Source organism: Triturus cristatus, chromosome 7 (genome assembly GCF_964204655.1).
Source record: "Triturus cristatus chromosome 7, aTriCri1.1, whole genome shotgun sequence".
Lineage (NCBI taxonomy): Eukaryota > Metazoa > Chordata > Amphibia > Caudata > Salamandridae > Triturus > Triturus cristatus.
In genome coordinates this window covers 560,385,146-560,457,234 of record NC_140590.1, presented here as the reverse complement: position 1 = coordinate 560,457,234, position 72,089 = coordinate 560,385,146, and the positions used below count along the sequence as shown (strand labels likewise).

At 42.9% G+C, this 72,089-nt stretch overlaps 5 non-coding genes across 5 annotated transcripts; all 5 read right to left on the bottom strand.

Moving 5' to 3' along the window:
* Nucleotides 1-42,197: 42,197 nt before the first annotated feature.
* Nucleotides 42,198-42,270, bottom strand: TRNAR-CCU (transfer RNA arginine (anticodon CCU)). Its single transcript has one exon. It is a non-coding gene; the product is annotated as a tRNA-Arg (tRNA).
* An 18,384-nt stretch (nucleotides 42,271-60,654) lies between these two features.
* On the bottom strand, nucleotides 60,655-60,727 carry TRNAR-CCU (transfer RNA arginine (anticodon CCU)). Its single transcript has one exon. It is a non-coding gene; the product is annotated as a tRNA-Arg (tRNA).
* A 592-nt stretch (nucleotides 60,728-61,319) lies between these two features.
* On the bottom strand, nucleotides 61,320-61,392 carry TRNAR-CCU (transfer RNA arginine (anticodon CCU)). Its single transcript has one exon. It is a non-coding gene; the product is annotated as a tRNA-Arg (tRNA).
* Nucleotides 61,393-61,847: 455 nt separating this feature from the next.
* TRNAR-CCU (transfer RNA arginine (anticodon CCU)) lies at nucleotides 61,848-61,920 on the bottom strand. The gene has a single exon. It is a non-coding gene; the product is annotated as a tRNA-Arg (tRNA).
* A 370-nt stretch (nucleotides 61,921-62,290) lies between these two features.
* TRNAR-UCG (transfer RNA arginine (anticodon UCG)) lies at nucleotides 62,291-62,363 on the bottom strand. The gene has a single exon. It is a non-coding gene; the product is annotated as a tRNA-Arg (tRNA).
* Nucleotides 62,364-72,089: the final 9,726 nt, after the last annotated feature.

Here is a 72,089-nt window from a genome sequence, read left to right as displayed (position 1 = left end):
GACTGCACGACACAACTTGGACTTAGTATCACTGTAAATACTGAGGGGATGGAACTATTCCTGTTTAATTTATATTATAAGTTCATAAATTATTTAGAGTAGTTGGGAATGAGGCAAGACCACCTAGGGGACGATATGAGGTACCACAACACCTCCAGGAGCACTTGCTTGCAAATGCACATTACCTATATATTGGCCTGATGATTATCATCACTACTATGAATGTTAAAAACCTGAACTGCCCAATTAAGAGAGGGGCAATCTGGAAAAGCCTAAAAACAGGCAGCCGAGCAGCCTGTGCTTGCAGGACAATCTTCTTTAGAAGAAAGATCAATGCAAAATGAGACCTAGAATTTATCATACTGCATTTTACTCCTCTGCCACTACCAAGCAAAGACAGTGTAGTCATTTTTTAAACGCAATCTCCCACTGAGAGGTTCAGAGATTTGAGCAGAAAAGAAGGGCCGTTCCTTAATGTTTGTAGGCACCCTGCATTGACATCACATTGTGTTGTAATTGCATTTATATAGCGCTTACTACCCCATGCGAGGCGTTGAAGTGCTTTTTCGGCGAGTAGCATGCTACTCCTGAACCCATAAAGGATTAGTGTTGAATTAGTATAGTGAAATATTAAAAGTAATTTGATTGGTAGATAGGTTAGTCAGTTATTTGGATTCAGAAGGATAGCGGCAGGATAGAAGAGGGAAAAAGGTTTGCATTTATATAACACTTGTTACCCTTGATGGGGTGTTGAAGCACTTTTTTCGGCGAGTAGCACGCTACTGCGGAACCCATAAAGGATTAGTGATGAATTAGTATAATGAAATATGAAAGTAATATGATTGGTGGATATTAGTCAGTTATTTGGATTGAGAAGGATAGCGGAGGGATAGGATCACCTTAGCCAGGGTATACGCACCAAAGACGGCTTAGGATGAGTTCCTCTTGCAGTCTCTGGAAGTTCTAGCAAGGGTGGCTAGGGTGGTATTATCCTCAATGGGGACTTTAATGAGGTGTGGGACCCGGAGAGGGGCCGAGAGATGGAGAGACTAAGGCACACCGGAGCATTTTCCAAGAAACTAAAAAAAGACACTTGATGAATTGGGGGTGATAGATTCCTGGCATAAGCTGCATAAAATGGATATAAAATACACATATTACTCCCATGTGCATCACACGAACTCCAGCATAGACTGCGTCATGGTTAGTAATGCCCTTGTAGCTAAAGTTTGCACTCTCCGCATGCTCCAAAGAATCTTCAAATGGCTCCCCATCGGCACAAGAAAAACCGTCAATCAAGCCCTAATCACCAGCCGGCTGGATTACGGCATCGCACTGTACTTAGGAGCCAACACTGAACTCATGAGAAGATTCCAGAAAATACAGAAGTCAGCGGCCAGACTCATCCTCAACCTGCCCAAACGGACCCACACCTTAGGAACCTCCACTGGCTCCTAGTCCACAAAAGATGGCAATTCAAGATATTGACGCATGCTTACAAAGCTCTCCATGACCAAGGATGAGCATACATGAACCACCGCCTGAATTTCCACCAACCATCCATAGACTTTCGCTCTGCCTCCCTTGCACAGACATCACGCATCAGCTGAAGCATCAGTGGATGCCATTCCTTCTCCTACCTCGCCGCCAAGTGCTGGAACAGCCTTCCCCTCCACCTCCTGACATCACCCTCACTGGTGGACTTCAGGAAAAGACTCAAGACCTGGTTTTTCGACTGAGCCCAGCAGCCTAGCGCCTGGATACCCTCACGGTTCATTAGCAGTGCTCTACAAATACTTGCCAATTGATTGACAACCCTACTTATACTCACTCGTCAGACACTGCAACCGCTTTTAGAACTGGCAAAACACTTCTGATACTCAAAACTGGGCCATAGACTTCAGGGACATGGGTTGAACGTGGGCAAATTCTAGATCTTTTCTGGGGTGTTTCTAGCTCCCTACATTTCAGTGACAAACCACCCTTATTGCTACAAGTAGATCAGGCGCACCTTTCTATACCTGTAGGCTCTGAGGTAATCATCAAATAAATTGACCTACTGATCATATGGAGCTTTTGTTTTTGACGAAGTGTATGAAAGACGCAAGCATCAGCACCACAAATCAAATTACAGAGAAACCTGTTTGGATCCACAAAAATGACAGAGAGCATGATGTCCAAACCACGAATATTTATTAGCAGATTAGTCAAAGTTACAAGATTTAATCAATTGAAAAATCAATTTATCAAATAAGCATATGTATCAATTTGGTCATTCAATCTGAATTCATATATTATATAAAAGAAAATGCAAAACATAACCAAATAGGGGATGCGGAATAAAAAAGTATATAGGTTCTATAAAGGAATTTCCCTAAGCTAAATAAAAGAGAGAATGAGAAGGGGAAATTCTAAGCAGAAGTGTTAGTGTCAGATGAATCAAATTAAGGTTGAGGGAAAATAGGCGTACATGTTCAAGAGAGAAAGTAAGGACCAGAGGTAGGAGAGCCAGCAGAGTTGGGAAAAGGTATTGCTTCAGCAAAGTCAGGACAAGATCTGCTAAATTGTTCTAAGAGAGACACAATTAAATCAAAAAACATTCTCTAGAAACTTGTTCTCTCACACTACATCTGGATGTGGCCAATCAAGCGGCACCGTCTTCTGGGAACAGGTATACTCCCTGCTTCCTCTTCCCAGGACAAAGGCTCTCACAGCTGCACGACCTTGTAGATATCAGTAGCCCCGGTCCACTTGGTACAGGAGGCTCATTCTCATCTCTTCACATCGAGTAAAGCACAACAAGTATCCAATTAACTTCAAACTAACATTCTTGAACAAACAAAGAACTGTTTCTTCTAACTAAAGAGGATGAGAAGACACCTGCAAAGGAACAGAAAAATGTGAAAGTACATGGAAATCAAAAGCACATTTAATCATTTATTTCATTTCAGTACATTTCATACGTTTAGTTAAATGGATTCAACTAAGTCATAAGCAATTCGTTGATTACATTTCATTTATATAAATGTGGCTTGGCTAAATCGATATACTGCTGTGCGTTAACACACAGATTAATGTATTACCACATTTATTAACATACGATTAGTAATTTAAGCAGTAAAATTATGATGCTCCACACTTGTATCATATGTTATAGTGGATTTCCCTGCCCTCTATAAGAGCAGAAGATGAGTGTATATCTCTTCTCATATGCTCCCACTGTTTACTAGAGTCTTGCCTATCTACGGTTTGTTCCCATTTCATAGTATGTATCAAGGGTTAGGGAAGAGGATCTCAAAAGGAGTTTTCTCTATATCGGCTGCTTGGCGGATGCGAGGGCAGAGGTCCAATATCTTATCTTTGAGTATCCTAGGCAGTCCTTCTCCGCCTTGCATTGCTCAAAGGTTTTGGGAGAGGCAACGTAGTACATGTCAGATGTAATTCTGCATTCCCCACTGCTGAAACGGGTGCCCCTCTCCAGTTGGTGTGAATTCGCTATTGAAGTGGATGAGGGTGTGAGGTGAAGGATAGATTGTCAGACTATAGGCTTTTGCAAATGTATCCCAACCTTCAAGGTGGTGCTAACTGGAGTGGCCAAGTAGGCCTCAGGCATCCTATATTTATTCTCAATCCAAGTTAAGGCCTGTGTACTATTGTGTGATTCATATGGATGCCTTTTATTTCATCAGATGCTTCCTTGGACCATTCCACAGCCAAGCCCAGTGTCATTTCTGGCTTGACTAAGGAGCTTCTGGGGCAGCCTTAGGTTTTTACTTCTCCACATACACCATGACAGAAGTTTTTGAATATGATTTAAGTAGGGTCTATCAACCCACACTGGAAAGGCCAGAAACAAAGATAAAAGCCTAGGGAGGATGCTCATCTTAATGGTATTGATCCTTCGCATCGATGAAATTATCAATTTTGCCCCAGGCCACCATATCCCGTGGCAGCTATCTTTGAGATAGCCTTGAAGAGATCTTTTAGATGTTAATTGATTTCTTTTGTCCCCTAAGTACTTGATGTATTTCTTTGGCCCATCAAAATAGAAGGAGCTCTGCTAATTCTTTGGCCTTGCAATCTGGAAGGGTTATTATCAAAGCCGCAGATTTCTCATAATTAATCTTGTAACCTGAGGCTAGTCGGAGCCATTTTAGATCAATTACAGCTGGGAAACATTAGCATACAGATCCCAGAGTAAGAGGAACCCCATCCACATACAGATCCCAGAGTAAGAGGAACCCCATCAGCATACAGATCCCGGAGTAAGAGGAACCCCATCCGCATACAGATCCCAGAGTAAGAGGAACCCCATCCACATACAGATCCCAGAGTAAGAGGAACCCCATCCGCATACAGCTCCCAGAGTAAGAGGAACCCCATCAGCATACAGATCCCAGAGTAAGAGGAACCCCATCCGCATACAGATCCCAGAGTAAGAGGAACCCCATCAGCATACAGATCCCGGAGTAAGAGGAACCCCATCCGCATACAGATCCCAGAGTAAGAGGAACCCCATCAGCATACAGCTCTCAGAGTAAGAGGAACCCCATCCGTATACAGATCCCAGAGTAAGAGGAACCCCATCAGCATACAGCTCCCAGAGTAAGAGGAACTCCATCCGCATACAGATTCCAGAGTAAGAGGAACCCCATCCGCATACAGATCCCAGAGTAAGAGGAACCCCATCCGCATAGAGATCCCAGAGTAAGAGGAACCCCATCAGCATACAGATTCCAGAGTAAGAGGAACCCCATCAGCATACAGCTCCCAGAGTAAGAGGAACCCCATCCGCATACAGATCCCAGAGTAAGAGGAACCCCATCCGCATACAGATCCCAGAGTAAGAGGAACCCCATCCGCATACAGATCCCAGAGTAAGAGGAACCCCATCCGCATACAGATCCCAGAGTAAGAGGAACCCCATCCGCATACAGATCCCAGAGTAAGAGGAACCCCATCCGCATATGGTGCAGATCAGGGCATACAAATTCTCCCTACTTCCACGGATAGAGTAATTTCACAGATACACGCACATGCACTCATCATACGCTTGGGCCCATTTCACTAACATACACTCGGATTACTCTATCAGTGCCAACCATGGAGAGAGAAACCTCCTAAACACCCTGCATCTACAGTAAGGTCAATGCGACCAAATTGATTTTGTCCTGAGTCATGATATAAACAACAATAATTACATTAGAGTATTCAATAAACGACAAGAAATAACCACCAACACTGTATTTAAAATAATGGTACTTTATCTAAAATTAGTTCAAATGAAAGTCAACCAATAGCAAAATCATTATTCTCATAGTTACCTATTCTAGCTAAATGTCATAAATGGGTCAGGACAGGTCTCTCAGTAGAAGTCTCCCGAGTCGCCGTCCTCACAGCATCGATCCTCACCAATGCAGGTTAGGGAAGAAGTGGCCTTAAAAATCCCGAATGCAATGACACGGACCCTCTCTAGTCTAGTATATTTATAATAAAAACTTACAAAATGATAGCAACAAATAAGTTCTAAATTTCCGTTGAGCCGCTGAGCAGAGCGAGCAGGAAAGGATGTAGCATCGCTACATTTGGAAAATCTCCGCTCAGAAAAATCACAAAAATAAAAAGACGGAAGAAGGAAACTCGAGTTTGCAAATGTTACTTTTGTAAATAGTCTTCCTCGGAACCATAGCGAAACCACCGCTGTAATCACAAAGTTCATTGTGGCTCTCTTTCCCTTCAAGGTTATTTGGATGTTTGCCTGGAGTCGCTGTCATCACGGAAACTTTCAAAACTCCAGCAGAAGCCATGGTCAGGTGACTGTCAACCATGCTCAGCAAGGCCCTCTCATCAAAATTCGATCACTCGAGTGCAGGCTGTAAAAGGCAGCCATTTTTCTTAGGCCAAAACGAACCATCTTAATTGAAAGAAACACAAACAACGTTACTACATCATCGCAATGATTAAACAGTGTTAACCCCACTAATACCCTTATGTGTATGTAATTATCTAGCCTTTTGCAACACAGTAAAGCATTAATACACGTTATTTCAAAAGCGTTTTGTGCTTAAAACAAACAGCACTTAGCAACATTCATTTAATTAAACCTGCACATTATTATTAAGCAACATATATGCATTCCCACGTGTAATTTCTCTTGTTAATTGTGTTGGTTATTCAGAATTTTCACACAAAACAAATAATTAATGATTACAAATTAGTATTTTAATTCTCTACATATAGACAAAACTGGAGCTTAAAAACCCGATAAATTTTCAACAGAAAACTCTGCTCCAGCAATCCCCCCTTTGGTGATATTATCACCAAATAAACAACCCAAAAAAAATTTTGTCCCATTTTAGGAGAAATTGAAAATGTCTTTTTTCCTCTTTTCACAACACTACACACCAGACTCCCTTTCATCATCCCTCTTCGTCTCCAAGTAAACACTCTCCCTCAATTCTTCTAATTCTATTTCTTGTGGATCTCTTTTTGGCCTTTTATGTTTCTTTTCAATATTTCTTTTAATTAATTTCTTTTTCCCTCCCCTGTTTTTACAACATAAACACACCAATCTTAATATCAATAAAGCAACAATTACACAAGTCAAAGGAAACAATATCTTACCTATAATAGTACTACCTATTTTTGCAATAAAACTTTTAACAGCAACTATTTTATTAGCTATTTTGGTCCAAATACTTTCAGCTTCCAGTGGTACTAATTCTTCATGCAAATCAGTAATATTTTTGATATAGACCTTCAGGTCTTTGCTTTCATCAGGAATGTAAGTGCAACAATGTTGAACTTTCAGCATTCCACAGACTCCACCCTCCTTGGCCAATAGAATATCAAGGGCAAGTCGATTTTGCATAGACATGGCACGTACGGCAATCATCTCCGTATTCACCAAAAGAAACCCTCCAGCGATACTTGTCGATAAGCGATCCACCACTGTTGACAGTTTCCGAATTCCATATGCATTCAAAGAAATTCCCACTGCTGGAATTAAAGCCCCAAAAATATCACCTACAATTTCAGACCAAGTTTCTCTCTTAAAACGTGTTAGTAAATTAATATGTTCTATATCCTCTATTCTATCTATATGAAAGATCTTTGGAAAGACCAGGCCCACATAACATGTGCCATACCAATGGTCAGGCAACCTGTAATAAGCCTTGTTCCCACAAACATAATACACTCCTGGGAAAACTGGATCTTCTCCTCCCTTGAAACCCCATCCTGTTGCAATGAAGTATGTATCATGACACTCACTAGTCCCAACAAAATATGTATCATATTGGGAACTCTTTCTTGTAATGCATAGCTTACCCTTCTGTGGTGCATCTAGAGCTAAAGTTGGGCTAGCCCCATTTCTCAATTCTTTCCCCATCTCAATGTCCCAATTTGTCTCACTCATTTTATATTTCCCTGCCTTTTCATGCATGCTCATTCTCCTTTCCTCTACCATGTTTAGGAAAGCCTCCTCCTCTTCTTTCAAACTGCAAGTTAAATTGTTCTTAAAAATGTAATCTAATGTTAATTCTTCTTTTTCAATAAAAATCTCACCAAAAATATTAGCTTCTTTAGCTGGATTCAGCCTTTTGTTCATAGGCAATTGCCCAAAAATATTATCTTTGTTAGACATAACATAATCTATTTTCCCTAACAAATAAAAAACACTACTCAACACACTACATGAAATTCCATACGGGGCTGGTAAATGGTGATAAGTAACACCCTCTGAAACGGATGCAGGTAACTGCATACATACGTAGCAATCCCTTACTTCCATTGTCTTCACGTATTCATACAACAATTTTGAAAAAACATTACTAGAAAAATCATTAATTTACCTATCTTTATGTATGTAAGTATTACTAATTCTAGTTGGAACTACTTTTTGCGAACTCTTCTCCACATTAGTCACATTCTCTGCGTGCATTTCGAATGTACCTATTGTAACTCTAAAAGTAGCTAATAAAGCTAAAACTCCCCATAGTAGCATTAATAATCCAGTACAGCAGCAGCACATTCTACACCATCTTTTCAAAAAGGCACATCTACTTTGATTATTTTCTATGTTAGCCATTTACTACTTTGACCGTGTCTTTTGACTTAGCCTCTACTACTCCACTACTGTAATTTCTATAATTCCAGATTACTTCAGACAGCTAAATTTCAGACTTTCTTCTTTTCACTTTTCTCCAAGTGTTTGCTTCAATTCACTCAATTTGGATATTCATCACTCTTCACTTCAACTTCTTCGACATCAAATTGTATCAGATCTTCAACAACATCCTGTGCATCTGACTCTTCTCCAATGTCAGTCAGGATAACTTTTAAGATTCCAACAGACTTTTCCTCTCCCTCAACCACTTTTCTCAAGATTCCCTCCGGATTGTCTTGATTCACTGCTTCTTCTTCTTCTCCTTCAGACAGTGCTACATAAGACCATTCCGGTGATCTGTACTTTTGGTTGGGTTGTCTATTTCTTTTGATTCTTCCTTGTTCCTTCGATTCTTCTTGTTTTCCACCTTTTGTTTTATTTTGACTCGACACTTCGTTCACCTGTTCAGCTTTTGACGAATCCACTCGTGTCAATCTGTACCTCAGCCTCTTTATCTTGTTAGGCCAAATATCTCCTCGTACAACCTTTTTCGGTCTCACTTCTTTATTGTTTCTTTCTCCAATCCAAGTCCTTTTCCTCAGAACTCGGCCTTCATGTTTCTCATTCTCACTTTCATCCGATTCTGTTTCATCTGCCTTTTGTCCCTCAGCAATTCTTTTATTCTCCACAGACTTCTTTTTCACCACTCGAGATTTCCCTATTCCTGTCCCTCCTCGGGTCTCCAACACGCAATCTTCTTGCTGTCTACTTGTCCCTTCACCTAGCTCATCAAAAATATTCCCTACACCTCCTCGGGGGTCTTCCGCAATCTGTCCCTCTCTATCTTCTTCTGACTCTACTTCTTCAGGTGTAATCTCAAGTGGATTTTCAACCTCCTCATCTGATTCAGGAGTAGTCTCTGTGGAACTGCTCTTTTCTCTTCTTTCTTCTCCACTGCTTGTTGGAACTTCAGGCTCTCTCACAGAATCTGATCTTCCCTCTGTGACTCTCAATGTTTCTCTTGAAGCTTCTCCTGGAAAGAAAGAATCACCTGACTCTCTTTCTCCTTCAGCTCTTTCAAAATTCCGATTCCTTCTCACTGGTTCTGTTTCTTCATCATCACTAGAATCTGACTCTTCAAAATACTCCTTACCAGTCCCGTCTTTTGGATTTGGACCTCTCAGAGTATGACTTGCATGTACCCAGTTTTTCACACCAGCACACTTCACTGCAGTTGTCGTAGTCAGAATGACTTGTCTTGGCCTTCCCCACCTTGGAACCAAGCAATTACTTCTTCTGTGCACCTTAATCCTCACCCAGTCCCCTGGACTCGGATCATGAGCTTGCTTCTTCTCAAGTGTAGTAGCGTCTCCTCCAACCTGGTGAAACACAGAATGAACTGCGTCAGCCAGGCCTTTACAGTAATCCAAAATCATGTCATCAGTTATTGTCATCAACTTATTGACAGGCACAAATGCATGACGCATTGCACGTCCCATCAAAATTTCGTGTGGACTCAAACCAGTAGTTCTATCTGGAGTAGATCTAATAGTCATTAGCACTAGAGGCAAGACATCAGGCCATTTCATTCCAGTGGCTAAACACATCTTACCAATCCTGTTCTTGATTGTGCCATTCATCTGCTCCACCACGCCAGAAGCCTCTGGTCTGTATGCACAATGTAGCTTCTGCTGTATGCTCAATGCTTCATAAATTAAACTCATGAGCTCATTATAGAAGTGTCCACCTCTATCAGACTCAATCGTTACTGGAAACCCGTACCTAGGAATCAACTCTCTTAACAGTAACTTTGCCACTGTTATTCCATCATTTCTCCTGGTCGGATAGGCCTCCACCCACCTCGAGAACAAACAGACTACCACTAGAACATACCTCAATCTGTTCACTTGTGGCATTTCAATGAAATCAATCTGCATTCTCGTAAAAGGACCACCTTCTCTGCCTATCGTTCCCAGACTCACCACTGTCTTTTTCACTGTGTCTCTCAGTTCTTGAGGCAAATCCTCCGGATTAAACACAGCATATGTACCAAGCATCTCACTTTCTCTATTATCTAGAGTCATTCGGTACAAAACATCCTCATCTTGTGTTTCAAAAGCTATTCCATCCGGAGTACAAAATATTGAAATAAGAGGAACCCCATCAGCATACAGATTCCAGAGTAAGAGGAACCCCATCAGCATACAGATCCCAGAGTAAGAGGAACTCCATCAGCATACAGATCCCAGAGTAAGAGGAACCCCATCAGCATACAGATCCCAGAGTAAGAGGAACCCCATCAGCATACAGATCCCAGAGTAAGAGGAACCCCATCCGCATGCAGATCCCAGAGTAAGAGGAACCCCATCAGCATACAGATCCCAGAGTAAGAGGAACCCCATCCGCATGCAGATCCCAGAGTAAGAGGAACTCCATCAGCATACAGATCCCAGAGTAAGAGGAACCCCATCAGCATACAGATCCCAGAGTAAGAGGAACCCCATCAGCATACAGATCCCAGAGTAAGAGGAACCCCATCCGCATGCAGATCCCAGAGTAAGAGGAACCCCATCAGCATACAGATTCCAGAGTAAGAGGAACTCCATCCGCATACAGATCCCAGAGTAAGAGGAACCCCATCCGCATGCAGATCCCAGAGTAAGAGGAACCCCATCCGCATACAGATCCCAGAGTAAGAGGAACCCCATCCGCATGCATATCCCATGGGTAAGAGGAACCCCATCCGCATGCATATCCCATGGGTAAGAGGAACCCCGTCAGCATACAGATCCCAGAGTAAGAGGAACCCCATCCGCATGCAGATCCCAGAGTAAGAGGAACTCCATCAGCATACAGATCCCAGAGTAAGAGGAACCCCATCAGCATACAGATCCCAGAGTAAGAGGAACCCCATCAGCATACAGACCCCAGAGTAAGAGGAACCCCATCCGCATGCAGATCCCAGAGTAAGAGGAACCCCATCAGCATACAGATTCCAGAGTAAGAGGAACTCCATCCGCATACAGATCCCAGAGTAAGAGGAACCCCATCCGCATGCAGATCCCAGAGTAAGAGGAACCCCATCCGCATACAGATCCCAGAGTAAGAGGAACCCCATCCGCATGCATATCCCATGGGTAAGAGGAACCCCATCCGCATGCAGGGTGATCTTGTATTCCCTGAAGCCGAATTTGAGGACTGGGACGACCTCAGTGTGTGGTATTAGGCTGTCAAGAAGTTCAATAATAAGAAGCAAAGAAGAGCATTGCGATGGGACATTCTGCCAGCCGGAATGCATCCGGCCTGCAGTCATTAAGAACATCTCGCTATGGGGCTAGAGTAGTTGGGAAAACATGCTCAAAAAGTGCGATTCAAACTGCATTTGCTTAAGGGTTAAATTCAGGAAGGACCAATCCATCCAGTTGAAAGCCTTCTTTCTCGGCGTTGAGTGAACGGACCGCAGGTATGTCCTTCGGCGAAGTTTCTTCGATCCGGTGGATTGCTCCCTACATTAAGCAGGACTTCTTTGAGGTTTGCAGCCAGAATGTTATTGTAGAGCTTGGCATCTGGATTGAGGAGTGCAATAAGATGGTAGAATGTGCAAAATCTGGCTTCCTTACCGGGTTTGGAATGACTGTGATGGTGGCCACACTCCTTGTTGGTACATGTGATCGCCCTCTCGCTTGCACAGTGATTAAAACGTTCGAGCAATTTCAGTGCTCATTTTTGTATAAAGGTTTTATGATGTAGGGCCATAAAACCACTTGAGCCCGGGGCTTTACTCACTTTAAAATCTTAATTGCAGCCTTAAATTTGTCAGCCTTTGTTCACTTTTTCCTGCTGCAATTGGGTCAGTTTAATATTCTCTGAGTATTGCTGCTGTTCCGACGTGGAGCTACATTCTCTGGAATACCACATGGAATAAACTCGTCTACATTCATTACGTTTCTTAGCATCATCAGTCAGGATATCTCCTGTTTGGGTTCGGATTTTTTAAAATATATATTCATTTTGTCGTGTGCTTCACAAACCATGGCTAATTGTGTTCCTACCTTGTCTACGGTACGTGCGCCTTGGTTTTTCAAGTGAAGCAAACCCAGTTTGGCTTTATTAGTACAGTGTATGTGAAGCTGATCTCTAGCTACAATAAGTTCGCAAATGATACACGGACAAGGGTGGGTTGTTCTTTTATGCTCAACTTCTTGCACTTCCACTTCGAGTTTGGGTACCTCCAAGTTGTGGAGGCATGTGCTGTAGGCCAATATGGCCAGAAATGTACAGTTTATCACTGCATTGAAAGCAGTCCACACACCAAGGGGACCCTCACCACCATTGTTCAGGCATTGTTGTGGTCATCTTCCACCTGCGCAATTGGGACTTTTAATAATGAGGGATGAAGCTTTGCTCCCAGATGTCCGGGACTAATTCAGAGGTGACTGGGATATGGTCCAATTCAACTACTGCACCAATGCCTAGGAGATGGAAGCAGGCGAAAGATACCGCATTGATCTGTCGTTTCATGGTAAGTTTGCTGTCCAAGATGATGCTGAGGTTGTAGGTGTGGTCTGTTGGTGTTTGAGTGGGTCCATGTTTGGTGGGCCACCAGGTTTCATTCCAAGGGGAGGTGCTGTTGCCAAAGATCAGCACTGTGGTCTTGACAGGGTTGAGCTTCTGACAGCTCGCATTCATCCAGTCTGCAACATTCTTCATGCAATTGTGGAAATTTGTCTTCATGGTAGTGGCGTCTGCTGAGAGCGAGAGGATGAGCTGGATATCGTCGGCACAGGAGATGATGTTGAGATTGTGGGTTCTGACTATGTCGGCTAGAGGTGTCATGTAGGTGTTGAAGAGGGTGGGGCTGAGGGATGACCTTTGAGGGACTCCCCAGATGGTGCTCTTGGGTTCCGAGGTGAAAGGAGATAGGCAGATTCTCTGAGTTTGCCCCGTGCGGAAAGAAGCGATTTATCTCCCTGGATCCTGATGTGATGCAGTCTCTTGATGAGTGTGTGGTGGGATACAGTGTTGAATTTTGCGGAGAGGTCGAAGACGATCAGGGTCACTGATTCCCCCCTGTCGAGTAGGGTGCTGATGTTATCTGCGGTGGCGATCGGGTGGTATCAATCAGTGCTGTTCTTACACATGGGTACGTTAGGCAGTTGCCCAGGGACCCCATAAGAATAGTTAGCATAGTTAGCAATGATAATCTATGCACAGACCAGATTTAACCAGGGACCATGGGAGGTGGGAGAAGAAGTGGTAGATGTGCACTTTTAAGTGCACATGTTAGTTTGGCCGGCCGTCTTAGGCTCGGCCAAACTGACATGCGCACTTAGGTTTCTCCAACCTGGCTGTGCATAGAATCGGGTTGGAGGAACAGCACAGACCCCCTGTGCCTGAGCAAGCCTTAATCCTGCCTGCTCAGGCCAATGCCCACGCTGCTCTCATGTTTGAGAGCAGCGTGGGCATTGGATGGAGAGTCCGTGATGCTGGCCTGGGGACTGCTGAGACCAGGACGTGGAGGCAGAGGGGGGCGAGGCGGCCTTAATCACCAGGTATACATTTTTTATTATTAACCCCGATCCCCCCTCCCACCCCCCTCCCGGCACAAGCATCTTCCTGCACCCACCCTACCACTTTAAATCAGTGTCGGCTGCCACTAAAATTGACACTCATTTCTGATCACCCGCCAATCAACAATCAAATCTCACGCTAACTCGGTAGAAGGAGGAAAATTACGACTTGTAGCAAGAAGTTGGCATGTCTGTACTCGCAAGAGAAATGTTGCCGTTTTTTTGCTTGCAATGTTATGGAATCCAATTTAAATATCTCCATAGAATATATCACACGCGTCTCTGCCTCTGGAAAATGGGGGGTATTCAGTCCCCCACTTGTCTCCATTGTGGCACAGATGAGGTGTCATTCCTGCAAACGATGTGGAGTTGCGGGGCATTGCAGCACTTCTGGTCAGGCGTATTGTCTTGCATGGGGAGGGTACTGGCATGGGACCTTCCAGCGGACCCTAGACTGGCACTCTTACACAGCACAGAAGACACTGGGGGGGGGAGCAGATATAAAAGACACCTTCTGTTCTTGGGCCTCACATTGGCTAAGCGAGACATAGCGCAGCATTGGAAGGCTAAGTCCCCGCCTAGCATAGCTACCTGGAAAAAGGCCATGGATCTGTGCATGTCAGCGGAGATTGCGGTGTTTCAGGCAAGGGGCTTCCGCAGAAGCATGGGAAGATCTGGGCTAGGTGGGCCAAGTACAGGGGTATCGACTTGTCAGCCAGTCACCCGAGACCCTATTTAGAGACTAGTGGTGAATGACTTGCCAGTTGAATGTGCTAATGCAACTCAGACGTAGACAGAAACTCATTCAATGTGCCTATATCATGTTTTTAAAGTATGTAAGGTGTGCGTTTAGAGGGGGGGAGATTTGTTTTCTAAGGTCTGATGTTCCGCAGACCTCATGGGTGGGTAATTTACAGTACCTGGAGTTTCTACACTGTGCCTTTCAAATGTACGTTGCTTGCTGGGCTCGGCCCATCTGGTACTATGTAAAATCAATAAAATCTGTTGTTAAAAAAAGTGATAAGTTCAAGGTGAAAACATTCCTTCCTGTTCTGGACTCTATAATTCCTAAACTGACAAAACGTGCAGAAGCTTTTTCATTGATTGCAAATCTGTGTTCTTACAGTGAATGGGAAAAAATAGGTTCTGATGAGCTAAACAAAAAAGGGAAAACATCTGGCTAATGTATTCACAAAGAACTTGATTATGGTGATATTTTAAATGAATGTGAGCCTCTCAAGCAATACATCGTTCATGATGAAAATTGTGATACTCTCCCTGGTTTGTACAGAAAAGTAATTTCGGACAACTTGACATCTGTGTTTCCCCAATGTTGAAATTGCACTCGTTGTGTTCATGTGCAGGATGGTGACCAAACATGCAGGAAAACAATCATTTTCAAGACTCAAACTTATAAAAAATCAGCTTCGCAGCATAATGGGGCATTAGCGTTTGAACTGGCTCTTACTCATGTGTCTGGAATATTAAATCCTGAAGTCCACTAACTTCAAGCCAATTCTAAAGGAATACTTTGCAAAGAAATTTCGCAAATGTTTGTGGTGAACACTTGATCAATGATAAATAGTTCATGGTAATTTCATACTGTGCGCCCATGCCCTCTCTGCCAGTATGATTTACCAACTAAGTACCATTTTTATGTTGAAATCTTTTTTTTCCCAAATTCATGGCTAACGTTATATTGTCCAAACGTTTGTACTGATTAATCTTTGCTGTACAAACTGTTTTTTTTAAATGTCAAAACACTGATTTTGTTGGAGGTACCAATAAATATGAGTTTATTTTATAGATAATTTACTTTTTTATTCCTGTGAGTTGTTGTGTAGGCAGGGCCCAGTGCACTGCTTTGCATGGGGGCTATACTGCTGTTAAGACTGCCCTGGTCTCAGTGCTGTGGTTGGCACAGAAACCGGATTGAGAGGCGTCATTCAGGTTGTTGTTCTTCAGGTGTTCGTGAGCTGTTAGTTGATGATCTTCTCGAAAACTTTGGCATTAAAGGGAGCATGGAGATGGGGTGATAGTTCTGCAGTTCATTCGGGTTGACGGAGGGTTTCTTGAGGAGGGGGTCTGACTCATGCATGTTTCCATGCATTTGGGGAAGGTGGCTGTGGTGATGGATGCATTGAAGATGATGGTGAGTTGGCAGCTGATGTCTTTACTACTTAGGTTGAAGAGCCAGTGGGGGAAAGGGTCTGTCTGTACTCCAGAGTGAATGGAGTTCATGATGGTTGTGGTGTTATGAGTGGTGGTCTGTTTCCATGTAGTGAATGACTGATCTGGGGAGGCACCGGTAGGAGTGAGGAGCCTGGTGGGTTAGGACTCGAAGTTCATGTAGATGGTGGATATCTTGTTGTGGAAGTGGTTCGCTAGGACGTCACAGAGTTCCTGTGAGGGAGGGATCGTGTTCTCGTGGCCGTTGGGCAGGAGAACTCTCGAACGATGCTGAAGTATTCCTTGGTGTGGTAGGCGCTTGCTTCAATGCGATCTGCTAAGGCAACTTTGGTGGTATTTGTTGAGAGCCAATTTGAAGGTGGCTACGTCTGTCGCATCTCTGCTGGTGCATAGCAGTGCGCTTCCCACACCGGGTGCGCCTTCTCTCTAGTTGTTTGCATTTGTGCTTCATTGTCCTGAGTGCTGGGGTGTGCCAGCTTACAAGTTTGGTGGATCTGCAGGTTTTAGCTGGTATGATGGGGTCGGCTCCTCGGCAATCCACGTCATTATGTTCTGGACTGCTTGTTCCAAGTTGGTTGAGGGGTCGGGCTTTGTGGTGTTGAGGGCATCCATCCATTGGGTTTGTATTACTTTGTTCCAACTGCAAAAGAAGGCGTTGAGAGGCAGGGGGGCTGGTGGTGGTGTGTGGTGATCCTGTTATGGTGAAGTGGACGATGGAGAGGTTGGTCCAAGTGAGTTCTGTTGCATGGCTGTATTTGACTCTGTTGCTGGACATGAAAATCGGGTCAAGAGTGTGTCTTGCTCTGTGTGTGGGGTCAGTGACCAGCTGATGAGGCTCATGTTGCCCATGCATTCCAGGGGGTTTGACGGAGTTTGTGTCTGTGAGGAAGATGCAGTGCTTGGACTCGAAGGCAAGTGGCGTGATGTGGTCTGTGATGGCGTTGCAGAGGCTGGAGCGTGGTCTGTAGGCGAGGGTGCCTTTGGTGGTTCTGTCATCAGTGTTGAGTTGAAAGTTGAAATGTTCCATGATTGGTGTGGTGTCATCTTTGATGGTGGTACAGCGGATTGATTCTTTGTGGATGATGGCCATGCCTCCTGCATGTTTGTTGGTGCGGTCCCAGTGTGTCATTTTGTATCCACTGGGTATTGCAGTGGTGATGTCTGGGGCAGAGGAGAGGTTAAGACAGCTTTCTGCGATGAAGATCACATTTGAGCAAGGGTGTCGATGGTGTCCCAGACTTCGGTGGCATATTTGCAGAGAAATCAGGAGTTCAGCAGAAGTGGTTCTGGGGCAGTCTCTGCAGGTGGAGTGGGAGTGGCACGGGTTGCTGTGAGGGTGGGAGGTCCTGAGTTGCAGATGAAGAGACATCGGTGGCAGGTGATTGGTCCTGCAGTGGAACGAGGAGATGCGAGGCAGCAGTTGTTGAATGTCTGGGGTCCAGGGCTCGAAGTTCTATGGGGAGTATATGTGAGAGGCCGAGGGCCAGGGTTCCTGCTGCTGGGTGCGGTCCATGTGTGGACAGGCACAGACAGGCTTGCCTTAGGTGTGGCTTTGGCGCACCAGCAGTGCACCTGCTGCACCGTTGCGCTGTGACCCCCATTAAGTCGGTCCTAGTAGGTGGGAGGGGCCCTGGGAGGCTGCAGGTGGTGCCAGAAGGCGGTGGATGGGAAAAAATGGCTAGAGTTGGGCAGGAGGCCAGGGGGTGGGGGGGAACAAATGGCAAACGGGCTACAATCCTTGTGTCCTCATGTAATGCAACTGATGCTATGTAAATCACTCTGATACCGGATTCGGGTCAAGTTTGCGCTATATAAAACTCTGTAAAATAAATAAAAATGAAATAAATCCAGAACTAAACAGGGCAGGCAGGCAAAGACAACAGTAATCAGGCAGGCAATAGAGGCAGCAAAGGGAACAGGACACAAGGACCTGGTTGTGTGTCACTAATTGTGTTTGTAAGTCCAAGAAGGCTGTAAAGCTGGACGGAAGTATATCGCTTGTTCATGTCAGTGCATACACATATGCACTTGTTGTTGAGAACTTTAAGTTGTTTTCAGGCTTGCTGTAGTCTAAGATCCTGGTATAGACAATATGTTTATTGTGAATGACATGTTTGTTAAGTTTTGTGCTGTTGCCTCGTGAGCTACTATCAGCCGCACAACTGAGATAGGAAACTGTAGCTGTTGCAGGAGTATAGAGGAGAAACTGCACTAGTCAGGGTGATTTGCTGCTGGTCGAGATTTCACTTGCGTGTGAGATAACGTCTGGAAAGCATGGTTCCCTGTTTAGCCTTTTGATTGACTGATAAGTATGCATTTCTTTAGTGGAATAGACCAGAGTTATTTGCCTTTGCGGCTTCGAAAAGTATTGCTTATGTGAAGCTAATTGTGAAGGAGGGAGAGCCGCTGTCAGCTGCTCAAATCTACGTCATCAGGTGCCGCGCTGGTATTGGTTGGTTGGTGTTAGTGCCACACTGGTACTGGTCATTACGACATCAGGTCCCACACTGTGAAAGGTTCGCTTATAGAGAGCCGCGCTGAGAGTAAGCTGTGCTATTGTCAGCGTTATGATTTGCTGAGAAATACCACTTCTTTAAAATAGTCTGTTGATTCCTTTTTGCCGAAAAACAGGCAAAAATAAATGTTTCAGGACACTGAGAGATTTCTTGAAAGGTGATGTAAGGGTCCCTGTACATGAGGGCGAAGAAGATCCTCCAGGGTTACACCAGGTCATCACATGGCAGTCAATGTCGGGCTTCACAGGTGCATTTGCCTTTACTGCTGCTGGAGGCAAGGGACGGACTGACTTGCCCAGAACACACCAGCTGCTGCAACTGGGAGGAGGAGAAGGCGGGTATTGCCAAGACCGAGCTTATAGCGCTCTCTGGAGTCCACACCTGGTGCACCAGTTGGCAGGAGAAGGAGGGGGTGTGACCAAGAAAGCACTCATAGTGCTCTCTGGAGTCCACACCTGGTGCACCAGTTGGCAGGAGAAGGAGGGGGTGTGACCAAGAAAGCACTCATAGTGCTCTCTGGAGTCCACACCTGGTGCACCAGTTGGCAGGAGAAGGAGGGGGGTGTGATCAAGAAAGCACTCATAGCGCTCTCTGGAGTCCACACCTGGTGCACCAGTTGGCAGGAGAAGGAGGGGGTGTGACCAAGAAAGCACTCATAGTGCTCTCTGGAGTCCACACCTGGTGCACCAGTTGGCAGGAGAAGGAGGGGGTGTGACCAAGAAAGCACTCATAGCGCTCTCTGGAGTCCACACCTGGTGCACCAGTTGGCAGGAGAAGGAGGGGGTGTGATCAAGAAAGCACTCATAGTGCTCTCTGGAGTCCACACCTGGTGCACCAGTTGGCAGGAGAAGGAGGGGGTGTGACCAAGAAAGCACTCATAGTGCTCTCTGGAGTCCACACCTGGTGCACCAGTTGGCAGGAGAAGGAGGGGGGTGTGATCAAGAAAGCACTCATAGCGCTCTCTGGAGTCCACACCTGGTGCACGAGTTGGCAGGAGAAGGAGGGGGGTGTGATCAAGAAAGCACTCATAGCGCTCTCTGGAGTCCGCACCTGGTGCACCAGTTGGCAGGAGAAGGAGGGGGTGTGACCAAGAAAGCACTCATAGTGCTCTCTGGAGTCCACACCTGGTGCACCAGTTGGCAGGAGAAGGAAGGGGGTGTGATCAAGAAAGCACTCATAGTGCTCTCTGGAGTCCACACCTGGTGCACCAGTTGGCAGGAGAAGGAGGGGGTGTGACCAAGAAAGCACTCATAGTGTTCTCTGGAGTCCACACCTGGTGCACCAGTTGGCAGGAGAAGGAGGGGGTGTGACCAAGAAAGCACTCATAGTGCTCTCTGGAGTCCACACCTGGTGCACCAGTTGGCAGGAGAAGGAGGGGGGTGTGATCAAGAAAGCACTCATAGTGCTCTCTGGAGTCCACACCTGGTGCACCAGTTGGCAGGAGAAGGAGGGGGGTGTGGTCAAGAAAGCACTCATAGCGCTCTCTGGAGTCCACACCTGGTGCACCAGTTGGCAGGAGAAGGAGGGGGTGTGAGCAAGAAAGCACTCATAGTGCTCTCTGGAGTCCACACCTGGTGCACGAGTTGGCAGGAGCAGGAGGGGGGTGTGGTCAAGAAAGCACTCATAGTGCTCTCTGGAGTCCACACCTGGTGCACCAGTTGGCAGGAGAAGGAAGGGGGTGTGATCAAGAAAGCACTCATAGTGCTCTCTGGAGTCCACACCTGGTGCACCAGTTGGCAGGAGAAGGAGGGGGTGTGACCAAGAAAGCACTCATAGTGTTCTCTGGAGTCCACACCTGGTGCACCAGTTGGCAGGAGAAGGAGGGGGGTGTGATCAAGAAAGCACTCATAGCGCTCTCTGGAGTCCACACCTGGTGCACCAGTTGGCAGGAGAAGGAGGGGGGTGTGATCAAGAAAGCACTCATAGTGCTCTCTGGAGTCCACACCTGGTGCACCAGTTGGCAGGAGAAGGAGGGGGGTGTGGTCAAGAAAGCACTCATAGCGCTCTCTGGAGTCCACACCTGGTGCACCAGTTGGCAGGAGAAGGAGGGGGTGTGAGCAAGAAAGCACTCATAGTGCTCTCTGGAGTCCACACCTGGTGCACGAGTTGGCAGGAGCAGGAGGGGGGTGTGGTCAAGAAAGCACTCATAGCGCTCTCTGGAGTCCACACCTGGTGCACCAGTTGGCAGGAGAAGGAGGGGGTGTGAGCAAGAAAGCACTCATAGTGCTCTTTGGAGTCCACACCTGGTGCACCAGTTGGCAGGAGAAGGAGGGGTTGTGACCAAGAAAGCACTCATAGTGCTCTCTGGAGTCCACACCTGGTGCACCAGTTGGCAGGAGAAGGAGGGGGGTGTGATCAAGAAAGCACTCAGTGCTCTCACGAATCCAGCAGCACAGGACACGTGCGGGTGCCCAGATGTGGTAAGGACCAGGAGCAGGCCCACCTGCACCCCTCAGAGCCTATAAGAGGCTGGGCACACACCCCTTCTGCCCCCTTTGTATCCATTTTTTGGTCACGTAGTACTGTATAATTTACTTTGCAGAGTAATAGTTAAATGCAAGGTGTTCAGGTGATTGTAGTAAAGAAGCTGACCTAGGCTCGCTATTGAGCAAAGACTTCCAGAGGAAAGCGCTGTAACCATTATGGCAGACGACATTGCTGTGGAGACATCATTAGCATTAGTATTTGATTCACCCACACAAGTTCAGGAATTCTGCCGGAATTATGAGGGAACTGTGGGTGCCCAGGACAATGATACTCTACGAGTCTCTCCTCCACATAGCGGATCGGCAGCCAGTGTGGAACTCTTCTCCACGGAGGGATTTCATTTATAACTGTATTCCAGGTCAACCAGTGACCACTGATAATCATTTCTTTTTAGGGCATTATGAGCTTCAGCATTCATTTTTTGCAAAGTTGGGGAGATGGCGAGTCCCCAAGTGTGTATTACTGGGTATTGGATATATTATTTAGAATGTATGTTGTTTCTTTCTATTTCCCATGGTTGGGATTGTTTTGCATTGCATTCCACCTATTAGTCAATGGGGTCTGTCCCTGGGTTAGGGGTTCCAGGGTTGGGTGGTGGGTGGACGGGGGTTTGTTTGTTGGGAGAGTATACAATTGCTTTCATCTACAATCTCTCAATGTAGCTGGTGTGATGTCTTGATGTCAAAGTGTACAGTCTTGTTTCCAACCTAGACTGTGGCTGCAGGGGGTATATTGTCGAACTTTTGTGACGTCACACTGCTTACTTGGAATGTTAGGGGCCTCAACAACGCCAAAAAAGGAAAACAGGCGCTGAATCACTTACTGAGGCATCACGTAGACATTGTATTCTACCAAAGAAACCCATCCACAGTGTCACGTTTTGCCTCCTCCTGAGGCCCCCATAGGTACTTCGCTAACTACAGCACTTAACGCCAGGGGAACAGCTGTACTTATACATAAACGACTACCTTTTTGCTTCTCGTGGCGTTAGTCTGCATTTCCGCGCACAATGTAGACGATCCGGATTTTTTTCACTCATTACATTCCCAAATCCTACAATTAGATGCGGATTATATTTGCATGGGGGGTGATTTTCACCTTCTTTTAGACCCCACACGAGATAGCTCCTCAGAATCCCCAGATACAAAGCTCCGAGCACGCCGCGCCTTATTAGAGTTATACGAAACGCTTGGCCTCATTGATGTTTGGCGTCGCTGTAGGCTCGGGGAATCCGCGTACACGCTCTATTCCACTCCAAATGACACCTGGGCGCGATTAGACTTTTGGATGGTGACCTCCAATCTGGCAGCTTGGTACAGAGAATCCCAACACCTACTTACAACACACTCTGATCATTCCCCCGTGTCACTCACACTCAAGGTCCCTAGACCGGAAGGTTGCGAAAGGCAGTGGAGATTCCAAAGCCAGGCCTTGCAAGACGAAGTATTTCATTCTGAGCTCCATGACGCCATTATTGAATATTTTGACATAAACAATGATTCAGTTCAACCCTGGGCAACCATTTGGGAGGCTTTCAAAGCATATACACGTGGGATATGCATCTCCAAACACGCTGGGGTTCTGCGCGACTTGAGGCGTACACTGTCATGTATTGAAAAACAGCTGGCTATCCTAGATCGGGAACAACTGGTATGTCCTGACCCAGCGCAACTCGGCCGCTGTTTAGTACTACTGCAAGAGTTTAAGGAGGCAGCGGAACGCAAGGCGCGTTTCTTAAGTAAATACGCTATCGCGCGCAGATATGGGGAGGGCGATAGACCAGGCCGCACACTGACGCAACTTCTAAGGCCTCCGGCTGGTAACTCATGTTTTACAAGTTTACGCTCGTTGCAAGGGCAAATCCTGACCAGCACTCCCGATATACGGGATGAGCTTCTGGACTATTACACCCAGTTATATTCAACACGAATTGCACATAGTGATGCAGATCGTGATACATATCTAGCCGAAGTTGCGCTTGTTTGGCTGGAAAAAGCTATGCAACAATTCTTGGTGGAACCATTCTCTTTGGAAGAAATCGTCAGCGCCATAGATGCCATTATTGGCTCGACCGCTCCAGGGCTAGAAGGGTTTACTGGCAGCTTTTACAAGGCTTATAAAGGCATTTTAGCTCCGTACTTGCTAGAGGTGTATAATGAGGCCCTTGAGAGGCGGGAACTCCCCCCCACATTGCGGGAAGCCGTGATCGTTCTACTCCCCAAGCCAGGCAAGGACCTGCTCCTATGTGGGTCATATAGGCCGCTGTCATTGTTAAACCTGGATTATAAAATCCTGGCAAAAATGAGTGTGTTGCGCCTTGCGCTGCTACTTGATCGTATTATCTCACCTGTGCAGTCAGGGTTTGTACCTCATAGGTCTACAACCCTAAACCTCCGAACTCTCTTTGCAGTCATTAACAGGATCAACCCTTAAGTTCCAGCAGCCGCAGTATTGTTAGACACGGAAAAAGCTTTTGACTCCCTGGAGTGGCCTTTTTTTCTGGCGGTAATGAGGTAGATGGGGATGCAAAAGGGTTTCATTGAGCTTACTGCATTGCTGTATGCCTCCCCACAGCCCGATTGCAGCTCAATGGTACATTGTCCCCTCAATTAAAATTATATTGTGGCACTAGACAAGGCTGCCCGCTCTCGCCGTTGCTGTTCATTATTGCAATGGACCCCTTGGTTCAACAATTTCAAGAACAACACTTGCACAGGGGGCTTCAGTTTATGACTGGTCCTCTTTTAATTTCCCTCTCTGCGGATGACATTATATTATATGTTCGCCGTCCCCAAGAGAATTTGGAACCACTAGTTCGAGACGTCATTCGGTTTGGTAGATACTCTGAACTTGGCATAAATTGGGGCAAATCAGAAATGATTCCGCTCACGACCAGCACTGCCAGGTGGGAGTGTGAATACCGGCTGAAGTGGTGTAATGATACCACCAAATATCCGGGGATACAAATTCATATTGAAGCTGTGCAGGTGGTGTTAATAAATTATGGCCCAGCGCTGCATACGCTGGAACAGCAAGTGGAACGCTCGATAAAGCTTCCCCTCTCCTTAGCGGGGAGAGTTGCCATCATTAAAATGGTTGTTCTCCCTAAATGTTTGTATTTGTTTCAAAATATATTCATCCCCTTACCCAATAGCTTTTTCCGCACGCTTCGATAACCTTATCAGGTTGGTGTGGAGTGGGAGCCAGGTTCAGATGGGACACATTGACACTACCATACGAGAGGGAAGGACTGGGGGTAACAAATATCCTGATTTATTAGTTGCATAATGTAGCTATGCACACTCCTGGTATCACCTAGATGCACGTATCCCCTATTCTAAACTAGAAGCTGACCTGGTGCACCCGGCTCAGCTTAAAATAATTTTGCCGAAAGGATTCCCAAGAGAACCCCGTGATATTCAAGCAGTGTCCTGGGAGGGAAAACCCTCCAAGCTGGCGGGAGCACTTATCTGGAAACAGGAATGTTTCCTTTGTCAATTAAACAAGTTCATTCAATCAATACACTTGGTGTGTTGCTGAAGCTTCTTTTTCGATTATATTCAATCAACTGATGTCATTCTACCAATGGTTCCTTGGTAGCCAAATAGTATTCTGTTGCAATCAAAAATTAAACATCCCAATGCTTTTCGGGGCGAGAGTGGCACTTCATTAGGGGTCTCCGTAACATATTCTGTAAATGAAACAGTCCAATAATTCACACCACTTAATAATAAATTACAACAACCTCCTGATATGTGGATCATGTGAAGACGTGACACAGGTTAAAAAGAGTGCAAATGCGTGCCCAGCAAAGAAAACAAGGGTGATGGTAAAAAGGTATCCGAATATGATGGCATGCTTAAAGTAACTGAATTATTTATAACACGTGGCGCTCAAAAAGCGTTATGTGATGTGAGTAAAACCCGTGGAAACTAGTGTAAATAATACTTGTTGCATTGTTCAGTTGGCGACTTTGGACACGGCACACTGGCAAGGACGCACACAGATGCAATTGATTCTCTACGTTTCATCAGTTGTATTTCGAGTGCACACTGGCAATATTGTCACAATTCAAACAGTATCCACCACTTGTTGGGCTTGGAAGAAATTGACACGAGCAACTGGCAGCCACACCCTATACTCCTCTGCGTTACCAGTATACTTAACAACCCTTGGTTGCCCATCAACGAAGAAAACCTGGTACAACGGACTCTGGTCAAATACTTCTTAGACACTAGTGGTGAGTTATTTCCAATTGGGCATGTCTTTCACAGTGCTGAAGTCACCAGATTTAGCTAAGCATCCTTTATGGACCATTTTAAACTTAGTAGGCTTCGCAGTGCATTACGGGCGTTGATCTTTGACTTCCCGCTGGAGCCGGAGTCATTTACACCACTGACTTTGTTGATCACAAGCACAGGGGGTGAACACTTAATCTCTAAGTTATATAAAGCCTGTATGGCGTTAGTCCATACCAGGGGTGTCAAGGTCCGTGAGACCTGGCAACGTGACCTGGGACACCCTATAGAAGATTTCCATTGGTCCTTCTGCTGCACTCAAACTAAGGCGGTCTCCCTGAACAGCCGTCATAAACTGATTAATTTCAAGTTCTTATGGAGAGCCTACATGTCCCCCGCTAAACTTAACTCGATTGATCCTTCTAGATCACACAGTTGTCCTAAATGCGGGCCGCACAGGGCTGACTTTGTCCATATGACTTGGAACTGCGGGAAGATTGGGGGTACTGGAGAGCAGTGTACAGAATCCTTTCAAAGATGACACACCTTGACCTCCACCCTACTCTGGAAGTGGCCTTTTGGGATACGTTTGCAACATCCCCAAACAGTCACGCTGCTTTACTTCTATCACGCTGCTGCTTGTTAAACGCAAGATAGCTTTACATTGTGGCAATAAATATACTCCCACCACCAAATCATGGTTAAATAGTCTCATTTATTGTGATACTAATGGTGAGCTATTTGCATCTACTCTCCCCGTGACGTCAAGACCCAGGGATATTTGTGGCCCTTTGAAAAACTATTGGAGCTGGGATCTGTTGCCCCGTCTCAACCTCCTCCTGGGGTTGTTCCGACCGGGGTGGGTTGACCTTTTAATGATTTGCCTACATAACAATTGTTAACTCTGATATCCCCCTTCGTACTGCTTGGGGAACAGGAGATAGGCAAGTTGATGATTTGAAACTGAGTAGCTCTCTTTATGGACTGGCAATATGTTAATGTGTTTATTGCTTCACTGAGTTGATAACTGCCTATTATGACATGGACATTGTACAGCTACATTGGAAACACGCTTTGTGTTGTGGTAAATTGTGGATGAAAATGTTAAATAACGTGTTTTTTTTTTAAGATTCACCGTAGGCATATTCTGGTATCCGCTGACTGGCTGCTGGTGGCTCCGTGCCTCACCAGGGCATTTATTCACATCCAGGCCTCTGCACAATGCACATAATCAAACCTTTTTCAAAAGAAAGGGCATGTTGTTTTCAAAGAGCCTTCATGCTGGCCTCATAACTACACTTTCACAACTACCTTGTAAACCTTGATTTCTCAAATGGGCTTAAAAATGCACCGTTTGCTCACTCTTTTTAAAATTTTCTTTGGGGAGAATCCCCCTCCCCGAACCCTCATGACAGTCGGGCTCACTCGACGCAGGTCACCATCTGGAACTTTTACACCCCATCACTTTCAATTGTCACCAGCCACTACTGCACACAATGGGTTATTTCCAACTTTTCATTAGGGGCCAAAATGGCCTTAAGTACTGCTGAGGAAAATAAACTTGCGTTTAGACATGTATCCAGTACAAGCGGCCACAGAGGTGTTGAACGTGGGGACTTTGTTGCAGCTAAAGACCTTGTTAACATGGTTTAAACATATAGCCAAAGGTGGAAGGTGCACTCCTTGTGTTCGGACACATTAAATCAAATAGTCCAAACAGTATAGGTTCTCTCTTCTTTTAATTCTTGAGATTTTTTTCGATCATTCAAACACGAACAAAGTACAGCCAACGCGTTTCGTTCCGTACAGGAACTTCATCAGGGCTATTTCAAAATGAGTGGAATATAGATATGGTTGGATACTCCTAAGGCAGTATATGTTCCCGTGTGGCTTGTTACGGCGTAGACAGAATTTAAAAGGACATATGAAAATATTTCATTCCTTGTGTTTGGTCATCCCATGTATAGATTAATTACAATTGGACCCTCATACGGTTTCAATAATGGGACGCATTCGGAGTAGGAAGATTCCTTGTCTCCAGAGTTCCGAACCAGCAGGGTAGCTGTCAAGTATCAACTGGCCAAATAGCAAGACTCACATGGTTGCATACACGATGGGTAATGGTAATCTTATACCCCCAACACCCAGTCTAGTTATAATGGAACAATCAATCACCCATAATCAGGGAATGACCTTAAATTTTTCTTTAAATACTTTAAGTGAGGTAGCTGAAGCAATAGAGCAAAGTCCAGCAGGCAAAGCTCTTTGGTCTGGATGGGGTGCCCATCAACTTAGTCAAATGTAATCTCAGTTTTTGGCCACCACTATTGACTAATGTTCACAATAGCTTAGATCATATAGAATTGTCTAGTTCATGGTCAACTTTGATTATTGCTCCTATCTTTAAAAAAGGTAACCGTTCTGAGTTTCGATGGTACTGGCCGATCTCCCTTATACATACAGCAGTTAAAGTCCTTAGTAGAGTTATCTATAATAGAAAATTACATTCTCAATGTCTGCCATTATGGTTTTAGGGGGTGGCTGAGGACCTTGAAGCAGTGCTTAAACCTCAATTTGAGCATGGGTAAATATACTACTGCAAAGCGCTGCCCACTGTACCTTGCATTTATTAATTAATGAACAGCTTTTCACTGTGTAATTCGCTCTGTAAAATCCTACTGAAATTAATACAAACTCTCTCAGCACATATGATGAAGGAGAAAATGTATTCACGTGTAACACCAGGACAGACAGCTTGCAGCCGAATGTTCAACAAGGGGAAGTCTCACACAGGCTTTTATTGTTGTAAACTACAAAGAGCGTTATGATTTACGCAATACATGTCCAGTAAAAGTACAAGTTTAAGACATTTTCTCAGAAATAAAGCACAGGGGCGTTTCCTGCCCATTAGTAGCCTTGGGAGGTTACACAACTACAGGACACCAGGCCAATCAGAAGACGCCAACACTGGAATACCTGCATGATGTGAGGCAGTGGGGCTGTTACTACCCATGGGTCCTTTGCTTGTGACAGTTGGGACTTCCTGAGCTAATGCAGTGTTCTAGTAACTGTGAATGTGATCAAAATCATTTGTAATATTTGTCCAATCAGGAACACATAAGCTTTGCTACTTCTAATTATGGTGTGGCCAAGTGCCTGTTCCTAAGCTAGCGTCATGTACCGTTTGCATGTGGTTCGACGGCTGATCTGGGTCACAACAGCGTGCGCACTGATGGCTGACGAACCTCGCGCCCCTGGTCATGCCTCTGCTCACCCAGGAAACGCATCTCAGTAGAGCCGTGCTGGAAGGCACTGCAGGCGCTTGGAGAGCGGCAGTGACTTAGATCGGTATAAGCACAGCTGGAACAACTTGAGCCTCGTAGACAACACCAGTTGCAGAAATGCAAGGCGCTGAGTGCTCAAAAAAGGGGAATCACTGGTCTTTGTGCTAGAATTGAGGCAGCCATTGGCTCAAAAGCTGGTCTGTGTCAAAACCCACTTGTCAGACTCGCAAGTTACGAAGTTCCATGGCAGTGGAAGGGGGTGAGGTCTTCCATGATCCTGAGTTCTCCTGAACGGGGGCAAAGCCAGCAAGCCCGTGGAGAACTCTTGTAGTTCAGCACAGCAAAAATGTAGCAGGCAGCAGGCCAGCACAGCAACGCAAGTCGCAAAGGGGCAGTCCCTCCTGCAGCTCAGCGAGTCAACACAGCAGAGCACTTAGCAAAGTGGCAGTCCTTCCTGGCAGCCCAGCAGCTAGCAATGTGCAGATGTAGAGCCAGCAGTGTCTGGTTACAGGTCCAACAAAGTGTCTACCTAGAGGGGGGTCAGAGACCCAGGACTTATACCCAAAAGGGTCTTTGATGTGGGGTGACCTCAAAAGAATTCTCTGAAGTGCACAGCTTCTCTTTTCAGACCAGTTGTGTCAGCCAGCCTAGGGACAGAGGGGTAAATTAGCCCTTTGTGTGGGGACAGGACACCACCTATTCATCTGGAGTGTTAGTTCCTTCCCTCCCTCTTGCCCAGGAAAACCCATCAGCATGCAGATGAATGCAAATCCAGTTGAGTGTCCTGTGTTGTGGCTGTCTAGAGGAACGTACAAATGTAATGATATACCCAGTCCAGACGTGTATTGGAGACAGGCTGACAGGCACACACAACAGTAAGTGCAGAGAAATGTTCACTTTCTAAAAGTGAACTAAGAAAAAGGGGGGGGGCGTCCTAGCTGTCACATTCAAATGCTGCAAAACCAATTTAACAGACTAAAGGCCATCAATTCAATTGATATGGGCTTGAAGCATTTATTTGCTACTTTACTCCACATTTAATCATGGGTCAGGTAAGTGCGGATACGTTTCAGTCAAGAGCAAATTATACATATTAAGGCAACAATTAAAACAAAGACAAACATACTTTGTGATGAAGTAATGTGACGCAACAAACAATACATGAAGCGTGATACATAACAATTATCTAAACATTATATCACCAGTCTTAGTTCACAAACGAAGCAGCTACTAGGACAACCTTTAGCATCCATATTGTGTAACAAATTCAAGAAGCTGCTACCCATGGGGAAAAGAGATATTAGGCCCAGTAGTGAGACAATTCAAATAACATTTCTACTGGGGGAAACCTAATTAAAAGCGAAAGTCCCCGCGTTGTGTAATGCTGACGCGTTTCGATTCCCAAGGTGGTTTGTGGGATTCTCTTCAGGGCGTGGACTGGTTTAGCCGATTGAATAGAGAAATACATTTGCATGTTGCACGCGAGAAGAGGCGGGTTAAAATGTGGATGGCACAATTTGCGCCAGTCGGGCGGTGCTTTTACAAGAGGTATAAGAATGCTTGCTGTCTGTCAAAAAGACCACCCTATGGCTGACATATCTAACAAAGGGTTAGATTTGGCACTGGCAGAAAAGTTACAGATCAGTTTGTGACTCTACTGGGAGTTTGGCATGGTGTGTTCTTGCCCCACTTCTATTTTTTTTTTAAATATTAATAAGTTAAGCTATAATCTCAATAGTGTTAGTATGTATGTTCCAAAGATAGGTGTTGCCCCTTTACCTGCATTGCTATATGCCGATGATGTGGTTCTGATGGCCCGCACACCCAAAGCCTTGCCCCACGTAATAACTTCCTTTGCCCAGTTTATGGCAGATATAGATTGGTCGCCAATTATTGTAAATCATATATTATGGCCCTAAACAACCTAGCATCCTTATTTCAGTTATTGATGACAAACGGCTAGAAAGAACTAATCGTTTTTTTTTAAATTGTGAAATCTTTTTTACTTTTTGGGGACCTGGTCCTCTAACATCTTGAACTGTTGTTTGAAGCATTCTCGATCAGTGGGGGTTTTCTTTAACATACCACGACCATCTAGAAGCAAATCAATTATTCCAGTGCTACAGGTATAAAAGATGCAGTGCATTGCCACGGCTGTACATGCAGCAGGGATTTGGAGTTGTGTTAACTGCAAAGCCGTTCAGTCTGAGAAGAACAGTTTTTGTAGGCAGCTACTCACAATACACCTTCGACTCCCCACTATAACTGTCATGAAGAACCAGGGCTCCATTGTATTGAGGATCGCATCAAATTGGGGCCACTCACCCTATGGCATTCAGTTAGGGTTAATCTAAAAGCCAGACTTAAGACTATCTGTCTTGCAATAAGGGCCTTAGTATTCCCAGGCTCACATATGTAGGAAAAACACTCTCAGGACTTGGCCGGTCACCCCTTTGTGATAACTCTACGCTTGTCTGTGAGGAAGTCAAACTCAAATTCCTAGAAAGTATTCGCCTCTCTCCGGAAAATGTGGAATACAAGAAACCCTCAGTAAAAAGGTATCTATATCAAAGGAGGGCAATAGGGTTAGTATATTAAGTTTCTGTGCCACGAGAGCTGTAGGAGAGGTCTTTGCTGTTTCGTTTTAGAGCAGGAACAGTTATATTTTTGCTTTGTTTCCCAGTGGGGTAACACTAAGATGTTTAGTTTGTGCTTGCCCGTGTGATGGTAAGTCCCTTCAGTCTCTTTTGCATTTTTGTTCTGCAAATTTTACCCGTCTTCACTCAATCACCCTATTAAGTAACCTTGCAATCTGCCAGGGCAGAATGAGAATACGTGTTTTGCAATTATTAAATGGTGTGGATGTATGCTTTCATGTGGGGTCCACTGCTGATGCCAGCTGTACGATCTAGAAGAACCATGCAATCTTAAGGGCAGATTTACAAGTCCCTTGTGCCACTTTTGCGTCCTTTTTCCCATGTTAAAAATGAGGCAAAAGTGGCGCAAGGGGCTTGTAAATATGCCCCTTAGTATTTAACAACCTATTTTCTTTTTAAGTGAGATCCATAATTGTTACTTTTATTACCAAGAACATTTTTAGTTTTTTATTCAGTTGAATGTTTTAGAGATGTTATGGGTTATTAAATAACGAGACTTCATCTGTTTATGATGAGTATGTTAAGCGCCCATTTTATGTGTTTTAATTTGATTGCTGTTATGCACTTTTATGGATGTTTATGGCACTTGAACAATGTTTGGTCGAGTTGAGAAGAATGCAACAAAATGGAAGAGTCTTACCCGTGTGGTTTTCCAGAGTGCAGAGCGTACCGCGGAGATGCAAGGGTGTTTCAAGGGCACTCAAGGGGGCTGTCTAGCGCAGCTGCCAGGCCTCTAAGAGAGCGCATTTCCATCTTTCAGTGTGGACTGTGGCCAGGATGTGTTAGATTGTGGCAATGTGGGTACTGTGGTCTGGCCATGTGATCAGAGTAGAGCATGACATCTTACTCGCAAAAAGATGGACTTCTTGCTGCTTCTTTTACGAAAGCAAACTGGGGACATTGCAACCTAAACTCATGTTTAAATCTATTGTTGGGTCGCCTGTTCACTTTTATACTTTCAAACGATTCGTTGTAGTCTGAGGTCACCAATGAAAACATGACAGTTTGTACATAATGTGTCAATGTCCAGAATTTCACTCGACTAGAGGGTTCCACTCTACCTGAGAGTAATCTGTATCTTTCACCAGCCCGAGCACCTTGTGCAGCTGCTAAAAAAGAGAAGTAGTCCTGGTATATTTGAACGGCCCTTGTGTTTAACGAACAACACTGGCACATTAAGCACCCGTGAGTGTTATGCACACAACATGATACTGAAAGCAGCACACTTTTGAAAGCAGCATCCGGTTGTATGACTGCAGCATCTTGGTGTGTAATGGCAGTAGTTCTGGCGTTATTTAATCCAGATGGCAATTCAGTACTGAACAGGTACTGTGATGAGCCCACTATATATGCGCTGTTCCACCCATAACACACACATATGTCTGCTGTCCATCGGTGTTTCTGTCAGGGAGGTCATATTTTTCAGATAAGCGGATGAGTCTTTTGTCGCTGGACAGCGGTTAAGAAATCAAGCCCTTTGGTATGGTGGCTAAACTGAAGTATTGGAATACAGGACCGGTTCCTCTTGTGGACTGCTTAGAAGCAACAGACAGATGTTTGGCCATCAATACATCTATAACTCCTGACTGTAAAAAGCACAGGGCCCGACGCATGAAAGCAAATGGAAAACATAGACGGAGATTAACATCTCCAGCTGAAATGCTGTTATCTTGATTCAATTCACAAACATTCCCATGAGAATAAGGGGAAATCTGCACCAGGAGCAGATTTCCGGATGTATTTCTGAGAAAGTCATGGTGCATTTCCTTTGGACCCCTATTCTTCCTGTGCAGAGATCTTCCTAGTGTAGATTTCAGCACATGGGGAATGTAAGCAGCTGTGCAAATTAATCGGTTCTTTTTTACACAATTCTTTTTTTTCCTCCAGGAAGAAAACATTTTCTCCCTGGGAAAACCCTCTTCCCCAACACCACCACCAAATGTGCTATTATCCATTGCTGGATTCTCGGTCCCATCCTACAATGAGGGTTAGTCCAGCTCCTGGCTGGAGTAACTTTCCAGCCATTTCTGAGTGTGAGGGGGTCGGACCGGACTTCATGAATGCCCTTAAACATAGATTTGTGGTTGTTGATTTACAGAGCAAACCACGCTTTCTAACAACCACTTCATATCTCATGTGTGAGATTTACCACTATGGAATTCTGTGCACTTGTAGTAGGGATTTTTTCCGTAGTGAGACCATTTAAGACTACCAGGAATCTCTTGTGAATTTGTGACAGGAGTGAATTGGGTATTATTTGCCTAAAAATACCTTTGAGAATAGGGTAAAGTGTTTGGCCCATCCTTTAAAACACTTGTCTTGGTGAGCGAACCCCCCACCAATCTGCTAAATAGGCTTATCTCACAACAACACTGGGCTGGTTTAAGTGGCGTTACTCCTCACTCGTCTCAAATTCAGCAGTCACGCCTGTTTTTTTTAGTCCACATCTTGTGAAACTTTTCAAAACTATATACAAGTAAAATGAGACTGAGGTAGGTTATTAGGAGACAGTGCTTATTTTGTGTCAGTAGTTGCACGTGGACATATTTTTCATTGTCACACTTTGATTCAGGACATGAGAAAGAAATGCAATAAAAGGAAACAAGCATTGGCATAGCCAATAGGTCTCACCTTTGGGACCTTATAAGTGTTTAGCCATGCAACAGTTGCATAACTAAATACTTATAAGGTCCCAAAAGCGAGACCTATTGGCTATGCCAAGCGGGCGCGAAAGTGAAAGTGATCGCGATCAAACATCAAAGCAGCCCTGCAGCCGCGAAAGTGAAAGTAATCACGGTCAAGCGTGCCCGCGCGCATGCACTGTAGCTCTAGGTTGGCCTGGTAGCACTTTTTGGAGCCCTCTCAATAAGTCTCGCCAGACCAGCGCATGCGCTGGGTCAGGCGAGACCTAAAAAGCGGAGGAAGATAAAGAAAATAGCAGCAAAGTATGTAAGAAAACCAACCTACAAGAGTGAGATAAAGTAAACAGCAGTAGAGTGTGCCCGAAGAAAGAAACCTGAGTTGGTATGAAGACTGGGCAGCCTTGGTACTTGGTAACTCCAGCATGTGGAAGTCAATGTTCCCTCTAATTTTTTTCCTCTGTGTGCGGCAGTATAAGGTCTCTGTGCGCTGCAACTAAGGCTATGTGCGCCGGAAACCAGACAGCGTATGTGGTGCAGCACCAAATATCACTCCAAACCTTTGCTTAAAAAAGTGAAAAAAGAGTGCATTTCCACACATGCAGCGCCACATGAAGTGTCTTAAGGTAGGTTTTCAATTTAGATATAGACGCAATGACATGAATTGGTTACACAGGCAAGTACACTTTGGGTTTAGAAAAGCACAGGACTCCAATAGTGGTATCATAATAAGATTTTACTAAAGATCCTCAGCTCAAGGACTGTTCATAGGGTGGGGAATGTTGGGAGCCTACACAAGATCACATATATACCCAATTACATAACATATTTACAATTAGACGTGCAAGCTACAGAGTTATGTCTGGATATCCCGTCAGAGATAGTTTGTCCTGATGCATCATCCAGAGAGGTCTGCTAGATGCCACAACCCTCCCGCATTGTGAGACCGGAGCCTGAGAAGACATGCTTCGGTATTCTCTGAACTCGCTGGCTGCCCCGGTCTGAGAAGATTGCTTTAGTCAGTCAGGCCTGCTCATATTGATTCTTAAGGCCGGATTAAACTTTGTAGCATGGTGACTAGCATGGACCATGTCTGAAAGTCACCTTAATTGTCAAATGGGGAATAACCAGCCCTGTTCAATGGGAAAGGGGCTCTGGGACTGTACCCAGGACAACACTAGTTTGTAGATTTTAAGAGACTATATAATATTTAGTGTGCTGTTGATGTACTGTGTATGCTTTTATGAAATACTACGTTTATCACCAAAGTTATTATTTGACCGGAAAAAAAGGGGACGGAAGTGTGAACAGAGAGTCAACACACAGGGCAAGTGAGAGAACTCAAGAAAACACATGTGCTCCACTTCTGTGTAGTGCTAAAAAAAAATCAAAAAAAAAATCGTTATCTGAATGTGAGCAGTGGAAGGATACAAGTCATCCAATCAAAAGGGTGGTAGAGAAACTATGGTCCAGGAGAAGAACAAACACAAGAAGAGCGACAAAAGCCATCCAGTAAGAAACTAGCTAACTAGATTGACTTTAGAGCCAACCAATTAAAAACAATTTCCTAACCCAAAGCCCACTCTTCAGTATTACCCACAAGAAGTCTTTTGACAAGTTTTTTTTTTATTGAATTTAAATTGCTGTAAAACATTCTCTTTGCACTTTCTTTTTCAGATATGTTGACAAAAAATCTTATGATAACCACACATTGAACTTCGTTATTTTCCCTTAAAACAAAAAATTCCTGAGTAACTATTTATACTGTGTATTCAAAGTAGAATGCTTGTTAATTTTTATTATTGACTATTCCTTCTAAATATTTGTTTCGCACTCCTCTTTTGTAGCCCTTCATAAGCTATAGTGAGTGCTGGTTGAGGTGGAACCCAGCATTTAGAGTATTTTTTTCCCCTGCATTTGCTTCACTCTCTGGATAATGTCCTACACTGGGGTATCTTGCAGCGCTTAACACATTATTCTTGAACAATGCTTTTATGTATCTAGAAAAAATGCGAATCTGTGAGTTGTTGAGTGTGTTTGTGTGTGTGTTTTATAGAAGTCAGAGGGAACATGTTTTTAAGGTTAAAGAGATAGCCTCAGAAGTAGCACATGAAAAAGTATCTTTTAGTGAGAAGGTTTATGACCAGCTGAAAATCTCAAGTGTAAGTAGTGAGAGCAAAAACATGAAGTTTGAGCAGAGCTCGTCAGTCTTGGTGTTTTAAGAATAAAACAAAAGCTAAAGTCCAGGCAGGGTTATGACAGTTAAGAAAATAGCCTCCCTAAGTGGACCTTGCTCTTTTATGTGCCAATCAAGTTTATTTACTGTCACTGTGCACTACTCTAGTGTCTAAACTGGAGCAATAATTATTGAATGAGCTTTTTTGGTCTACCTTCCTGTGCTACTTTTCTGCATGTGTCACTATAAGTGTCTGAGGGTTGTTCTATATAATTACTATACGTTTTGTGGTCGGTGCTTGGCTAGCAAGGCATTATGTGCATACTCTAGAAGCCATTGATCTATGATTAAAAAAGGGGTTGTTTCTTCACAGATACCAGTATAGAGGCACACATTTTGTAATTGCCTAAATGTGTTTCAGAGTTGCTTTCCGTAAAGGTGTGTAGTGAATAATTCAAATGTTTTGTTTGATATTTTCACTGCCGAATGTTCTTAAAGGATACTGATGTTTAGAACCTGCTTCTTAAGCATATATCGGAGTAAAACGTAAACCACAGAAAAAGTGCCAACATCTTTGTTCTCTGCTCTTACAACGCAAACAATTGCAAAATCGCATCATAGTAAAACAAATCCAATCCGTTGTAAGCCAAAAAACAAGTCATAAACAACAAATGTATATTTGTTAATCCATTCATGCACCCATGTGTATACATTAAATCATGTGTGCATTCACAGTTGCACATGTATCCATCTACTCACACAGTCGTGCATTCCTCTTCCTGTATGTCTGAGACTGTATGTGTGCCTTTGTACTGTTGTCTGTAGGTGCATATGTGTTGATTGTTTGCTCTGATGCACATATGTCCTGGTATGCCTAGATGTCCATTTGTCTGCTTGCATCTTTATCTCTTTGTGCTTGAGGATCTGTGTTTGTGTGTGCATAGTCTGCCAGGCCCCTCTGTGACATCACTCTATTCGTAAGCCAAACCTATTCGCTCTGCCAAAGTGCATTAAAATATGTCATTAGTCACCAGTGCCAAAAGCTTACATTAAGCAGGGGTCAGAGCTACTCCTCATTTGGCACAGTTTTCTTTTTAAAACAGAAAACAGCTATGAGTTTTAATTCTTCACTTCAAGTTTGATTTTCACACTTGCCGATGTGTGGTGCACTGTGCTTTGTCTCTGCTCCTGGTTTACATCTTGATGGCAATTGAACTACACTAAAAAAACGGTTTCTGTTGCTGCGAACAATTTTGCTAATAGCTTAAAATCTTATTTAACAAACGTGCTAGTAGTTTGTTTTTTTAAGGATTAAAGTTTCTTAAATTTGGCGAAATATATTGTGCACTGTAAAATTGATTATGTTAGCTGTAGTGAAAATCGCAACAAGAATTGATTGATTTTTTTTTTTTCTTTTCCCCTTCTTGGATGGAGCCTTAAACAATGCAAGGATAGTGTAGTGACGCCCTAATGGTAAATGCATGGTGTGTCAAGAAGTAGTAATATCACTGCAACCAGGAGGAAAAGAAGATGGCAACATTCTTCTGTTTTTTTTTGTTGATAAAGGCAAGTTATTTTGGTATTTAACGGTTCTGGTCGTTCCGCTTCCTTTCATTCAACTGAGACACATGGCTAGATTCCAGAACTGTGCACAGTAAGACTTAAGTTTGCAGCATGTGCTGAGGTACATTTCTTGCTGTGCACGATCCTGCTATCTAGTTTTCGGTTTGGATGTTGCAAGTTTTTTTTATTTGAAAGGGCAGTTTCGGTTTCAAGGTGATCCTTATGACATCGAGGCAGTGGAAAAATAAGTTAAAATGCGAGTTGTTTGTGCGAACCCCAGCTGCTTCCCTCTATAGACCCTCAAACGACTTCCGGCCACCTTAGAGCGGAATAGGATCAAGAAGCCTTGGACCCGGTCATATGAGAATGACATGTAAGTGGACGGTATGGAGAGCGTCATTTATATTTTGGCACAACTGCAAATGTAAATTTCTGTTGTTGAACCGACTTTGCCCCTGACGTCTGCCACCCACGTGACCATGACGAGTCTGCCTGCTCATCTTGTGAAGCTTTTTGATGCAAGAAGACCAAAAGGCACCATAGGCGCGTTTTAAGACTAAGTGCTGAGGCTTTCCTGAGCCTCCATCCAGATAAGACATCAAGGAAGTAGAATAGACTTTCTCAGACTGCAGATGAGGGCCGGAGTGCTTTTGGTAGTCCGGGGACCAATGGGAAGAGGAGTCCAAAATACAGGTCTTCTCGAAGGCCTTCCACAAAACTAACACCTACCACAAAGATCACACCTAGGATTTTTCATACTTCACACACACAGAGAATCCTTCATTCGCATTTAATCGTGAACAGACTGCTCCAGGACAAGGAATGGCACTGAGAGAGCCATGCCGTAATCCCTGGACTGTATCAAAAACGTTGTGATTGTTGGTACCATCCTCTGTTCCCAAAGTATCTCAACTCCAGAGACTCCTCATGCTCCAGAGCCCAAGCGTAAATGCCAAGGTACTCAACTCTGCACCGGAAGTCCTCTTAATCCCAGTAGGAAGTGTGGAGATGCAGGGGCGAAAAAACGACAAAGCTCATTGACATGCAAATGGTCTTTTAAAGACCCGTGAAGTACTCGGTGCGGCTGTTGTGTGCCCGGGAAGCTGGCTCAGCCGGGCTGACACACAACGGGGGTGTCGGGGGCTGAAGCTGAAGCCCTTTAAGCACAATGGGCTTTGTGTGCCTGCAAGCACCATGTCTCTTCCTCTGCCTCATGCCTGGATTTTGCGCCGCTCGCGTTTAAAAAGCGGAGGCGCGAACGGTCTTGTAGGGATGTCTCACACTGTGTGCGCTAAATCCAGGACACTGCGCGCTCCGGGTGACCATCGTGCGTGCACGTCCGTGCGCGCACGTTAGTGGGAACAGTGGTGGAAGTGCTGGTGTGGCAGGCTCCTAAGAACAATATGTGTACTGTTAAGGGAACAACAAGCAGTACTAAGAAAGTATTACAATTGGCTCCAAATGTACGGTCTAGGGGGTATATTAACAAGCCTCAGCGATATTCATCGCTGAACGCGCTTGGCGCGTTTTGTACTAATCCCAGCTATTGCAGGAAATTATCGCCAGGCTAGCGCTGTATCAACAACGCTTAGTGCTTTGGCGATAATATTTTCAGTGATAGCCAGTGATATGGGGCGACATCGCTGGAAAACCAGCGATAATCAAGCAGGATTGGAGATGAGCTTGCTGATAGAGCCCTGTGGCCTCAACCCTAGAATCCACCTTCAATAGTACACATAGTGTAGTCAAGAAAATACCAGACGTTAGGATCCAGCGTTAAGGGGCATTAGCGCAACTATTATCGGCGCTTCGCAGCTCTGGGGCATCTTTGTAAATATTGCGATGCTGTGTCAGCGATGTTTTACATGGATTCTATGTGAGGAACGCCTACTTTGCATCTAATTAGCGATGCAAGGTGAGGCGTTCGGAAAACGGAAGCTAACATGCGCTAATGTATGTTAGCGCCGCCTTGATGATTGTGCGATATTAGAATCAACGCTTTTTCGGCGCTATGTGCCAAAAAAGCGGCGATATGTGTCTTGATGATATGCTCCTAGGGTTGGAAAATTAGAGTTGGACAAGGCGAAAGCCAAACGTATGCCTTGGCCCTTAGCCCACATGGGTGGATTCCAAGACACAGCCAGGTCGAGCATCCAGGATCTCCCCAAACTCTTTTTAATGCCCTTGTTGAAATCAATGACTGTTAAACAGGACATGAAATCTGCTTTTCTGTATGAACTAAAAGGAGAACCAATAAAGCTGCATTTCACACGTATCTCATGAACTCCTCTATGAACCCCATCAACCCTAAAATTAGTCTGCTTTTGTAAGAGCAGGGGGATCAGCGATATTAATGTAAAATAAGGCGCACTGTCTTGACTTTGCACTTATTTTCGAGAAATACTCCTTTACCAACATAGTGGTTTCACATGTTACTTATATTTATTGAACAGTTTACCCAATTAGCTTGTGAAAGAAAGAAATATCTGAATGCTGAACGGGAGACTGCGTGCGAGATCTATCCAGAGGTTTAAGTAACAAGCATTGGCATAGCCAATAGGTCTCACTTTTGGGATCTTATAAGTATTTAGTTATGCAGCACAACGTCCTTGGTGCAACAACATTAACTGTTGCAACACTTATAAGGTCCCAGAGGCGAGACCTGTTGGCTATGCCAATGCTTGTTTCCTCTTCCCCTCGGTCACCGGACAAGGTTGCGAGGAATGCGAGCAATGCTACCCAGACACAAATCTTTTGACATTAAAAATGGACTACATGGTAAAAAGTGGAATCTAAGGTAGGACAAGAGGAGGCCCAACACATTCCAAATACATATCTAAAGCAAAATTATCGAACAGCACACTTCTCCTAATATGTTAGAAAATGCTGATGAAAATAAAAAGATACGTTTGTGGGCTAGCGTAGTAAGACGTGTATTATTATTTAAATCATTGTTTTATTCTAGCGCTGAATCACAAAGTACGCATTTCAAAATGGCCGCACAGCAGCTTCAAAGCGAGGAACATGTTGTAATGTATAAACCCTTTCATTATTGATTGGGGGGAAATCAAAAGTTTGAATTTGTTAGATAGGCATTCTGAAATCTTTTCTAAACACAAACTATTCATAATTATAGTTTGCGCATTATTGTTTTTCAATTGAAAAGAGCATATTTGTATACTTTATTCGTAATACTAGGAAACGTGTTTTTTTTAGTAAGGATCTCTCTTAAACAACCTTCTGAAAAACAAAAGAACTATTTAGCTCTAGCCGACCGTAGGCTCGTTGAATGTATTGTTAATCACCTTAAAACAACCATCGCAGCCATTTCAGAATGGGAACATCTTCTTTTTTCATAAAAGAGAAAAAATAACAATTATGCCTTTTACAGTACAAGAAAGAAGCTCATCTCGGGCTAAAAAGGAAACGCTAACGGTAAATAAGCAAAACCAAAAACGGAATAGAGCATCCAGGGAAACGTAAGAGGAACTGCACTAGGTACAGTAGAGGAGCAGAAGGGTGAAGATAAAGATCTCAATAATTTTACTGGAGCACAGTAAGGAAGGACAGGGTATCGGTAATGGTGCCGCAGACGAGAGAGCTAAGAAGCTCATCCCAGCAGGCGACCAAGCGTAGTGAAAGCGACTTGGGCTGAGCGGGTGCCCGTGCCTCTTGCTGCCTCACCCCAAACACATGGAAAGGGAGGGGATGGGTGTGGGAAACGATGAGTTTGTTTTCGGAGGGTAGAGGTGGGCTCCAAACGTGAAGCGGGAGGGAGATACCTAAAAATACTAATGGAGTACATGAAATTAAGTGATCTAAAATAAAAAAGAGTGCAATGCACTGAGATGTATATACAGCGCTGTGAATCATATCCCACGTTGCACGTTAGGCTGCACAGGATTGTGAAAGTGCAATTCAAAACACACAGTTTCACTGCAAGTTACGAGAACAGAAGTTTTGTCAGCATCCAATGCAAACAAGCATGAATGGCGTGAAGCGAGCGCTGCAAGAGGCTTGGAGGTAGCAGTCGCCATTTTGCGGGAACACCAGCTGCAATGAAGCAAACAAGCATTTAAAATGAATGCTGCTCTCGGAGGGAGAGGTTATGGTTAAGCGGTGAGAGCTGCCGACTCGGGAGCTGAGGACCAGTGTTCGAGCCTTGTTGTCGGCTCAACATACGCAATTATTAGCAAGTACTTGATATTAACAAGAAAATTATACGTGTGCATCTGCCTTGAAGTACGGGAATTACAAATAAACAGACGCAATTATTAGCAAACACAAAAAATATATGTGCGCACGCTTGCCTTGAAGTACGGGAAACACACAAAGTCTGTCAATATCAGCGCTCGGAAAAAAATAAAGCTGACGAGGAGGGAGGGGGAGAGGGGAGTGAAAGCAGAGAGAGAGAGGGGGTGGAGAAGCATTGTAAGACTTAATGAGCCATTACAAAAGCCAGATGGCTCATGAGCACGTTCACGCATGAGTTCCCGCAGGCTGGAGGCTGAGAAAAGCCTTTGGTTGCACTTTTAAAGGACAGTTACTAAATGTCTCTCCGAACAGCGCATGCGCTGGCTCAGGCGAGACCTAGAAATGTGTAACCATAAATCTGGGTTCAAATTCCATTCCCCGCACTTGGTCAAATTGTGCAAGTGTTTTTACTTCCCAGCACCTCACTTTTCGTGAGAGACCTGTGAAATCCATATAAAGCATTCACTGGTTTGTGCTTTGTAAAAATAAAAGGCAACATCAAAAAGTAGGCATCTGCACCCCAGATGGGACTTGAACCCACAATCCCTGGCTTAGGAGGCCAGTGCCTTATCCATTAGGCCACTGGGGCTACATTGTCCTTGTATTTGCCCGTAGTCATGATACATCAACCACTCAGCAACCTGTACTCGCGATTCAAGTTAGGATTTTGGGAATTCGTTTTCCAATACACTCAGAGACAGCAATCTCTGTATAAACCCCCTCAAATGTCCTTATATCAGACGAATTGTGAGTCAGTAGATCAATAATGTCTCAAGTCTCTTGTGATAACCACAAGGTGCAGCTGCTAAACTCTATTCACTACGGTTGTGTTGTGATTTCATAATGCCTCCTGCTAGAGACAGCAGCAAAGGTGAAGGCAGGTCAAGGAGCACAACTGCATCTGCAGTTCAAACAACGTAACTGAGAACTGGCTTCTTCTTCTGATACGTTTTTCTAAATTGATCAGTACTTGGCAGAAAGAAGATACTTATGGTAACAGGTTTAGTTTTTGCATGCTGTAGATCATTACTGGAAAAATAGACTCCATCTGCCTGTCTATAGAGCAGTAAAACTGAGAACTTTTTTGCAACAAATTATTAAATGATTTGTGGGAATGTATAATTCTCCACCACGGATTAGGTTTTTATTCTTCATACCTGCACCCATAGTCTTTCATATGGAACAGCAAGACAGTAAGGATTTAAATGCTTTGTGTGAAGGATGATCGCATAGAAATGTAATAATATGAAATAAAATACCATCAGTTGTACATTACAAGGGTACTGCTAGTCACCTCCGAAATCCATGACCTTATTAAGGAACTGTACATTCAGCCTTGTTAAGTGATACTGTTGCAAATTCATCCTGTGCCCTGGGCACCCCCCAACTTTTTGCTGACTGGAACTGGTGGTAACTGACTCTGACTGACCTTGGGCTCTGCCTAACCAGGCCCAGGGCCAGTGCCAAGCTAAAAGGAACACATTAGAATACAGTTAAAACACACAACATACACTAGGGTACACTATGGTATGGTGGGGTACCCCTGTAATTGGCATGACCTACCCCATAAGCCCCTAGTATATAATAGGGCAGGGGATTGAAACTACCTAGAAGTCCCCAGTACCCTGGGGCATGGCAGTTTTTAGAGGCCAGCAGATTTTTCTGCACTTGCATGTGTGCAATGCTGAAGCCTGGGGTCAGTTTAAAACCGGCCCTGGCTGCCAGGACTGCGTTTAAAAAGTAAATTGTGCCCAAACTCGACTTTGGTGGTAGGGGCACTTAGAAATGGAAAACCTACAATGTTTTGGCATATTAGGGACCCACAGGGTCTCCCCTAGGTAGCCCAGGGGTGGGGGGTCAGTTATTTATAAGGTACACCCTTATAAAAATGAGTTTTTATATGCCTGGGTAAAGTGAAATTTCCCATTTCACTCCCCACATTGTGTTAAATTGCTGGTCAAATTCGACTTTGATGCTAGGAGCACTGGGTAAGGAGGATCTGCTGCTTGAAACTTACTGAAGCAAGAAGTGCCCTGCTGCAAAGTTCAGCTGTGCAAAGATTTCTAAGGGCTGACCTCTGAAAACTGCACCATCTGAAAACTGCAGCCCTGTGGATTACCTTGCTACAAAAGGACTAAGAAGTAGACTCCCTGCAAGCTACAGGTTAACAGAGCTCACCTGGACAGCCCCACAAAGAATCCCCAGCCTGGAGTACCAGTGGATTTGAAAGGGTTTTGTTCAAGTGGATTGCAGAATTGAAGTTTCACACTTTCAAGGACCCTCTGGGAGATTCCAGAACCTTGGATTGTGTGTTGGATACTTTGGGACCCGCAAGCAGAACTTCAGGAAGGAGTTCTAACTTGACCCAGCCTGCTGGAGAAGGCTTCACAACACAGTGGTGAGAAAATTCTCCAGAACAATTTCTAAAGGTGTCATCCTGTCAGAGAAAACGAAATGACTAAAAGGGGCACTGTTGGCTTCTAAGCACTAGAAAGTGACTAATCTTTTAAAATTCATATCTCTGGTTCCCAACAGTGGATTTTTTTTCGTTTTGGTGTCATTTAAAAAATAAAAATATTACCTATTTTTATAAATTGGTGTTGGATTTTTATTTTGTGGTGTGTCTTAATTATTTACTGAAATTGTGTTTTTGAATGCTTTACATACCTGTCTGAAGTTAAGCCTGTCTGCTCGCAACCACGTTACCAAGGGTTGAGCATAGGAATAATTTTCTAAGACCTATGCTGGGTCCTACCATGTGTTAGTGGCCTTATTGCCAGTGGCAGACCTACATTTGCCCCTACCAATAACCCACTTTCCAACAGATACTCGGCCCCTCCTCGCCTTTAGATGCGCCCCCCCTGCTCAACAGCAGCACTGGGGTACTGTTAACTCGAACCAGTCCTAACATTAAAAAGTTGTTAAATAAAAGGGCAAGCGTTTGTTTTTAGGTTAATTGAAGTTATAGAAAGGAAGTGACTAAATTTCCTGCACCACTTTACTTTAGGAACACTTTTATTTTTAAAGACCTATTATAGCAATCCTATAATAAAGTCGCTTTAAAATTCTAAAAGTGTATTTCATTAACATGCAGAACCGTTCCACCTTCATGCACTGGATTATTTCAGTGCCTTGAGAAGTGATTTTTTCTAACAAGAATTTAAGAAACATTCATGCTTCCTTCCACCCACACTGACAACAATCGCAATAGTAAGTTAAGAGGCAAGTCACATGTTATGCGCTCTTTGGGGGGGGTGGGGGCTAGGTTGCTACGGACAACATTATAGTTTATAAAATCATACACATGAGTTGGTTTCCTACAGTGCACAACTTGAATTCCTGTATTTCATTGTCATTTTATAAGTGATCATGAAGAATAAGGCGGTAAAGTGAAAGAAGATAATTGCTGAGAACCACACAATTTGGTCAAGTGGGGAGCCGGGATTGATCATGCGTTTTTTGGTTTCATAATGTGAAATTCAGCCCCGAGATGTACACGTTTGACTTCCCCTTCACCCACCTTACAGTCCTAATGTTGGTGAGAGTGAAGACCCTGACAGAACTGGATGAACTGCAAAAAACACATTGTTACTCCACCCCAGATGGGACTCGAGCCCACAATCCCTGGCTAAGGAGGCCAGTGCCTTATACATTATGCCACTGGGGCTGCTTAGCTAAACAGGAAACCATTAATTTACTACTCACTTTCTCGACAAACTACAGGTTAAACCCACTCGTCGCTCCTAGGTAGGTATAAAACAAGTACATACAATCTTCAAAAAAATACCCATGCTGTGGTGATTAAAGTTTAAAATGTCAGAGTTTATGTGAACCAACCGGTTTCACATCACATTCAGCCCTAATGTGCTTAAGAGTGAAGACCACAGCAAAATTGGATATCCAACCACAAACACATATTTCTTTCATCCCCAGATAGGTCTCGAACTTTCAAACTCCATCGGGCCACTGTGTGCTGTATGTACCCGTGCGGCGTATAGTTACGATTTCTGCCGGGACGATTGAATAAATTATACATAATTTTACATAAATATTTTCACGGTCAGGTGCAAAACACCACTGATGTGATGATTAAAGATTGAGTCAGTAGAATTTACTGGAATTGGTTAACAAATCCATCACGCTGAAGTGCATGCGACTGAAGATCGAATCCATCACGCTGCAGTGCATGAGACTGAAGATCGAATCCATCACGCTGCAGTGCATGAGACTGAAGATCGAATCCATCATGCTGCAGTGCATGCGACTGAAGATCGAATCCATCACGCTGCAGTGCATGTGACTGAAGATCAAATCCATCACGCTGCAGTGCATGAGACTGAAGATCGAATCCATCACGCTGCAGTGCATGAGACTGAAGTTCGAATCCATCACGCTGCAGTGCATGAGACTGAAGATCGAATCCATCATGCTGCGGTGCATGAGACTGAAGATCGAATCCATCACGCTGCAGTGCATGCGACTGAAGATCGAATCCATCACGCTGCAGTGCATGAGACTGAAGATCGAATCCATCACGCTGCAGTGCAAGAGACTGAAGATCGAATCCATCATGCTGCAGTGCATGCGACTGAAGATCGAATCCATCATGCTGCAGTGCATGTGACTGAAGATCGAGTCCATCACGCTGCAGTGCATGAGACTGAAGATCGAATCCATCACGCTGCGGTGCATGAGACTGAAGATCGAATCCATCACGCTGCAGTGCATGCGACTGAAGATCGAATCCATCACGCTGAAGTGCATGCGACTGAAGATCGAATCCATCATGCTGCAGTGCATGAGACTGAAGATCGAATCCATCACGCTGAAGTGCATGCGACTTAAGATCGAATCCATCACGCTGCAGTGCATGAGACTGAAGATCGAATCCATCACGCTGCAGTGCATGCGACTGAAGATCGAATCCATCACGCTGCAGTGCATGAGACTGAAGATCGAATCCATCACGCTGCAGTGCATGAGACTGAAGATCGAATCCATCACGCTGCGGTGCATGAGACTGAAGATCGAATCCATCACGCTGCGGTGCATGAGACTGAAGATGCTAACAAAAATATGATACTTGACAACAACAACAAAAACTTTTCATCCACCACCCCAGATGGGACACAAACCCACAATCCTTATCCATTAGGCCACTGGGGCTACACAGGCTTTACAGTGCCCGTAGTCAGAACACATCAACCACTCAGTACCTGTCGTCCCAATTGGAACTCAGATGTATGGAATAAGTTATACAATACATCCAGAGACAGCAATCCCTGTATAAACCCCGTCTCTAATGTCCTTTTAACAGTCGAATTGTCAAGTCTCCAGTCACCTGTAAAAACCACAAGGTGCAGCTGCTAAATCTAGTAACTACAGTTGTGTTGTGACTTCATAATGCCTCCTGCTAGAAACAGCAGCAAAGATGAAGGCAGGTCCAGGAGCACACCTGCAGCTGCAGTTTAAACAACACAAATGAGAACTGGCTTTTCCTTTTTCTGATAGGCTTTTTCTAAAATTATCAGTGCTAGCAGCAAAGAGATATTTATGGCAACAAATTCAGTTTTTGTATGCTTTATGTTATTACTGGAAAGAGAGGTGCTATCTGCATGTTCATACAGCATTTGTTAATGTGTCTTTTGCCATCTGATGTGCTTTCAAAAGTTTGTTCTTTTTTTCTTCGTGGTGATCAGTCTGAAAAGAGTCAATGGGTCTATTACACACCAGAGGAATCACTGACACAATATCGAAAGACAAAAAATCGACCTACAAATATATCGATACAAAATTATCGATCACATTATTATCGACATCACATACTTATTTAAAACATTACAAAAATATCGAACACACAATATCGAACTACATAAATATAGATACACAAAATATCGCAAACACAGTTATCGAAATCCTTAAATATCGACGCTCATTAATATACATATACTTCATTACAAAATATCGTAAACTAAAATATCGACCACTAAAATATCTCCATTTTACCAATATCGACTATATAAAATTAAATTAAAGACTAAAATCAAACAACATAAACACCAAATAATGTCTTTTAACTCTACACAAAATTAATATTAAACAATAATATATTTACTACATTTAAAAATGGATTAAAAAACTTAACTATTTACTAAAACATTATTAACAACCTTCCTACATTAAACAACTATATTATGAAATTATACTTTATCAATTCATCCATACAATACATAATATAATGTTTAGAAAAATACATATAGAATAATACACCACAAAACCACTAATTAGGGTTTTCCTTATTAGGAAACTAACTACCAGAATAAAAAAAAACAAATTGGAACTAACCAATAAAAACACTCCTAATTCAAACTAACCAATAAAACACAGATTACAACATCCAAAGCACTATAAAAAGAAGTTCTACTTCATTCACAGTCCAGAACCAAAAAAACGAAATTGAATGAAGAAGAAAATCTACTGGATTGCAACTGCAGATATAAGGAAATCAACATAGAGCAAATATTTAAAACTATCAAAAGTAAGTTAACTATATTATACTCATTAAGACTCAAATCTAATAAATTGTAATTACAATATACATACACTATAAATAAATAAATGTCTTCTTTCTATTTCATGTTTTCACTACAGGAAACTCCAAAAGAAACTAAGAAAATACAGAACAGCACCAAAAAAGATACAACTAAAAAGTAAGTATTTCACAACCAAAAATCAACTAATAGATTAAAATACCACCCTAATTAAATCCCAATTACAAATCCCCTAACCATTCCCTATAAAAATATAGAAACAATTATTAAAACAAATTTACTTTTATTTTCCAGAGAAAGAAAATACTAGAAGAAAATTCCACAAATAAAGAATAAAAAGCATTCTACTCAAACACATCAAAACCAACTTTGTAAGTATATTGTAACTAAATCTTGGTTTCTTTCTACTGAAATTCATACAACAGCATATATAATAACTATAATATATATTTTTCATAGATAAAGCTACATCAAAATGACGGAAGGAGCAGAATTCATAACAAGCCAGAAGGGAAAAATGTTACTATGCTATATGGGATACACTTACACACAGGAAAAAGTGTATGGTTTAAAAGTTAACTGGAAATGCACTAAATACTACTCTAATAAGTGCTATGGGCGTGCTACAACAAGACAAACAACAGTACTGTACACTAGAGAACATAACCATCCACCAAACATTACTGAAATAGAAGTCAGATCTGCTTTAGAAACTATAAAGGAAGCTAGCACAAGTTCTCAAAAACCTACAAGTGTAATTTTAAAAGAGCAGCTTCCCAAAATTCCTAAAACTGCTACTACACAAATGCCATCTGTAACTTCACTCAAAAGAACTATAGCACGTACTAAAAAAAACACTACTACTTCAACCCCAATTCCTCACACATATAGTGAAGTTATTCTAAGTCCAGAACAAAGTATAACTTTAAGCATAGAACCATTTGTCATTTTTGATAATAAAAACAATGACTGAAGAATAATAATATTTGGAACAGCTAATAATCTCTGTAAACTACAAGAATCACAAAACTGGATGATGGATGGGACTTTTACCATATGTCCCAAACCCTTTTTCCAACTATATACAATACATGTCCTATATCACAATTGCAATATACCATTAATTTACACATTATTACCAAACAAACATAACTCCACATACACTGAACTATTAAATACAATAAAACAAAAAACAAATAACTTTTCCCCACAAAAAATAATCCTAGATTTTGAACATGCAATGATTAATACTATATTAAAAACACAACCCCATACCTCCATCCAAGGCTGTTACTATCATTTTAATCAGTGCCTATACAGACACATGCAAAACTCAGCCCTAAGCATTGAATATGCAACTAATTCAGCTTTCGCATATCAAATAAAAAAACTAATAGCACTAGCTTATGTACCTGACACAGACGTAACAGAACATTACAACATTTTAATAGACAGTGCCTTCTACAAACAAAATGAAGAAAAACTAAGTTCACTATTGGACTATTTCGAAGATACATGGGTCGGCAGACTACATAGATCTGGCCACAGAAGAAACCCTAAATTCTTAATTCCCTGGTGGAACGTATACAGAAACACATGGAGAATCAAAAACTAATAACACAGTTGAAGGATGGCATAACGCCTTCCTGCAATCAACAGGCAGAACAAAACCAACACTAGAAAGATTTCTATCATGCCTACAAAAAGAACAGAGTTATCAAGAGTTCCGAATGGAACAATCCATAACTCAGCTAACTCCAAAAACCTCAAAATAAACTAAACAAATGTATAAATATCCAGAGCAACAAGTAAAATTGTACCCTACTACCAAAGGCCTAGAATACCTAAACATCATAGCTAAAACACTTCTTTAAAAGACCAATACAAATAAATGACTAATTACTCATTTTCAATAATATCAAACACATAAAATATATTGATCTTATTACAAAAATAATTACTGTGTGTAACATATTTATACATATTGTCAAAAATATATTAACACACATTAATAATATTTGTAATAAAATAAAAATAAACAATAATATTAAACAATACCCACCCACAAGAAATAATAATAAATTAACTTACCAAGTTTATTCCAAACTCTGAAAAATCCATTTCCTGCTTACGCAATCCAAACATAAAAAAAAAGCTTCCCAAAAAAAAATGCAAAAATACAACTGTCGATTAAATCCATAATCCATTCACCAAATATCCTTCGAAAAACCATGAAAAACCCGAAAATAGTTAAAAATATTAAAAAACGATTCATGAAAACCGAAACATTTAAAGAAGTGTAAAAAACATATTGTTCAATAAAACGAACACACACTTCTTTAAAAAAAAACGACTCCATCCGAAACGAAGAACCTAGAAAAGAAAGTATAAAAACAAAGCAACATACATTCCCACCCACATAAAACAACACATAAACACTTACTAACAATAGTACTAGATTTAAAAGAGTTCTAAATATACATTAAACACCTTAAACCTAACTCTCGAAACATGCCTACACAACGTTAAAAACACGTAAAAACACAACACGCAACTCTAACACATAACATTTCCAAATATAACTAATATATATACAGCTACACTAAACAGTATCTAACTAGGCTCAAAATAAAGTTTTAAACCATCTAAAACATATAAAACAAACCTTACCTTTCACAACGCGAAGTAACTCCCAACCGCGAGCTTCCCTTCAAATCAAATGACCCAAAACAACATTACCGGGTTACAAAATAGAGGGCCCAAAACATAATAAAACATTTAACTATACCAAAAAACCCTCATTAAATCAGGTAAAAAGTAAATTCACACACAAATATTTTCTATTATTTAGCTAAAATAGACCTATTTTTTTCATGTACCTAAAAATTGTCAACAAATGTTCCTCATGTGTAAAATTATAAAAATAAATATTACAAAATATAAAATATTTATTATTATAATTTCTAAAAAGAAAATACTACAAAACAATGTATGAAAAATTGTTACAAATATTTAGCATGAATGCTAACATTTTATTTATGTTAAAAATATGTTTGTTTTGAAAACATTGTAAAAAAAAACTTAATATTAATATTTTACATAGTAATATTAATAAAAAACTTATAACATGTTTGTACTACAAATATTAAAATGTTTATATATGAAAATATTTGCCAAAAGTTTTGTATAAAGATTTACAAAACTTATTGCTATGTTAAATTTAATTTAAAACACAAAATTCTACTACATTATAAATAATTTTAATTTACTAAAAAATTGTACAAAATATAGTAAATGTACATAACATTTGTTCTGACCTATATTCAATATGTTTGAATTTTATTACAATGTAAATAATGATATTTCTGAATGATCTTACTCAAATGAATAAACAATAAAAAATTACAAAAACTACAATAAAAACCATGTTCTTGTCTTATTAATTGTGGTTCTCTGATTATTTATATTTACCTTATATTATCAATATTTAACATATAGAAAAAATTGTTTTTACAAAAATAAAAATCAATAAATATTATAAAATTACAGAATACCATTACCCATTATTCCAATACAAAATATTCATATTTTTTTCCTACTAATAACATTAAATATATCAATAAACATATCATATTAAAACTTTAAGTGTATTTATTATCCTAAACTATAAATATTTAATTAATTAGTACAAATCCAATATATAATAATAAAATACAATTAATATACACTTAAATATTTTTTTACTATTGCTGTATCAATGTAATTTAATTTAATGAAATACCAGACAGTAAACCTCAAAATATACTATAACCACTGCACTTAACAATAATCACAGTACATGTTCCAAAGTAAAAATAACTAATTCTACACTTCCAATGCTATTTAAATTAATTAAATCAATAATAACAAATATACACAATTTACATACTATTATGACTACAAACTATAACAAAACATGATAAATACTTAAAACACTAAACATAAACTATTACCTATTTCCACTCTAATCTACAATAAGGTGCTGATTACGATCCGTTAAAAACCGCGTACGAACCGTCGGTCGGAGCGAATTCCCCGTCCGACTCGTACCCGGTCGTAAAACTGTACAAACATGGAATTACGATTCGCACGGAAACACCATTTCCGTACGAATCGTAAAAAACACCGACCGACGAAAATATACATACGAATGTGATCCGGGAATGCTGCGACGTGACGTCGGGACGCTTTCAGGCAGCGTTTCACGAACCAGGAATTACGATTCGAACCGACAGCAGTCCGGACGGCAATATTTTCACGGCACCCAAAAAGTGCCGCAAAAGCGAAGTACGGCGCGAATCGACCAGAGTAGGTGGCCCGGTACGCACCGTACCCCCCCCCAGCCCCCGTAGGTACGCGCCGACCCCCCCCAGCCCCCGTAGGTACGCGCCGACCCCCCCCCAGCCCCCGTAGGTATGCGCCGACCCCCCCCAGCCCCCGTAGGTACGCGCCGACCCCCCCTGTGTGTACACCCGTGTACGGTGCGTACCCCCCCGTGTACGCTCGAGTCGAACCCCCCCGTGTACGCTCGAGTCGAACCCCCCCGTGTACGCTCGAGTCGAACCCCCCCGTGTACGTTCGAGTCGTACCCCCACCCGTGTATGTACGGTGCGTACCCCCAGCGCTACGCGCTGGGGGTACGCACCGTACATACACGGGTGGGGGTACGACTCGAACGTACACGGGGGGTTCGACTCGAGCGTACACGGGGGGGTTCGACTCGAGCGTACACGGGGGGGTACGCACCGTACATACACGGGTGGGGGTACGACTCGAGCGTACACGGGGGGGTTCGACTCGAGCGTACACGGGGGGGTTCGACTCGAGCGTACACGGGGGGTACGCACCGTACATACACGGGTGGGGGTACGACTCGAGCGTACACGGGGGGGTTCGACTCGAGCGTACACGGGGGGGTACGCACCGTACACGGGTGTACACACAGGGGGGGTCGGCACGTACCTACGGGGGCTGGGGGGGGGGGTCGGCACGTACCTACGGGGGCTGGGGGGGGGTCGGCGCGTACCTACGGGGGCTGGGGGGGGGTCGGCGCGTACCTACGGGGGCTGGGGGGGGGTCGGCGCGTACCTACGCGGGCGGGGGGGGTACGGCACGTACCGGGCACCTGTTTGGACGTCTCCATGGTTGTTATGGGAGTTCGGTGCGGACGGTCTTTTCACCATACGGTTGTACATTCGGACGCCCGGGATGGATCGTGATTCCCCGGTCGGAGTTCACCTTTCACGTTTGTACGGTGAATCGTACGAGGACGTGTCGGACACATTTTCCGACCCGAGGACGTGTGGGGAAATATTCCCAGTGCGGTTCGTATGGACTTTTTACCATGCGAATCGTGATTGCCAGTTCGTACGGCACTTGTACGATTCGTACGGTAAAAAGACCCGATACGAGTCGTACGGGGACATTTTTTACCGGATCGTGATCGGCACCTTAATTGTAGTAGATAGATGCTGGACAGTAAACATGAATAATTTCCTATTACCACTCCACTGTACAATAGGATACAGTAGCTGCTGCTCAGTAAACATAAACAATTTACTATTCCCACTCCCATCTATAATAAATTAAAGTAGGTGCTGGACAGTGACCATAAAAAATTTACTATTCCCACTCCAGTCTATAATAAATTAGAGTAGGTGCTGGACAGTGACCATAAATAATTTACTATTCCCACTCCAGTCTATAATAAACTAGAGTAGGTGCTGGACAGTGACCATAAATCATTTACTATTCCCACTCCAGTCTATTATAAATTAGAGTAGGTGCTGGACAGTAACCATAAATAATTTACTATTCCCACTCCAGTCTATAATAAATTAGAGTAGGTGCTGGACAGTGACCATAAATAATTGACTATTCCCACTCCAGTCTATAATAAATTAGAGTAGGTGCTGGACAGTGACCATAAATAATTTACTATTCCCACTCCAGTCTATAATAAACTAGAGTAGGTGCTGGACAGTGACCATAAATCATTTACTATTCCCACTCCAGTCTATTATAAATTAGAGTAGGTGCTGGACAGTAACCATAAATAATTTACTATCCCCACTCCAGTCTATAATAAATTAGAGTAGGTGCTGGACAGTGACCATAAATAATTGACTATTCCCACTCCAGTCTATAATAAATTAGAGTAGGTGCTGGACACTGACCATAAATAATTTACTATTCCCACTCCATTCCATAATAAATTAGAGTAGGTGCTGGACGCTGACCATAAATAATTTACTATTCCCACTCCAGTCTATAATAAATTAGAGTAGGTGCTGGACACTGACCATAAATAATTTACTATTCCCACTCCAGTCTATAATAAATTAGAGTAGGTGCTGGACACTGACCATAAATAATGTACTATTCCCACTCCAGTCTATAATAAATTAGAGTAGGTGCTGGACACTGACCATAAATAATGTACTATTCCCACTCCAGTCTATAATAAATTAGAGTAGGTGCTGGACACTGACCATAAATAATTTACTATTCCCACTCCAGTCTATAATAAACTAGAGTAGGTGCTGGACAGTGACCATAAATAATTTACTATTCCCACTCCAGTCTATAATAAACTAGAGTAGGTGCTGGACAGTGACCATAAATAATTTACTATTCCCACTCCACTCTATAATAAATGAGAGTAGGTGCTGGACAGTGACCATCAATAATTTACTATTCCCACTCCAGTCTATAATAAATTAAAGTAGGTGCTGGACACTGACCATAAATAATTTACTATTCCCACTGCAGTTTATAATAAATTAAAGTAGGTGCTGGACAGTGACCATAAATAATTTACTATTCCCACTCCAGTCTATAATAAATTAGAGTAGGTGCTGGACACTGACCATAAATAATTTACTATTCCCACTCCAGTCTATAATAAATTAGAGTAGGTGGTGGACACTGACCATAAATGATTTACTATTCCAACTCCAGTCTATAATAAATTAGAGTAGGTGCTGGACAGTGACCATAAATAATTTACTATTCCCACTCCAGTCTATAATAAATTAGAGTAGGTGCTGGACAGTGACCATAAATATTTTACTATTCCCACTCCAGTCTATAATAAACTAGAGTAGGTGCTGGACACTGAGCATAAATGATTTACTATTCCAACTCCAGTCTATAATAAATTAGAGTAGGTGCTGGACAGTGACCATAAATAATTTACTATTCCCACTCCAGTCTATAACAAATTAGAGTAGGTGCTGGACAGTGACCATCAATAATTTACTATTCCCACTCCAGTCTACAATAAATTAAAGTAGGTGCTGGACAGTGACCATAAATAATTTACTATTCCCACTCCAGTCTATAATAAATTAGAGTAGGTGCTGGACACTGACCATAAATAATTTACTATTCCCACTCCAATCTATATTGAATTAGTGTTACTATTTTTTTTAGATTTTTTTTAAAAATTACTATTTTCTAAACACTACCCACCCTTATCCCCTATAAATCCTACATCCCTATTATTAAAATAATTATCTTCTTAAAAATTTTAAATTTTTATTGAAAGAACAATTCTAAATGTAATTTTTTTTTTTATAAATATTACATTTTATATATATTTCAAAAACACTCCCCACCCTTATCCCCTATAACCCCAAAATCCCACTTATTACATTTATTTTATTATTAAAAAAAAATTATTTAAATTTTAATACCAAATTTGAAATTTAATTTTTTTTATAAAATATAAAATATTAAATTTATTTCTTAAACACTCCCCACCCTTATCCCCTATAACCCCAAAATCCCACTTATTACATTTATTTTATTATTTAAATTTTTTAATTTTAATTTTAATAACAAATTTGAAATTTCATTTTTTTTTATAAAATATAAAATATTAAATATATTTCTAAAACAATCCCCACCCTTATCCCCTATAAACCCAAATTCCCACTTATTACATTTAATTTATTATTAAAATGTTAAATTTTCAATTTTATTCCTAAATTTATTTGTAAAATTATTTCATAAAAAATTTAATTTAATATTTATTTCCAAAACACTCCCCACCCTTAACCCCTATATACACAACATCCCACTAATAAAAATATTTTCCTAATTAAAATGTAAATATTGCAATTTTGTTCAAAATTTAAATTCAAATTGTACAAAAATGTATTAAAATATTTTATTTAAAATATATATTTTTAAAACACTCCCCACCCTTATCCCCTATAAACCCAACATCCCGCTCCTAAAATTATATATCAAAATTAAAAATATTATATTAATATAAACAAAATTATTATTTTTAATACACTTAAATAAACATTTTCTAACACTTATAAACAATAAATTTTAACAAATAACAAAATCACAGAATACTATCCTTTTTCGATATTTTCACAACACGATATTATGTCTTTCGATATACTATACCTCAATATTTTACTACACATAACAATGTCGACATTTTTTACATTGATATCAATAACAGAGATATTTTGTTCCATCGATATTTTAACTTCGATATTTCTGTATATCGATATTACATTTCCGATATTTTGTCTACTCACCACACTAGAGGAGTAGCAGTGACCTTAAACGTAAAGGAAACCATTGGGGCTTGGATCCTACCGTAGGGAATCCCACTCAAAATCCTTCCTTGGATCTGGCTCCAACACAGAATGTGCTCTTAGCACTCTGGTGCCCCCAAAAAGCCACCCTTACTTCATATTTCAGCATTCTATCCTCAATTACTTGAGCCTTTGCATTACTTAGTTACTAACTAACTTACTGCCCGTTATGCCGACTGGCCACCCTTGCACTGCATATGTTCTATTTCACCTGCCCTTAAGTCTCAAGACTATGGACCAGTGCTAGTAATGTTGCAGTTTTGCGCAGGTGTAGCGGAGAGAGGAGACACGGGAATTACGTATAAAGGTGCCTTCAATTACCTCATGTCGAAGGAGAACAATCTTTGAATGGTGATATTCGTCATAAAAGCAGCAGCACCAGAACCAGCTCAGGCACAGTGGCCCAACCCATTCCCAATCCCTCTGCTCACACAGTCAGCTAATGAGAAGTATGTATGTAACCAAAATGGAACAATCTTACTTATGTGGTTGTCTTAGCTCCTGACTCATGCATAGAAGGCCCTACACAACTGTGGACCCACCTGATTAAACCACTGCCTGAACTTTCTTCAGTCCACCAGCAGTGGCGGCTGATGCAAATTAACAGTGGTGAGGTGAGGGGGGGAATACAAAAAAGAAAAAGAAAACTTACCTCATGCAGCTTCTGCCACCTCGCACCTCAGAGCTCCTCTGCTTTCTGGTCCCAGCAGACACTGAGACTTCAGCAGACTGCCTGTGCAATCCCCGCCCTGTTCTCATCTTATGAGATCAGGGCAGAGATTGGCCTGAGCGGGCTGGTTTCACGCTCCGCTCAGGACAGGGAGTCTGTGCAGTTTTTCTAACCCGGCTGTTCAATACAGCTGAGTTGGAGAAACCTAACTGCGCATGTCTGTTTGGCCGGCCAAACAAACATGTACAGTTACTAGTGCACTTTACTCCATGGCCCGGCCCACGCGTCTCCACACACGCTGGCTCAGCTAGCTGCTGAGAAATAAAACAATATCATTTTATTTTTCAGCTGCTGGCTGAGTCAGTAGGGCGATGCTCCTCCGCCCTTGCGGAGGAACAGCTGATGTCCACCAGACACCTCTGCTCTGTGTTCCTTATCTAACCCTCACCCCCGCATCTGACATAGCAGATGCAGAGGTCGCATCTTCTCCTACCTAGCAGCGAAGACATTGAACGAGCTACTCTTTCATCTATGGATCTCCCCGTCTCTTCTAGAGTTCTGAAAGTCCCTGAAGACCTATATTCTGCTAATCAACCGGACCCTGCCAGCGCCTGGATACCCTCATGGGTGACAAGTAGCGCTCTACAAATCACCAGATTGATTGAGAGTGAAAAGAGCACTACAGAGGTGAAATGAAACCTCTAAACAAAAGGTCATTGTGGACTGGAACTGGTTACAGTTTTTTTCTACTTCCTTTTCCCAGTATTTCAGGAAAAAGATAGTTCTTAATGTTGAGTTAAAGCTGCTACAATCACTAAAGTGCAGAAAGTGGAGCATAATTCTAGCCTCTGGTCCTGACATAGAATTGAACTCGACTATGGGTTTTCCATACTATCTGCGAGTAATCTGTATCTTTCACCCGCTCAAGCCCCTTGAAGAGAAGTAGACCTGGTATATTTGAACGACCCTAATGTTTAAACAACAACACCGGCACAGTGAGTACCTTTGTATTTTTGTGTGTGCGTAGAACACAATACTGAAGAGCAGGCATTTTGGGAATCAGCATCCTGACATATGACTGCAGCATCTTGGTGAGTAACAGCAGTTATTCTGATGTTATTTTATTTCTGGCACAGAAATTAAGATGATAACTTATTACTGAGCAGGTACTGTGATGAGCCTACTATATATGCGCTGTTGCACCCATAACACAAATAAATATCTGCTGTCTATCAATGTTTCTGTCACAGGCTGCACATTTTTCTGATAGGGGACGGGTCTTGTGTCGCTGGCCAGCTGCTAGGAAATCAAGCACTTTGGAATGGTGGCTAAACTGAAGTACTGGAATATAGGGCCAGTTCCCCTTCAGAACTGCTTAGAAGCAACAGATGAATGTTGCCTTCAATAAATCTATGAATTCTGACAGCAAAAAGCACCAGCCCGACTCACGAAACCAAATGTAAAAATATAGACAGAGATGAACATGTCCAGCTGAAATGCTTTTACTTTTTTTCAATTCACAAACATTCCCAGAAGTATATGGGGAAATCTGCTCCAGAAGCAGACTTCCAGGAATGTCATGTTGCATTTCCTTTGGACCCCTATTCTTCCTATGCAAAAAATTTCATAGCTAGACTTCAGCACATGGGGAATGTAATCAGCTGAGCAAATGAGTCATTTTTTTTTTTACAATTCTTTTTTTTCTCCATGGCAGAACCATCTTCCCCAACACCACCACAAAATGTGCTATTATCCATTTCTGGATTCTCGGTCCCATCCTACAATGAGGGTTAATCCAGATCCTGGCTGGAGTAACTTTCCAACCATTTCTGGGTGTGAAGGGGTCGGGCAGGAGTTTATGAATGCCCTTAAACATAGATTTGTGGTTGTTAATTTACAGAGAAAACCACACCTTGTAACAACCACTTCGCATCCCATGTGGGAAGTTTACCACTGTGGATTTCTCTGCACCCGTGGTAGGAAAATTTGCCATAGTAAGACAATTTATGACTGCCAGGAACCTTTTCTCTAGAGCACACTTCCATCTTGTAAACATTCTGGGGCAGATTTACAAGCCCCTTGCGCCTCATTTACGCCGCCGTTGCTGACTTGCAGGGATGTGCCAGGGAACGTAAATGTGCCCCTAAGGATTTAAATGATTTGTGTGAAGGATGATGTCATAGAAATGTATAACATGAAATAAAATACCATCTGTTGTACATTGAAAGGGTACTGCAAGTCACCTCTGAATTCCAAGACCTTATAAAGGAACTGTACATTCAGCCTTGTTAAGTGATGCTCAAAGTACGGCCCCATCTCGCCTTTAGATGCGCCCCCCTGCTCCACAGCAGCACTGGGGTACTGTTAACTCGAATCAGTCCTAACATTAAAAAGTTGTTAAATAAACGGGCAAGAGTTTATTTTCAGGTTAATTGAAGTTATAGAAAGGAAGAGACTAAATTTCCTGCACCACATAACTTTAGGAACACTTATTTTTAAAGACTTATTTGAGCAAACGTATAAAAATATGATAAAATCGCTTCAAAATTCTAAAAATGTATTTCATTAACATGCAGAACCGTTTCACCTTGTACATCGGAATATTTCAGTGCCTTGAGAAGTGATTATTTTAAGTGATATTTTTCTAACATTAATTTAATAAACATTCATTCTTCCTTCCGCCCACACTGACAACAATTGCAACAATAAACTAAGAGGCAAGTCACTTGTAATATGAGGTCTTTGGGAGGCCTAGGTTGTTATTAGGCACGGACAACATTATAGTTTATAAAATCATACACAGGAATTGGATTCGTACAGTGCACATCTTGAGCTCATGTATTTCACGGTCATTTTATAAGTGATCATGAAGAAAAAGAAGCGAAAGTGAACTAAAACAATTGCTGAGAATCACACAATGTGGTCAAATGGGAAGCCGTGAATGATCATGCGTTTTTCTGGTTTCATATTGTGAAATTCAGCTACTAGATGTACACATTTGACATCCCCTTCACCCACCTTACAGTCCTAATATAGATGAGAGTAAAGACCCTGACAAAACTGGATAAACTGCAAAAAACACATCTTTTCTCCACCCCAGATGGGACTCGAACCCACAATCCCTGGCTTAGGAGGCCAGTGCCTTATCCATTAGGCCACTGGGGCTACTTACTACTTCATCTCATCTCAAGCTGCAAGTACTTTCTCCATAACCGATGTCTACCCACTTGTTGCTACTAGTTAGGTATGAAACAAGTAAATACAATCTTCAAAAATATCCATGCTGCGGTGATCAAAGTTTGAAATGTCAGCGCTTAAGTGAACAGGTTAATCCATCATGTTTCAGCCCTATTGTGCTTAAGAGTGAAGACTGCAGAGCAGAATTGGATACACAATCACAAAAATAAATTTGTTTCACCCCCAGATGGGTCTCCAACTATGAATCCGTTTTAAACGTCTTCCCCATCGGGCCACTGGTGCCATATGAAGCTTTGCGGCAGATAGTTACGATTTCTACCTGGGCGAGTGAATGAATAATGTATAATCTTAAATAAATATTTTCACGGTCAGGTGCAATATACCACTGCAGTGGATGATTAAAGTTTGTGTCAAGAGAATTTACCGGACTCCTAACGAAGCCATCACGCTGCAGTGCATGCGACTGAAGATCGAATCCATTACGCTGCAGTGCACGAGACTGAAGATTCAAACAAAATAGGACACTTGACAATAACATTAAAAAAATGATTTATCCAACCACCCCAGATGGGACTCGAACCCACAATCCCTGGCTTAGGAGGCCAGTGCCTTATCCATTAGGCCACTGGGGCTATATGTATCAGGCCGTTGCCATGACACTTTCTATAGTGAGTGCTCCTGCGCAGGCGCAGGGCAATATTTTTTTTCTTCCGCATACTTCCATCTTGTAAACATTCTGAGTTACAAGCAAGACGAAGGTTAAAAATTCAGGGCATTGCGGGGCTCAGCCTACGCGGAAGTACACATAAATTGTCTGGGGGCGGCGTTTTACAGGCCATCACACAAACACATCTCTGAAGGAATTACCACAAAACACTACAGTTCAAACAAACATTGTTTAAATTCGTAGAAGTCCGAAATACACGATTACCTCTCGCGCAAATACATTATCTCCCAGTCAGACTCAGTAACACTTCACTTTATAATTTCTCTCTTTCGACCTTCACTTGGGCTCCCTGCGCTACTGCAAACCGGTAGGTTCAATAATGCTTCGGTCCAGGTAAAAGAAGGAAAAATGACATTGATCCACCCCAGATGGGACTCGAACCCACAATCCCTGGCTTAGGAGGCCAGTGCCTTATCCATTAGGCCACTGGGGCTGTTCCGTTATAACAGCGTTTCTTTATTCTTTGTTCGTTTCAGCACAACAAATGATGCGGGGTACTTTGGTGCACGTGCAGAAACAGAAGTACGCACATTTACTTGTCTCGGCATACACACTCATCCAGCTACTGTGTGATTTGTACATGGGCTAGATACTCTGACCTTACACTACAGTCACGCGTGCCGAACGTAACCCTCTATTTGCCTCCCACATTCTTCCTTGTTTGTTTTACGACGGTTTACTATCAGAACCAATAAAAGAAAAAACATAGTTAATCTAAAGTTACTTAAATAACTATTTGTTGGTGCTAATATTTAGAGCTAACCCAAAAAATGTACACATTTATGCAAGTGTCTAAAAACTAACGACCACGAAGGGACTCGAACCCTCAATCTTCTGATCCGAAGTCAGACGCCTTATCCATTAGGCCACGCGGTCTACTGCAGAAGAGGGCGTTCGTAATTATTAAGAAGCAATCCAACACTGCGCATATCAATGTTCAGAGAAAGAAGACTGCCAAGAAAGGTGCCAGCAGCCTCAGTTAAATGAAAAGGGGTGGGGGGAGATGTTGAACAGCCCTTGTGGTTTTCGTTATCTGCATACAAGCTTCTCTTTATCGCACGTTACCTTTTTATCTCATCGCGCCTTGTGTCATTTTCTCTCTCTTTTTCTTCGAGTTGGTCGAGTCAACAAATTACTATTACTGTTGCAAGTTTCAGTGCCGAGGTCAGTGTCACTCACAATGTTTTTCTCTCAGTATCCCCATATCAGTATATAAGGTGATGGAAGAAATAACCAAAGACACTTGATTCGATTAGAGGCTAGGTTCATGTTGAGATACCAGGTTTGCGAACAGGATTGGATAGTTTTTGAAAACAACAACGTTCTTAATACTGATATCTCAAGATATATAGCTAGCCTCTAACCGCTACAACAAGCTTTGGTGATTTCTTGAATCATCTTATATTATGGTCATTTGAAGTAACAGGTATAGGGTTAGGGAGGCGTTAAGCTTAATTCACATCCAATCCTTCCAACACATTCATACTTTCCTTTCCTATAAATGTTGCTAAGTCCCCATCAGTGTCATAAACGACCATTCGCCCATGTCAATTTTGGCGCCCCATGTCCCACGTGTCCCTTTTGGCAGCATCAGTGTATCCGACACGGTCCAAGTGTCACTATTCCAATGTCAATGTTTGTCAACATCAATGTTTAATTGTCCTAGTGTCCGTGTTTCGTTGTATCCATAGATGTTTCCCAGAGGCAGCAAGGGATGTTCCATTGTCCCCAGATTAGTTTCATTACCTCTGTATCAGTGTGATGTTGTCCAACTGTCACTGAGTACTCAGGGAAGGTCACTGTTGCAGTGAACAATGCCCATGTTTGTTTTCCAGTGTCAGTATCAATGTCAGTGTCTCCATGTCTGTCAATGGCATTTATAATAATGGGATAGAGTGCAACAATGTTATGTTAATAATATTTATAGAGCGCTCTTACACCAGACGGTTTCATGGCGCTAGTGGGGGAGATACAGCAGAAGTATGATAGTCAGGGCCTACTCATATGCCTGTGAGAATAGGAGGGTTTTAAGAAGAGTTCTAAATCGGGAACATGAGGTTACTAGCCTGAGCTCAGTAGGAAGGGAATTCCAGAGTTGGGGGGCCAGGAGAGAAAATCTAAGGCCGCCGTGTTTTTTCCGCTTGAAGGGAGGGACGACGAGCAAATTTGAGTGAGAGGAGCGAAGAGAGCGTGAAGGAGTGTAACGAAGTATCAGGGATGAGATAAAGGCTGGGCCTTGACCGGCCAGGGCTTTAAAAATAGTGCAGCCCAATTTAAATGCGCAGCGATTTGCAACCGGAAGCCAATGGAGGCTCTTCATCAAGGGGCGGACATGTTGATGTCTTGGTTGGTGGAAAATGAGCCTGGCTGCTTGGTTCTGGACCAGTTGTAGACGGTGAAGCTGGTAAGCCGGGATGCCAACATAGAGTGAATTGGCATAGTCAATACGGGAGATGACCAGGGCCAGAAGAAACCAAGGTAAGGGCCTCGGTGGTCAGAAATCTAGAGATCTTTCGGATTCTACGAAGATGAAAAAAGCACGATGATACAACTGCGCCAATTTGGGCTTTCATGGACAGATCTTTACTTATGATGACCCCAAGGCTTTTCACGGAGTCAGCAGGTTGGGGAGGGTTACCTAAGAGAGGGGGCCAAAAATTGGCGTTCCAAGGGTTGGAGGTACCGCCAGTCAGGACAAGCTCAGTTTTGTCAGGATTGAGTTTCAATTGAGTTCATCCAGTTACTGATGAGGTACAAGGTGGACTGAAAATTTGAAACAGACGTGGTGGAGGAGTCAATTTTAAACACTAGTTGAAGGTCGTCGGCGTAATTAAAAGTGGCCCCCTCGCAGTTACGTAGGGAGCGAATCAGGGGGAGCATGTAAAGGTTGAAAAGAAGGGGGGAGAGAGAGGACCCCTGAGGGACTCCGCAGGTCAGACGTACCCTCTTAGCTGAGAAAGTGGCCAGGCGGACTGCCTGGGACCGATTATCAAGAAAGGAGGAGATCCATTTCAGGGCGGTTCCCTGGATACCGGCGCTTCCGACATGGTCAATCAGAAGATTATAGTCGACCGTGTCGAACGCAGCTGAGAGGTCCAGGATGATAAGGGCCTGAGAGATGTTGTGGTCGGCCCCCCTTCTGAGTTCGTCCATGACTGCAAGTATGACCAGCTCTGTAGAATGAGCTGGTCTGAAGCCAGCCTGCTGGGGATCAAGAAACAACGAGAGTTCAATAAAGGAGCTGATACATTTGGCGACATGAGCTTCTAGGATCTTACTGAGGTAAGGAAGTAGGGAAATCGGACGAAAGTTGGTGAGTATTGAAGGGTCGGCGTTGGGTTTCTTGAGGATAGGGACAACCTCGGCAATTTTAAAAGAGTCCAGAACTAAGCCTAGTTTCAAAGATTTGTTGAGAAGTGCTAAAGGGGGATCAGGACATGTGAAGAACGCTTCTTGTAGAATATGAGGGGGACAGGGGTCTGTTGGGGAGCCTGATCCAACTTTTTTTACTAGAGCAAGAAATTCCTCTTTCGAGATCAGGGGTATTTGATATAGCACCTGCAGGTTCTTAAACGTGATCGGGGAGTTTGTAGGGAGAGCGGGCGGGGGGATACTGTTTTTGATAGTGGCGATTTTCTCCATTAAATAGTCATTAAGAGAATCGCATAACAGTTGGGAGGGGAGTGGTTTAATAGTTACTCTGTCTGGTAGGGATAGTTCGTCGACTATAGCGAATATGTCTTTGGTTTTGGTTGCTGAGTTGGTAATTTTCAGGGAGAAGTACGTGGATTTGACCTGAATGATAGATTTTTTGTAGTCGTTTAAAAGACTAATGTAGGTAGCTTTTCTTTCCATGGAGTAATCACATCTCCAGCTGCGCTCAGCCTGTCTGAGTGCTAATTTGTTTGTTTTTAGTTCGTTGGAGAACCAGCGTTGGGCGTCGTGAGGACGTTGGAGTTTAGATAATTTAAAGGGAGTAACGGCATTGCTGGCTGAGTCAAGCCAGCACTTGATGGCGGAAGCCTGATTATTAAGGCAATCCAGCAGGGATGGAAGTCTTTAATAAGGAACGGAAATCGTCCTTGTTGGCCTGATTCCAGTTTCTAGCCCAGTGCTTGCCCAGGGACGGGGGTTTAGCGAGGGGAGAGCAATCCAAGGAGAAGTGGATAATATGATGGTCTGACCAAGAACATGGAGAGATGGAAAGGGATGTAATATCCAGGTTGGCAGTCCATACCTGATCCAGGATGTGACCCTTGACGGGAGTAGCAGTGTGTACATGCTGGATACAGTTTAGCCCGGAGAGGAGGTCTGTAAATTCTAAAGAGCTAGTGCTTTCCTTAGTGTCTGAGGGCCAATAATTGAAGTCAGCTATAATAATGGTTTTAGCATTATTGATGACTAGTTGGGAGATCAATTCACCTGCCAGCTGTGGAAAAGAGGGCATGTATTGGGGGGGTCTGTAGAAGAGAGCACAGATAAAAGGGAAGTGAGGGGAGTCGAATTTTAAAATGAGACTATCAACAGACGGTATGCCAATAGCTGTTAAAGTAGTAAATTTGAGTTTATGATGGATGATGGCAGCAACTCCTCCGCCAGGTTTTCCCAGGGATCTGTTGGTCTGGAGTATATAGTACCCCGTAGGAATTGCTGCCAGGATGTCGGTAGGGAGTCGGCGGTAAGCCAAGTCTCTGAGAGAAGGAGTATGTCGGGTTTATTGGAGTCAAGTAAGTGAAAGATTTCTAATTGATGTTTGACCAACGAGAGAGTGTTTAGATAGTTAAACACCATGCACGTCTTGTTTAAGAGCGGGGGAGAGATGGGGACCGGTGTGGCTTCTGATTTGGCCGGTGGGCACTCTCTAATCAGTAGAATAGGGAGTGCAAGCGACCCATACCTGGGGTTGAGGATCCCTATAGCAGATAGGTAGGATTTTAAGCGGGGATCAATGGGCCAAATCGCCTGATAGTTTCGCAGTTCAGTAGCTGAGTAAGATGTAAATTGGGCATAGTGGGTCGCCCCTAGCCCCGGCCGGCCGCGGACGGGCGCAGACGGGCTTGTCATAAAATGACAGTAGTCGCCCTTGTATAAAATCAACTGGGCCAATTTATGAGGAAAACCACATTCTAAGAAGTGAGGTACCTTGCAGGGGTATGATGCATACACAGCCAGATGAGTAATTAATCACAATAGGCAAAATTATATGTGCCTCATTCTTTTACTGATTTTCCAACCGCATGTATACTATTTAGCACAGGGTAACCGGGGTCTCAACTCTCCAGTCACTTGTAGCTCGTGGCTGCTACAACTTAGATGAGTGCTAGAACACACAAAGTAGAATTGATGTCCTGGGAGAAATTTTTGCGGGAGCAAACTTTGCCCTTTCGCAGACCTCCAGGCAAGGTCGGATTAGACTAGGGGAATGGCCAAGGGGCCGGTATCGAAGTTCCAGCTTTTTGGCAGCCTTGGGTGCCGATTTGATCTGTGTCTGGTGTGTTCAGATTTCACCTGTGGTCTAGTGGGGCCTGAGTGGCCTTTCTGGAGGCAGATGGGCGTCCATTATAGGGGATGCGCAAAGCTCTGCGAAACGGTAAAAAATCTCCGTGAGCACGCAGAAATTCCTCAAACACGTGGAATTGCATGTTCGTGATGCTTTGTTCCTGTTCGCGAACGCTGTTTGGGTGCTCGGGGGGAAATATCTCGCAAACACGCATTTTGAGAACGCGAACAAGCAAAAAATTCCACGAGCCGTGGAACGCAGAATTTTGGGCAATTCTGCGTTCTCCGCAGAAATCGAAATTGCCCAAATTCCTCAAATTCCACGAGCGGAACGGAATTTACTGCCCAGGCCTAGTCCATTACCTCCCTTTTATCAATAGGCAGAGGCCGTTATCTCGCTGGGACGGCCAATTAATGTGTGCATACTGAGCAGGGGGCCTGAGCAGAAGTGGCCTCACTTGTTTTCAGGTGTTTATAAAACTTCGCCGAAGCAGTGTTTTGCAGAAAGGCAATGTTCAAATGTGGGCCACTTTTTACAGCATGCCGGGGCCGATTTCTAATCCTAATCAAACCCTTCCTCCAGGAGTCCTATGATAGTTCAATGGTCCATCTCATTCTACATGGAGCCTTAACCCCCAAGTTTCGTGAATTGCAGGGTGTCGGACTTACGGAAACCCTGGTGCACAACTGCCTGCGCCTCTTTTTCCTTATTACGGGTCTGACAAAAGCAGTTAGGCTCCTGTATAGGGCCCTGCTGGATATCTGTGACTCCTCCTGGAAAAAGATATTAGACTTTAGCCCCAGGGTTTCTCGTAATGCCTGTTTCAAATTAATTCAACTCTTTTACTAACACCGGGCCTATGTGACTCCCAAACGCAATAATGCTATAATGCTATGTATAGTGTCCCCGGTGTGCCGCGGAGGACATGGACTTTTTCCATATGATATGGTCCAGCCCGCTTATGTTAACCTACTGAACAATGGCCCTTCAGGTGGTTCAGTGGGGGGGGGGGGGGGACACAGATAGGGAATCTTTTCAGCCCATCCTTATGTCTGCAGACAACTGACTTTGTGTTGGAAGTCTGCCAGAGGACCCAATATATATAGCTGGTGGTCGGAATTGAAGAGGTGGGCGTACTGCGAGCGAGAGGCGATGCACCAGGAAGAGGCTCGGGGAGCCCTTAGGATTGCGATACTTCCTGTGCGGGTCACCTTTTTGCTGGCCTGTCCGGACAGAGGGGACTGAGTGCCAGTGGACGATTCTCCATCTGTTAGCTCTGCTCGGGCCTCGTACACTGGAGTGCTGACCCTGGCACCATGATGCTCCTGTTAGCACCTGGCTCTCTTTCTTTCGGTGCCTTGCCTATTTTTATCATCTACGGGGGGTGAGGTGGGGGAGCCCTGCGGGTCTGCATGGATTAAAGAGGCTGGGGGCGGTTATACTTGTCCATAATATTCTGGTGCCCATATTACCCTAGTGTTGTCTGGGCCCTCTCTGAGGGGCAGGAACTTGCAGATTATGTTATAGTCTCTAAATGTGCAATTACTGCATTCTCGATTATGAATGTCCTGCCTCTGCACTACTCTTGCCTACACTGTTTACTGTTTATGTTTTTTTTATTTTAAAAATAATTATTTTGCTGTGATTTGCAGTAAAAAAAAAAACAATTTATATATATTTTTTTAAATAGAACTCACAACGTTTTCTACACACAGTTTGCAGTGAGTTGATGCTAGACAGTGGTGGTGCAATTCAGTTATTATATATACATTTTGAACAGTGTTCCACATAGACTACAATAGAACAATAATTGCTACCTATAAAAGGTGATTTGTGTTCCTCTTTTCTTTCAGATAAAATAAGTTCCAAGACGGCAGGATAAAGCTAAATACGACAGTCTAATAGGCTGGGGAGTGCAAGAACTATGGGAGGGTCTCATGGGTCTCGACAAAAGCCTAGTGAAGTAGTCATGCACTGGTTAGGAAAGAAACAAGTTGATCTGCATAGAGGAGGTGAGGGTGGTACCATAAATAATACCACATAACCACACTTTATGCTTTTAATCTTGTGTAAAATAGAGCTAATCCTTAATAAAAAAATCCCAATATTGTTCCTACCTCAATACAATTTTAGTTTATCACGACCCTTCACCTATCCAAAACATCGCTCCCAAACAAAAAGCTCTGGGCGACAAAGCCTAGCATCAACTGGTGCCAGCAAAGGATTACCACTCTGATGGAGCATGCCATCTAGCTCAGGTGATGGGTTGCGTCCTTTTCAAAAATACTTCCTAGAGACCTGTGTCTTCTACAAAAACCCTGCAAGAGTAACTTAAATGGAATGATCAAGTAAAGGTTACATTTTTCTTTACCGACCTAGTCAGTCTATTTTGCATGTATACAGTGTGATTAGTGACTTGGCATCACCCAAAACTCGGTACAATACCCATTTATCGACTCATTATGATTCCCTGCACCTGTTCCATCATGCCTTTCCCTTGCAAGGGCATTATACTTTGCCCCTTTAAGTTTATCATTCAAGTCCAGTTTTCTGGTCACTGATGAAGCCCGAGTAGGAATGAGGTTGATTTTAGTTCTTGGGCACCACTGTTCATGCTTAGTTCCATAACCATTCTACTGTGGAATGCAGCAGCACTCATTAGTTAAATTGGTATTTTAGGAATACATGGATTATGGACACATTCAAAATATCCTCTGCCTTCAGAATACCTGGGTAGTGGGTGACTCTACCATCTATATTGCATACCTTTACAGCTTGAACCATATGGCCCACTTTAAGAAGAAATTGGATAATGATAGGAACTAGGGGCGGGAGAGGCAGCTTAGTGGGCCGTCCCCTTAGTTTGTTGTGACAACCATATTCTGTACAATTGGAAGGCCTTCGTCAAAGAATTCGATAAGGTCTTTAATAAAAGGGCATATACTCTATCTGCGGATAGAGAATTACTTGAATTGATACAAGGCAATCAGGACTTGGTTACTTATTTGGCTCAGTTTAACTATTTGGTGGCCAAAACTGCTTGGCCGGAGGAGAAACGATCTGCAGTCTATTATCAGGGTCTTAGAAAAGAGATGAAAGACTTTATTCGCACAAATAGACCCACAACCACAAGACTGTGCGGAACTTATCAACCTAACTTTGAGATTAGACCACCCTTTGGTAGAAAGAAAGGGGAAACGTCATTGTAGTGATCAGACTGGGTTCCAATTTGAGCAACCCAGACCGTTAACAATTTCCCTCTCTCATGAAACCAAAGCAAACCTATGGAGATGGGGTCAGTTCGTCCAGCCCTCACTAAGGCTGTGCTAATACTGCACCAAAAAGGACTATTTTGTTAAAGACTGTCCAAAAAACCACAAGGAAAAGGCCCACTACCACCTGTGAAAACTGTAAATACTGCTGAAACCTTGACAGAAAACTAAGGAACACAAAATATAAGACTGGGGATTTTTTGAGTGCATGGGAAATCCCCTCTTTATGTACTGCTGTTTGCGATCATTTTGCCCATTTCACACTACATATGTATTTGGTAATACCACCAAATACGAGACAGTCCATCACTGTACTTTTAGCGACACCGGCCACTGGTTATTTTGTAGACTCCACGTTGGCACAACAATTAGGTCTGCCTTGTGTGCAAAAAAACATAAAGAACAGAAACCGTACAGTCGATGGACGAGTTTTGACCTCTGAGCTATTACCAAGCAAACAGTTGCGATGTTGTTAAAACTTAATGTGACTCAAATGAAACATGCCAAGTTTATCTCCTTCAAACTCATTAGTGCCCCACAGTATGGCTTTATCCTAGGCATGCCTTGGTTGCACTTCCACAACCCAAGGATAGCTTGGTTCAAGAGAGAAATTACCGTTCTGTAAAAAGGCACTGTGTCATATCTACTCCTGAAGAACATGAGAATCCTTTAGCCAGAGCCAAAGAAAAAGAAGTCACCTTACCCACGCAATATGCTCAGTTCCAGGAAGAGTTTAATGACAGACAGGCAGAAGAGTTACCATCGCATTGCCATACGATTGTCAGACTGATTTGGTACCCAGCCCGGTTGTTCCCAACTGCTGTATCTATGCCTTGTCTGAAAAGGAAAGCGATCACCTTAGAGTATATCGATAAACATCTTGCCTATGGCTTTATACATCCTTCGAAGTCTCTGGCAGCTTCCCCTTTATTCTTTGTACCAATAGCGAATGGTGAGCTTCGAAAGTGCATAGACTTAAGAGCATTACATAAAATCACTGTGAAAAACAAGTACCTACTTCCACTAATTCCGGTACTGTTAGATCAAGTCAAATCAGCTGTCATATATAGAAAGTTAGACATTAAGGGAGCCTACCATTTGGTAAGAATGAGAGAAGGCAATGAGTGGAAGACAGCTTTTAAAGCCCGGCATGGCCTCTTCGAGTACAGTGATGCCTTTTGGTCTATGCAACGCCCCAACTGCTTTCTAATTCTTTCTGAGTGACATCCTCCAAGAATTTCTGAACAAGTTCATCATCATCTATATAGACGATATTTTGATCTATTCCGAATTCCAGAAAATCCATGTGTGACTATGATCCTGAAGACCTTGCAAACGTACGGACTCTACTGCAAGTTGAGTTAGTGTGATTTCCATGTAACAAAGGTGGAATTCCATGGAGTAATTATGTCTCCTGGAGGACTACAAATGGCAGAAAGAAAAATATAGGAATTTCTCAATTGGTCTACCCCAAAAACTGTTTGGGACGTGCAATGTTTCCTGGAGTTCGCCAATTTATTTCTCGCAAGTGGTAGCTCTGATAACTAAGGGAAAAATGTACCCTTTGAGTGGGGACTCCAGGCCCAAAAGGTCTTCGAACACCTGAAAACGGCTTTCACGTCAGCACCCGTTCTTGTTCACCCGAACCTAGAGCAGCCATACATTGTAGAAGCAGATGCTTCAGAAATCGTTGTGGGAGCCATATTGTCACAAAGGAATCTAACTGAAGGTCAATTTCACCCCATTGCCTTTAAGTCCAAACTACATAAACTCGTTCAGGGAGTGGAGGCATTATGTGCTCAGATCCAAACATACAGTAACTGCGTTTAC